General features: G+C 41.6%; 2 protein-coding genes and 1 pseudogene across 2 annotated transcripts; 1 reads left to right on the plus strand and 2 right to left on the minus strand.

Annotated features, from left to right (window-relative positions):
- Window positions 1–39,608: 39,608 nt before the first annotated feature.
- On the minus strand, window positions 39,609–41,406 carry LOC122040380 (expansin-B15-like). Its single transcript, XM_042599697.1, has 3 exons — window positions 41,271–41,406; window positions 40,870–41,176; window positions 39,609–39,933 (listed from the first exon to the last, which is right to left on the minus strand). Exons 1-3 carry the CDS (start codon window positions 41,404–41,406, stop codon window positions 39,609–39,611), a joined length of 768 nt encoding a protein of 255 aa, XP_042455631.1.
- Window positions 41,407–42,261: 855 nt separating this feature from the next.
- On the minus strand, window positions 42,262–42,744 carry LOC122040389 (vegetative cell wall protein gp1-like). The gene has a single exon (XM_042599707.1). The coding sequence runs from the start codon at window positions 42,742–42,744 to the stop codon at window positions 42,262–42,264; it is 483 nt and encodes a 160-aa protein (XP_042455641.1).
- Window positions 42,745–50,048: 7,304 nt separating this feature from the next.
- Window positions 50,049–56,057, plus strand: LOC122040399 (annotated as a pseudogene).
- The last annotated feature ends 16,032 nt before the right edge of the window (window positions 56,058–72,089 follow it).

The raw sequence follows: 72,089 nt of genomic DNA on the forward strand, positions 1-72,089 counted from the left end.
TAAATTTCCTAAGAACATACCAAAATCTCAACTTGGTAGTTCTTATGAATTTCCCAATATGTGCCATTTAAGATTAAAATCAATTCTTCCACCATTAGGCACATTTTACTCTTTCAAGGAGTAAATAATAATTCCATTTCATTTTCAAAGGTTAACAAAACCTTGAAAATACTCCTTGAGTGTCAATTTCCTCAAAGTTGGGTTAACTACCCTTCTAATCGGAGTTGACACTCTCTAACCCATTTATGGGGTAGAGAAAATGCTCCTAGGAACCCAACACCTATTGGTGCTCCTTGGATGCTCTAGGTACTCACTAGGGATAACTTCCCTAGATACCTTCCTAGTGACCTTGTTGGGCTTCTTAGAAGCCTTGGTCACATTTTCTAGGTCAACTCTAGGGATAGCCTCCCTTGTGACTTTGTTAGTGACTTTCTTAGACTTCTTAGAAGTCTTAGTCACTTTGGTTGCAAAGATACTTCTAGGGATATCTTCCCTTGTATCTTTGACTTGACTTCTAGACTTAGGGTTTGTTCCATAGCTATATGGAACCCTATGATAACTAGGCACAACCTTTTTAGCCTTTGATTTGTATCCCAAACCCCTATGGCCATTAGATGACCTTTGTGCTCCTAGACCTAGGCTCTGCTCATTTTGCCCTTTTAGGATATTTTCCATCCTTTTTAGGGTCTTCTCCATTTTATCAAGTCTTGACCTCAAGACTTGATTTTCTATCATTAAATCCTTAGTTTTTGGTTTTCCATTAAATTTATGAGCATTTTTATTTCTAGGCTTGTAGCTAAGGTCCTTAGTGTGATTGCCTAGATTTTTATCTACCTTTCTAATCCTAGGTGTAGTAGTCTTGGCATGTAGGGCCACATGCTTTTCCTTAAAGTCCTTATGCTTCCTATTCTTATGGTAAATTACATTAAAATGATAAAAATTAGAACTATCATGCTTTTTACCATAATGTAAAGGAGTAGGCTCAATAAATGTTACCTTCTTCTTTACCTTGGAGGCTCCCCCTTGACTAGTGCCTCCTTGAGCCTTGACCATCTTCTTCCCCTTGGGGCATTGACTTCGGTAATGCCCTTTTTGATTGTAAGAGAAACACACAATGTGCTCCTTGCTCTTCTTTGTCCCGGGGATGGTCTCCTTGGGCTTCTCCTTGCCCTTTTGTGTCACTTGACCCTTCTTCTTGGCCAAGTTTGGACACTTGCTCTTGTAGTGCCCATGTTCCCTACATTCAAAACATATAATATGATTTTTATTATTAATTGAACTATTTTTACCTTCTTGTGTAGGGATGGCACTTGCTCCTTCATTTGATATTTCTTGAATGTTGGAGGTGGCACCATCTTCTTCTTCTTCACTTGACCCGGATGTAGAAGCTTCTCCTTCTTCTTGATCCGGTGTCACCAAGGATTGCTCCCCCTCAATCCTAGAGGTGGAGGCTTCATCATCTTAAATATGAAACAAGGAGTATACTCTCTCTTTGTTCCCTTCGGTGCATTCCCTTGAGGATGAAGCTTCTTGGATTTCCTCTTCTTCAGAGGTTGAGCATCTCTCAACCTCGGAGTCCTCCTCTTGGTCTTGCTCCAAAGAGTCACCCTCTCTGGATTCTTCATGATCTTGTGCAATGGAGGGGATCTCTTCATGAAGCTTGGCCAATTTGCTCCATAATTCCTTTGCATCTTCAAATTCTCCAATTTTGCAAAGGATGGTGCTTGGCAATAAATTGACCAAAAGCTTGGTCACTTTGTCATTGGCCTCGCACCTTTGGATTTGCTCTTGGCTCCACTTGCTCCTCTTGAGAACTTTGCCCTTTGAATTTCTTGGAGCCTTGAAGCCTTCCATTAGAGCAAACCATTGCTCTATCTTAATCATAAGAAAATTTTCGATTCTTGATTTCCAAGAATCGAAGCTTGTGGATGTGTATGGTGGAGCCACCCTTGTATCAAATCCAAGTCCATCTTGGAATTGCATCTTGAAGTTAAGCTTCTTGAATTCTTTGACTTTGATGAATTTGCTCCAACTTCTTCACCCTCTAGCTTTGCTTGTTATGTTTGCCCCTTCCGGCGGTGATTCCGGTGAAGAGCAACCTTGCTCTGATACCACTTGTTAGGACCAAAAGTAGCTAGAGGGGGGGGGGGGGTGAATAGCTCGTCGCGTTTGCTCGGTGGTCGGCGTTGCTTTTTCCTTCAAAGATGTGCAGCGGAAATACAAAGAAACAATCACACAACGCTAACACGGTTGGTTTACTTGGTATCCACCTCACAAGAGGTGACTAATCCAAGGATCCGCACCAACACACACACCCTCCACTAATAAAACTCTCCTTTATGGTAACTACTAAGGGCGGAGAAGCCCTACAAGACTCAATACAAGAAGAAAGGGAAAGGTAATGAAATACAAGCTTACAATGAGTGCAAAAACCCTAACCCTAGTTTCTTCTTCTTGCTTTGATCCGCCTCTTGACTTGGAAGAGCCTCCAAGAACCTTCAAGAACTGGCGATCTCGAGCTTGAGAAAAGCTGTGGAGGAGCTGGTGAAGATCTGAGTTGAATCGGTGAAGAGATGCCGAAGACAACGTTCGCCTGCGGCTATAAACCCGACGCAACGGTCGGATCCCGATCGATTCGAATGTTCCCAATCGATCGGGGAGGCTTTGGATCGATCCACGGATCGATCTAGAGCGCCTCTGTGCTCTGGGAAAAACGCCTGGATCGATCCATGGATCGATCCAGCAGCGTCCCAATCGATCCACTGATCGATTGGGACCTCTGGATCGATCCACTGATCGATCCAGAGGTTCTCTGTTCGCTGGGAAAGGCCTGGATCGATCCACTGATCGATCCAGCTCTTGGTTTTTGCTCAAAACTAAGTCCCAAGCCTCTCAAACCAACATCCGGTCAACCTTGACCTGTTGGTACATCATGCCTAGCATCTGGTCACTCCTTTGACCTGCTAGGACTTCCCACAAAGTGTCTGGTCAATCCCTTTGACTCACTTGGACTTTTCTATTGATGCCAAGTATCTGGTCACTCCCTTGACCTACTTGGACTTCCATCAGATGTCTGGTCAATCCCTTTGACCTATCTGTATTTCCTCATGCCAAGTATCCAGTCAATCCTTTGACCTACTTGGACTTCCCAACACCAGATGTCCGATCATCCTTGATCCATCTGGATTTTCCCTTGCCTAGCTTCACTCACCAGGACTTTCACCTAGCTTCACTCACTAGGGTTTTCCATCTGCCTAGCTTTACTCACTAGGGCTTTCACCTGGCTTCACTCACCAGGACTTTCACCTAGCTTCACTCACTAGGGTTTTCAATCTGCCTAGCTTCACTCACTAGGACTTTTCTTCTGCCTGGCTTCACTCACCAGGACTTCCATTCTACCTAACATCCCAGTTAGGACTTCCCAGTCAAGTATCCGGTCAACCTTGACCTACTTGACTCTTCTTCAATCAATTTCTTATTGTCAAACATCTAAACTCAAACCAAGACTCAGCTTGGTCAACCAGGTCAACCTTGACCTGAGGGATGTTGCACCAACACATAGTAGTGAATTTAACAAATAACAACAATTATGTTTCTTAATTATTTCGGTTAGTCACTACCCGATACCTGTTACATGTTTGGTTGATTGCTTGTTTTGCTTCTCATGTTATTACTTACCTGATCATACATGCTTAGGGGTAGTGATATAACCATGCTTCACCTTGTTCAGGACCTAGGTGTGATACCCTATCTGATCTGTGTATCCTTGATATGATTTATTGATTATGGTGCACATCATATATGTATATAGATTTGGTTCAGTATATTACCATGCTTAGTGTCATGCACCATTCGCATGATTGCATGCTGTGTGATAGATTGCTCCATTATTGTCGAGCACATCGCCAGTTTCATCACTGTTCGGTGCTCCGTTGTGACGCTCATGGGTAGCGTGACGCAGCGTGGTAGCACGTCAGTTTGCTCTGTTCGGTGCTCCGTTGGTCCGCTCATGGGTAGTGTGACGCAGCGTGGTAGCACGTCAGGGATCCCTCCCCGTCATGGTGTACCGGGAGATGAGAGCATTGCGCTCCCCCATTTATGATTTGGGGTAGGAGTATGTGTGTACTCCGACAGCATCCCGTCCACTCGGTCACTCATCAGGAGTAGTGACGTCAGAGTGCATGGTTGTCACAGCCCTACCCACTCAGTCCCACCATTGGGTGTGAGATGGCTGACTGGCGTCAGGGGTGACCATGACTGCATTTGCATCATACACATTGATGCATTTATTTCTTGTGATTGTGTTTGTTGCATTTATTTGCTGCATATTGGTTGGATGTCATGCTTGACATGCATACAGGATTTCTATACCTCTCGGACTGTTTATCCTTGTACCAGGTACAGGTTAGTACAGTATTTTCCTGTTCATTTCAGATTGCATTTACCTTTATTACGTCAGGAGACTGTACGCATGATTAGTGCTAGATGTTACTTCATTACTATGTAAATCAGTTGTTATCCGCTGAGCGTTGGACTCACCCCCGCCTCCGTTATTATTTTCAGGTTGATGCTGTCAAGAGAGAGTTCCAGTTGCTAGTCCCCTGCAGACCACGAGGGCTTATTGATCTTTTGGTTTTCTTCTTTACTAGACTATGTTTTGAACTTGTTATGTTTTGGATACTTTGGATCTTGTATGGATTGTTTTACTTGTGGATGTCTTTTATTTGGATTTGCTTTTAGTACATGCCTGCCTAGATGGCAGAAGAGGTAAGTTGGTTTTATTATCGGTTTTGAGCTTTATGAGTGTAGTTGAGTAGGGTTGTTTTTGAGTCATCGTACTACTGTTCAGTTTGATATTATTAAACTGCGTGGTTGTGACAGCCAGAGACTGAAATTTATATAAACTGCGTGGTTGTCTGTGTTGTTGTATTTTTATTATTGCTATTATTCCAGCCGCATGTGGCTGAGGTATATGGTGATGTAGAAAGTTTCAGATTGTCCGCTGTACAGGGGAGATGTTGCCAAAATTTCTTCGGACAGGGACTCCTCCAGGGCGTGACACTTTATGTCTTTTTACTTAACTCTGAATTTTTGTTGCCATAATCAAAAAGGGAGAGATTGTTGGTGCGGGAAGCATCCGACGATCGAACCTGAATTTTGATAATTGCAAAGGATTCAGAGTTAAGATTATTTGTGATCTAATGTGCTGAATGAGCTTGCAGGAAAAGTCCTAAGGTAACTTAGGCAAAAGTCTTAGCTGTGGTTAGATAGGCAGGAAAATCTTAGGGGGTGGTAACCCTAGGCGGAAAGCCTTGGTGGATCGAGATCTTCCGGCAAAAGTCCTAATGTACGATACTCTAGGTGGAAAGTCCTGGTGTTGCGAACTTGGTGAAAGACTGGATGGGTCATGGAGCGAGCGTCCAACAGAAAGATCTGAAGACTCGGGCGTTGAGCAAAAGTCCAGTCGGTCTGGAGGATCGGACTAGCAACAGGTATACTCTCCTGAGTGGAGTAGATGAGGGCGCGTTTCCCAGTGAGGGAACATTAAGCTTCAGTTCGATCTAGAGTGTCTACGAAACTCAACGATCAACTCTTGCTTCTTCGAGCTGCTCAGAAAACGCCTCCACGACGCCCAAAAGCTCTGACGACGATCCTTTTAGAAGAATTTCTTTCAAGAGTCGTCGGTATTGTTTTCATTTCAAGTTCTTTTGTACTTCAATTATAATCCTTTGTAATCGTTCGATTGATTAGTATTTGCCCATCGAAAGTACTCTTATGTACGGGCCTTGGAGTAGGAGTCGTCATAGGCTCCGAACCAAGTAAAAAATCTTGGTGTCTTTGTTCTTTGTGTTTGTCTTTATTTTCATTCTGCTGCATATTTACTTTGAGATTTTTGAAACGAACGAAAAGTGAAAGCCACAAGCGCTATTCACCCTCCCTTCCCCCCCCCCCCCCCCCCCCATCTAGAGCATCTTGATCCAACATCCTGTGCAAAAGAATCACATTTAACCGATGTAAAAAGAATACATAGGTATATTAAGGGGACCCTAAATGTAGGACTTTGGTATCCTAAGACTAGAACATTCAACTTAGGGGTACTCTGACTCAGACTATGCTTGGTGTAAATTAGATTAAAAAAAAAAGTACAAGTGGAAGCTGCCAATTTCTGGTCCAATAAAAAGCAACACTGTTGCTTTATCTACTACTGAAGCAGAATACATAGCCACGGGAGAATGTGAATCTCAACTACTATGGATGATGCATACCTTAAAATATTACCAACTAGAATATAAAAATACAAAAATCTCAATTGATAACATAAGTTCAATAAACATAACCAAAAATCCAATACACCACTCAAGGACTAAACACATAGAAGTTAAGCATTACTTTGTAAGGGATCATGTAGCTAGGGGCGATATTGTACTTGACTATGTTGAGTCTTAATCAAACCTAGCAGACATTTTCATAAAACTCTTATCTGAACTTGAGTTCAGCACACTTAGAAGACAATTAGGTATGTGTAAAGTAGAATAGATTTTAAAGTTTTTCAAAATTACTCCTTTTTACTAAGTTTTTTTATGATTTAAAATTCTATGAAAATTATTTTCAAAACTCCCAGTTTTACTAGTATTTTCTAAGGTTAGAAACAGTTTAGGACTTTTCCCTTAGAAAATATGTACCCCCAGGCTTCAGCCAAAGCATTTCACAAGCACACTTGGAATACCATGCTTGTGTATGATAAACACTTAGAATGGTGTGAGATGCATAGGGTACTGCCTGGACTTTAGAATACTTACGTTTGTGTATCAATATAAGTTTGGACAATAAATACCAAAACTAAATTAATCAAGTTAAGTTATCCATTTTAGTCAAACTAATTGGAACACTTGCTTAACTTGACTAACCAAGTGAAAGCTACTATCTTATGATAAACAACTATTAGCTAAAGGTTAGACATTTGTTTAAAGAAAAGAAGATGTTTATGTTAAAGTTTTGTTACACTCATGCTTGGACTCTAGGACACTAAATTTTTTTGGTATTAATCCAAGGGGGAGTGAAAATTTAATTTTTTAAGTTAAAACTCTTTTCTTTGAAAAGATAAAAAAAATTAAGTTAAAGTTTTTTTTAGGTTAAAAGTTTTTTTTAATTTTCAAGGTTAAAAGTTTTTTAAGTTATCTTTGAAAAATTCAAATTAAAACTCCTTTTTTAAAAAAAGTTAAAGTCTTTTCTCTTTGCAAAGTTAAAAAAGTTAGACTCCTTTTTTGAAAAATTAAAGCTCTTTCATCTAAGCTTCTCCATCTTGTTAAAGCTAAGTACTTCACTAAGCTTTTATCAAAATCTTTTTTTAAGCTAAGTGTTATAAACTAAGTGTTTTATTCTTCAATACTCAATGCTTTTCAAAACTTTCAAAACCTTAGTCTGGTGGATAGTATTTTCAAACTCTCTCAAAAGTGTTTTTGATATATGTCAAAGGGGGAGAGAAGCTAAAGTTAAGAAAAAGAGAAAATTTAGGGGGAGAGCTAAGAGAAAATTAAGGAGAAACTTAAACGGAGCTAACAAATAAGCAAATTAAATAGCTCTTAACTTGTTCCATATGTTGCATCTCCTTATTATTTCATTTTCAATTATAAGTATTTTACTTAACTTTGAATTTTGTTGTCATAATCAAAGAGGTGGAGATTGTTGGTGCGGGAAACACCGGATGATCGAACCTATGTTTTGATAATGGCAAAGGGTTCAAAGTTAAGTTGTGTTGTTATCTAACAAGTTGAACTGAGCTTGTAAGAAAGTCCTAAGTCTTCTTAGGCAAAAGACCTAGTGAATTATAGGCAGGTGGAAAACCCTAGGGGGAGGCAACCCTAAGTCATAGGGGGTGGTAACTTTAGGCGGGAAGTCTTAGCGAGTCGAGCACTTTAGGCGAAACCCTAGAGTCGGGGACTCTAGGTGAAAATCCTTGTGGTCGCGGACAAGGTGAAAGATTTGACAGGTCGGGGATCGGACGTCCAGTGAAAAAGTCCTGAAGACTCAGACACTGAGCAAAAGTCCAGTCAGTCTAGAGGATCGGTCTGGCAACAGGTAACCTGAGAGGAGTAGGTGAGGACGCGTTCCCCGAAAGAGGGAATAGTAGGTGTTAGTTCGACCTAGAATTTCAGTGAAACTCAAAGTTAGAATCAGACAGTTCAGAGACTATCAAAATGATTTATTATTTCATATTTTATTATGCTAAAATTTATTTTGCAGGGTATATTTTGTATTTGGACTAATATGTCTTGCAGGAAGTGGAAAGCACAAAAGAGCCTCGGATGAACAGTGTCTGACGGTATCTTCCATGGAGCTTGAATGAGCCTCCGGTGAATAGTGTTCAAGGTGCCTTCCATGGAGCTTAAAGGCACCTCCGGTGAACAATGTTCAAAGTGCCTTCCATGGAGCTTGAAGGCGCCTTCGGAGAAATAGAGTTCGTAGAAAGTGGACCTTATCGGCGACCAAAGCTACAGGGATAAAGCCTTAGCTGGAGGTGCCTTCATGGAGGATGAAGGCACCTTAAGCAGGCCATTTAAGTCGATCTCGACCATAAGGTTAGAGACAACTGAAAATCATGATCCTTCTTCTGTGCGCTACTCCAAAGACAATTCGAAAAAGTCGTAGCACTGCTCTAACAACTGGAAGCCCGGAATTTCCTATTTTTATTTGTTGGTATATTTTTTTTTTCTTACACTTTAATCTATTGTAATTTGTAAAGATTTTATGATTGATTAGTAATTGTCCATCAAAAGCACTATCACGTGTGGGCCTTGGAGTAGGAGTCGCCACAAGCTCCGAACCAAGTAAACTCTTGGTATTTGCGACTGTTTTTGTTGTGTCATTTTTCCACTGCTTATCTCTGAGTTTAATTTTAAAACAAGCACTATTCACCCTCCCCCCTCTAGCGCAACGATCCTATAAAGAACTTCAGCAAAATCTTGTCGATTATAAGATTTCAACAAGATGAAAATTGAAAATGAAAAATAAAAAAAAATAAATAGAAACTTTGAAGAATTCTACATAATCAAATTTTACTACTTCAAATTTTAGAAATTATCAATAACTAAATTTATATTTTAGATATTATAAAGGTTAAATTAGAAAATTATCATTAAAATATGTTCCTAAAATTTTTTTAATTAATTCGGTAGTGGGTTCCAAAATCATGCTTACATTAAAATCTTCATCCATGTTTCAATTTTAATTTGCTTTAACATTTTTTTATATGTTTAAATTTGTCAAAATTTTCAAATAAACTGTTTTGTATGTGTATTGTTTGAAATTAATTAAATCTTAATTTTTTTTTCTTGGAAAATATTTTATTGTCTATCTGGAACAAAAATTTTAAAATTTTTTTAACGGATATATTATTTTTTGTTAATTTTTCAACAAAAATAATATCTTTCAATTTAAAATTATTTCACAGAGTTAGTTTTAAAAATTTTATTTTTCTATGATAAAATTGTTAGAAAGTATAAATGAAAAAATAATCAAAAAGGTTTAAATGTCTTTTGGATGATTAAAGGGTGCATCTAATGAAGAGATAGTATGCCTCTTAGGAAAGGATGCGATCTACATCACCCATTTTGAAATGGATGGATGAGATCTAATTGAACCAAGAGGTTCTTATACCCTTTCATATGTATAAATAAAGTCCCTCACATACTCATTCATTCACTCACTTCCTTCCAAGCAAAACAAGCATTGCATTCTTGCATTGGAGAGTTCAAGAAGCTTCCTCGGTTCGGAGGTCTTGCGATTTGCAGTGCTGCTATCGCAAGATAAAAGTCGTTGTATCATGGGAGACGATTGCCGTATTCTGTGAGCACCGTGTGCGGGGCAAATTCGTTTTAAAGAGATGGAGTCTAAGTCTAGTCTTGACTTAGCCGAAAATGGTGGTATACCATCATTCTGCCTGCACTTAGTTTGCATCAGCAATAAAGGACCCAACATTTTTAAGGCGAATTTTTCTTCGTGCAAACTGATGGCTGCAATCAACGACGTTCTGTTAGTTAGAACCCTAGAGCCAATCATTTGATGATTATATGGACTCATGTATATCATATTCTTGTATATTAATAAAGGCATTTGTTTGGTTATTATACTTATTTATATTAGTGCCAAATAGACTAAGTATAATAGCGTCCTTGAGTAGAAGGTTCATACCTATATCAATCGATTAGTTGAATCGATAGTGAGATGATATAGGGAACACTACTCTAAATCATTCCTAGTCGAGTATTAGCATTCAGGGACAATGTTAATACAATAAGACTAGCATGTAGGTCAGCTCGATGACTTGATCTCACAAGACATGGATATAGAGATATCAAGTTGACACATGGGTATGCATTAGAGAATGTATACTGAATGACCCGCCATGAGAAAGTATCATGGATCGTTATATGAGTGTCATATACTTTCTCATGTGGCTATTAGTATGACTATTAGTCCTTAGACCTGAAGTCACCATGGATCCCTACATAAGGAGTTATGTACTTTAATTTCGTCAAACGTCACCCGTAACTGGGTGGACTATAAAGGCGATTACTGGGTATATAATAAATTATGTAGAGGGATGTGAGTGATGTAGATGGAATCTATCCCTCCCATATGACGGGAGCGACATCTGTATTCTTGATAGAGTGAGACCACTAAGTGCATGGTTATGCCCAAATGAGTCAACATTAGATGTTGAGCTCATTTGATCGAGTGAGTCTACTTGGAGTTCAAGATTTAGATTGATTAGAGGATGACACGGTCTATGCCTCACATTGATCAATCTAGATGTCTAGGATAGAAGGACAATGTCACATATTGTGAGGAGTCACAATTAGTAGTCACAAGGTGATGTCGGATCTCGACATTCTTGTAACTTGGGTAGTAATGATGTGTTGCTAGATACCGCTCATTACTTATGCTCCTAAATGGGTTTAGGGCATTGCCAACGTTACAAGAACCTATAGGGTCACACACTTAGGACAATTAGATGGAGATTAGGTTCATATGATGAACCAAGAGGATTAGATTCATTTGATGAATCAAATTGGATTAAGAGTAATCCTAATTGGGCTAACTTGAGTTCGACTCAAGTTGATTCATGTATTTAATGAGTCAAATTTAGATTATGACTTATTAAATCAATTTAATTTAATGAATTAGATTCATTATATTAAGTTGGCTCGAATCAAATGGTTGGATTAGATCAACCATGGTAGAGATTGGGTCAAGTTGGACTTGATTAGAGAAGGAAGACCAAAGGTCAATTTTGACTTGACCTTTTGCCACCTCATTGGTGAGTTGGCATTAGGTGGACCAATGATGATGTTCCACATCATTATGGTGTGCCACCTCATGGAAGTTACAAAGCCATTTTCTTATTAACTTCACATTAATTGCATTTAATGGGGAGTTACACTTGATGAGAAGTGGCCGACCACTTTTGAATTTGGATTGATTTTCATTCATTTTCATTCAAGTGTGGTGAATCTTCCTCCTTCTTCCTCTCAAGCTCTCCCTCTCCCTCTCCTCCTTGCTTGGCCGAATCTCACCAAGGTGCTAGCACACCTTTGTGTGAGGTTTTTCTCCACCTACGTGTCCGTGTGGATACTTCTAGAGGACCGGCTCTTGACGATATAGAGATCCGGCAACTCCTTGGACGAGCGGGATAAGCGAAAGGCACGCTTCGAAGGTATAACCCTTATCTAGTGTAGATCTAAAGGTTTTACAAACTCGTACAAGAAAAGGTTTTTCGAAAAGTTTTGTTTACGAATCTTTGCACGGATCTACGGCTTTGGGTGACTCGGGGTTTCCGCGACGCGAAAAAGCGATTTTCGCGACCCGAAGAACCCAACAGTGGTATCAGAGCCACGTGCAAAGACTTGTACGAGTTCGTTTGTATTTTTAGGAAAAATAAACCTTCTGTAATTTTCTGTAAAAATTGGGTTTTTAGAGTTTTTATGAGTAATTTTTCCGTAGAAGCGAAGCACAAGTGTCTCGGCACTTGTAGGCTTCGGCTTCCGGAAAGTTTTCTTTTAAACGGCTTCATTTTGCCCCAAATCCGTTTGGGACAGCGGGGTCGGGTGCCATTAGATTGCAAAGGAGCAACTCACGATGGTTAGATCGTGGGTAGGGGCATAGCCCCTAACCCCGCAAGGAAATTTGCTTCGCGATTGCACCCGAAATCGCTAAAAACGAACCCACCGGGAAGATTTTTCTGAAACGGCAATGTCTCGACCCAAATCATTTTGGGAAAGCGGGTTTAGGCGCTGTTGGATCGCAAAGGAACCCTCGCGATGGTTAGATCACGGGTAGGGGCGCTGCCCCTGGGCCCCGCAAGGGGATCCGTTCTGCGATTGCGCCCGAAACCGCTAAACGGGACCGCCGGGAAATTTTATTCATAAAACTTGTAAAAATTATTTTTAAAATTATAGAAAATTATGAAAAATATATAATTTTGAATTATATATTATTTTGTGATAGTCATGGCCCAAAAACCCAATATGATTGGTTGTGTTGTAATTCATAATACGGCCTGCGTGCCGTTATGTGTTTGCGAGTGTTGTATTATATTCGCGACCTGCGCGTCGTGCCTTCTCTTATATTCTTGTTGTAAATTAGATTTAGACTCGAATGTAACTCGAGTTTCAAATTGTAATGTACAAATTGGAGCGGTGGAGGGTCCACACGAGACGGAGTTCCGAGGCGGGCACGAGCAACACAAGGTGGTCAAAGGGAGGAGCTTGGAGAAGCTGTTGACCCTAGGTTGACCATTCGATCTTCTCATTGGCTTGAGAAGATCGTAGTAGGGCCATGACTAAATCACAAATAGATTAATTAATTGCTTGTGTATGTGATGCATATTTAATAAGTAGTTAATTAATTAGTGCCTTACGATTAGATTAGATCTAAGTCGTGCACATGATGCACCCTTGCGATTAGATTAGATCTAAGTCGTGCACAAGATGCATCCTTTTCGATTAGATTAGATCTCAATCGACTCAACTCTAATGCCTAACCGTGCCGTGATACCTATCACTACCTCGATCACATGTATTGTTGAATCTGCCAAAGCAGAGCAATACATATTATCTTGGTAGGGTACGGAGGGGCAATCTTGGTCCCGCCTATCAACGCATGGGTGAATACAAACTCAATTAGATTGAGTATTCCTAGTTACTCGGTTGGATCGAGTCAACTATAGGCATTCTTCCAATAGTTGGAAAGGTAGGTCAAAATCACATCTATATTAACTCTCGGGCGTATTAGCCAAAGCTAACTCGAATTTTAATATAAATGCGGATATTGATTCTATAAACAAGAGTTGCATAGAGATGTAATTGGTAATCGTTACCTACGGATCATACTAAGCCTTGGGCGTATTAGCCAAAGCTAACTCAAGGGTTAGTATGATGTGGATCTTGTCCCACAAGAATTATAGAATTCAGTGGGAGCATCATTTAATTAAAGGCCTAATTAAATGATTTTTAAAGAATATGATATTTATTTCTGCAAATTTTCTGTTGTAGATAACCATGACGTCGAACACGAATTCTTTCTCCCTGCGATCTGTCCTTAAGAAGGACAAGCTCAACGGAGCGAATTTCCTGGACTGGTACAGGAACTTGAGAATAGTTCTCACCCAGGAGCGTAAGCTGTACGTTCTGGAGAAGCCCATTCCGGAGGCTCCTCCTGCCAATGCCCCGCGAGCTGACAAAGATTCTTACAAGAAGCATCAAGACGACGCATTAGATGTGTCATGTCTAATGCTCGCGACCATGAACTTAGAGCTTCAGAAGCAACATGAGTTGATGGGCGCTTTTGATATAGTTGAGCATCTTCGCCAACTATATCAGGGACAAGCGAGGCATGAGAGATTTGAGATCTCGAAGGCACTGTTTCAGTGCAAGATGTCAGACGGAGCTCCTGTAGGTCCTTATGTACTCAAGATGATTGGGTACATAGAGAACCTACAAAGACTGGGGTTCCCACTTGGCCAAGAGCTGGCCACTGACTTGATCTTGCAGTCCTTGCCAGATAGCTATAGTCAATTCATTCTCAACTATAACATGAACGAGATTGACAAGCCACTGCCCGAGTTACTTAGTATGTTACGAACTGCTGAGATTAACCTTAAGAAGGTTAAGCCCATTCTGATGGTCCAAAAGCACAAGGGCAAGGGAAAGCCCAAAGGTAAGGGAAAGTCCCAAACCAAGGGCAAAGGCAAGGCACTGAAGCCTAAAGGAGGGGTCGCAAACATGCTTCCACTGCGGTCAGACCGGGCACTGGAAGAGGAACTGCAAGGTATACTTGGAGGATCTTAAGAAGAAGCGAAGTGAGACTTCCACTAGGTATATATGTTATAGAAGTCAATCTATCTATTTCACATCATGGGTATTAGATAACGGATGTGCTTCTCACATTTGTACCGATGTGCAGGAGAAATAGCGAGCATTGGCGAAGGCGAGGTGGACCTCCGAGTAGGCAATGGAGCACGGTTGCTGCTATTGAACTAATTATCTATCTCTGCCCTCCGGGCTTGTACTAGATTTAGATGATTGTTGTTATGTGCCTGCTCTTACTAAGAACATAGTTTCAATTTCTTGTTTAGACAAGAAAGGATACTCTTTATAATAAAAGATAAATGTTGTTCTGTTTATTTAAAAGATATGTTCTATTAGTGCACCACTAATAAACGGACTCTATATTCTAGACCTTGAGAGCCCTATTTATAACATAAATACCAAAAGTTCAAGTCAAATGACCTGAACCAAACTTATCTCTGGCACTGTCGCTAGGTCATATAAATGACAAGCGCTTATCCCGACTCCATAAGGATGGTTTGTTGGACTCATTTGATTTTGAATCATATGAGATATGCGAGTCATGCCTACGAGGCAAGATGACCAAGACTCCTTTAGTGGGCACAGAGAGAGCAAGCGATTTGTTAGGACTCATACATAGTGATGTATGTGGCCCTTTCAATGTTGTTGCTAGAGGCGGTTATAGATACTTCATCACATTTATTGACTTCAGGAGATATGGTTATGTGTACTTGATGACACATAAGTCTGAGTCTTTGAAAAGTTCAAAGAATTCAAGAATGAAGTCCAAACCGACTTGGCAAGAGTATTAAAATACTTGATCAGATCGAGGTGGTGAATACTTAAGCCATGAGTTCCATGACTACTTAGGCGAGTGTGGGATTTTATCTCAACTCACTCCTCCCGGAACACCACATGGAATGGTGTATCCAAAGGAGGAATCGTACCTTATTAGATATGGTATGATCTATGATGAGTCACATGATCTTCCGACATATCTATGGGGATATGCTCTAGACACGGCACTTTCATTCTCAACCGAGTTCCATCCAAGGCGTGATAAAGACACCATATAAGATATGGATGGAGAGATGCCGGTGTCTTTCATGAGGATTTGGGGCTGTGAGGCTTACGTACGATGTCAAGTCTCAGATAAATTAGGACCCAAATCTGACAAGTGCTATTTCATTGGATATCCCAAGGAAACTAAGGGATATTACTTCTACATTCCCAGTCAGCACAAGGTAGTTGTGGCAAAGACTGGGGTCTTTCTAGAAAGGGACTTTGTTTTTAGAAAGACTAGTGGGAGCACGTTCGATCTTGAAGAAGTTCAAGATGCGAACAATAGAACTGATGCCTCGATGGAAGTTGAACTGGAACCACAAAGTGTTGTGGATGATGTTGTTCCACAAGGAGTTGAGGAACAACAACCAGTTCAAGTAGACATACCTCTTCGCAGATCTGATAGGGTACGTCGTCAGCCTGAGAGATACTCATTTCTCTTGTCTGACCATGATGACATTGTTCTCATAGAGGATGAACCTACCACCTATCAGGAAGCTGTGATGAGACCAGATTCCGAGAAATGGCTAGAAGCCATGAGATCCGAGATGGAATCCATGTACACCAACCAAGTATGGACTTTGGTTGATCCACCTGAAGGGGTAAAACCCATAGGGTGTAAGTGGGTCTTTAAGAGAAAGACTGACATGGATGGACTTATCTATAAGGGTCGCTTGGTAGCTAAAGGTTTCAAGCAGATTCATGGTATTGACTATGATGAGACCTTTTCTCCAGTAGCGATGTTTAAGTCCATTCGGATCATGCTTGCTATTGCAGCCTACCATGACTATGAGATATGGCAGATGGATGTCAAAACCGCGTTTCTGAATGGAAACCTACTCGAGGATGTGTACATGACACAACCTGAGGGTTTTGTAGATCCACAGCATACTAGCAGAGTATGCAAGCTGCATAGGTCCATTTATGGACTAAAGCAAGCTTCTCGGAGCTGGAATCTTCGATTCGATGATGCAATCAAATAGTTTGGTTTCATCAAGAACGAAGATGAACCTTGTGTCTACAAGAAGGTTGTAGGGGATATAGTTGTCTTCCTCATATTGTATGTGGATGACATACTACTCATTGGGAAGGACATCCCTATGCTTCAGTCTGTCAAGACCTGGCTAGGGAGTTGCTTCTCAATGAAGGACTTAGGTGAGGCATCCCGCATTCTAGGGATACAGATCTATAGAGATAGATCTAAGAGATTGCTTGGCCTAAGTCAGAGTACATACATTGACAAGGTATTACTTCGGTTTGCCATGCAGAACTCCAAGAAGGGATTTCTGCCGATGTCACATGGTGTGAGTCTTTCAAAGACTCAAGGTCCCTCTTCTAGAGAGGAGAGAGACTGCATAGATCAGATCCCTTATGCTTCAGCCATAGGATCGATACGTCATGCTATGTACTCGACCTGATGTCTCGTATGCTTTGAGTATGACGAGCATATACCAGTCAGATCTAGGTGAAAGTCACTGGATAGCGGTCAAGAATATTCTTAAGTACTTAAGAAGGACTAAAGAATATTTCTTGATATATGGAGGCGATGATGAGCTAGTAAAGGTTACGGTGATGCTAGCTTCGACCGACAGGGATGACTATAGATCGCGATGGGTTCGATTTTGCATAAATGGTGGTGCCGAAGAGTTCAAGCGGATACTGATGTCGATTCTACAACGTGAGTACATTGTCGCATCGAGGCAAGAAGGAGGCGATTTGGATCCGCAAGTTCATCACTGAACTTGGGGTGGTTCCTAGCATTGCTGACCCCATTGAGCTCTATTGTGACAACAATGGAGCTATAGCACAGGCAAAGGAACCTCGCTCACACCAGCGGACCAAGCACATACTACGGCGCTTCCATCTCATTTGAGAGATTATCGATAGAGGAGATGTGAAGATTTGCAGAGTACGTACAGAGGCTAACATCGCAGATTCCTTGACCAAGGCTTTGGCACAGAGGAAGTATGATGGTCACACTAGGTCTTTAGGCCTTAGAGCCTATACTTATTGGCACTAGTGCTAGTGGGAGATTGTTAGTTAGAGCCCTAGAGCCAATCATTTGATGATTGTATGGACTCATGTATATCATATTCTTGTATATTAATAAAGGCATTTGTTTGGTTATTATACTTATTTATATTAGTGCCAAATAGACTAAGTATAATAGCGTCCTTGAGTAGAAGGTTCATACCTATATCAATCGATTAGTTGAATCGATAGTGAGATGATATAGGGAACACTACTCTAAATCATTCCTAGTCGAGTATTAGCATTCAGGGACAATGTTAATACAATAAGACTAGCATGTAGGTCAGCTCGATGACTTGATCTCACAAGTCATGGATATAGAGATATCAAGCTGACACATGGGTAGGCATTAGAGAATGTATACTGAATGACCTGCCATGAGAATGTATCATGGATCGTTATATGAGTGTCATATACTTTCTCATGTGGCTATTAGTATGACTATTAGTCCTTAGACCTGAAGTCACCATGGATCCCTACATAAGGAGTTATGTACTTTAGTTTCGTCAAACGTCACCCGTAACTGGGTGGACTATAAAGGCGATTACTGGGTATGTAACGAATTATGCAAAGGGATGTGAGTGATGTAGATGGGATCTATCCCTCCCATATGACGGGAGCGACATCGCTATTCTTGATAGAGTGAGATCACTAAGTGCATGGCCATGCCCAAATGAGTCAACATTAGATGTTGAGCTCATTTGATCGAGTGAGTCTACTTGGAGTTCAAGATTTAGATTGATTAGAGGATGACACGGTCTATGCCTCACATTGATCAATCTAGATGTCTAGGATAGAAGGACAATGTCACATATTGTGAGGAGTCACAATTAGTAGTCACAAGGTGATATCGGATTTCGACATTCTTGTAACTTGGGTAGTAATGATGTGTTGCTAGATACCGCTCATTACTTATGCTCCTAAATGGGTTTAGGGCATTGCCAACGTTACAAGAACCTATAGGGTCACACACTTAGGACAATTAGATGGAGATTAGGTTCATATGATGAACCAAGAGGATTAGATTCATTTGATGAATCAAATTGGATTAAGAGTAATCCTAATTGGGCTAACTTGAGTTCGACTCAAGTTGATTCATGTATTTAATGAGTCAAATTTAGATTATAACTTATTAAATCAATTTAATTTAATGAATTAGATTCATTATATTAAGTTGGCTCGAATCAAATGGTTGGATTAGATCAACCATGGTAGAGATTGGGTCAAGTTGGACTTGACTAGAGAAGGAAGACCAAAGGTCAATTTTGACTTGACCTTTTGCCACCTCATTGGTGAGTTGGCATTAGGTGGACCAATGATGATGTTCCACATCATCATGGTGTGCCACCTCATGGAAGTTACAAAGTCATTTTCTTATTAACTTCACATTAATTGCATTTAATGGGGAGTTACACTTGATGAGAAGTGGCCGGCCACTTTTGAATTTGGATTGATTTTCATTCATTTTCATTCAAGTGTGGTGAATCTTCCTCCTTCTTCCTCTCAAGCTCTCCCTCTCCCTCTCCTCCTTGCTTGGCCGAATCTCACCAAGGTGCTAGTACACCTTTGTGTGAGGTTTTTCTCCACCTACGTGTCCGTGTGGATACTTCTAGAGGACCGGCGCTTGACGGTCTAGATATCCGGCAACTCCTTGGACGAGCGGGATAAGCGAAAGGCACGCTTCGAAGGTATAACCCTTATCTAGTGTAGATCTAAAGGTTTTATAAACTCGTACAAGAAAAGGTTTTTCGAAAAGTTTTGTTTACGAATCTTTGCACGAATCTACGGCTTTGGGTGACTCGGGGTTTCCGCGACGCGAAAAAGCGATTTTCGCGGCTCGAAGAACCCAACACGTTCCAACTGTCGTTCCAACCGGAGAGAAGCCGGAAAAGTTCAATGGAGCCGACTTCAAAAGATGGCAACAGAAGATGTTGTTCTACCTGACAACATTAAACCTCGTACGGTTTTTACATGAAGACCCGCCAGCCGCTATGGAAGGTAATTCCGATAGTAAGGTTGCATGCGATGGGTGCTCGTACGGAGATTTCCTGTGCCGTAACTACGTTCTCAACGCATTGGACAACGTGTTGTATAATGTGTATTGTTCAATAGAGACGACAAAATCTCTATGGGAGTCACTTGAAAGGAAATACAAAATCGAAAGCTCCAGGTTGAAGAAATTCATCGTCGGTCGGCTTCTGGATTTCAAAATGCTGGATTCCAATAGCGTAACATCTCAAGTCCAAGACATGCAACTAATAATGCATGATCTGGATGCCAAAGGCATGAATTGAACGAGTCATTCAAAGTAGCCGTGGTAATCGAGAAACTACTCCGTCGTGGAAGGATTTCAAAAATTACCTAAAGCACAAGCAAAAGGAGATGGGACTTGAAGACCTAATCCTGAGGCTACGAATAGAGGAAGATAATCGAAAGATGTCCGACTCCAGAGGAATGAAGCGGGCAATCGACGAGATATCCAACCTAGCTGAGCCAAAAGCTAAAAAGCCGAAGCAATCCAAAAAGAATGCACAAGGTAAGAAATTCAAGGGCACATGCTACAACTGTGAAAAGCCAGGACACATGTCCAAGGATTGCAGACGTCCAAAGAAACCAACCAAGAGTCAGAAGGATGCTGCGAACCAAGTCATAATTTCTGACGACATGGAATTGGATCTCACTGTAGTCGTGTTTGAAGCCAACATGGTGGTGGATAACCCGAAGCAGTGGTGGATCGATACTGGAGTAACCCGTCATATCTGTTCTGGGTGATGTTCTCCAAGTATACTCCGATAAGTGGAAGAAAGCTCTATATGGACAATTCCATGACATCCCTGATTGTTGGACTCGGGAAAGTTGTTCTGAAAATGACGTCTGGAAAAGAGCTAATGCTCGTTGATGTGTTCCATGTTCCCGACATCAGGAAAAACCTAGTTTCTGGATCAGCACTTGTTATGGCCGATTTCAGACTAGTGTTCAAGTCAAACAACTTTGTACTTACGAAAAATGGTGTATTCGTAGGTAAAGGGTATTTAGAACAGATTCTGCTCAAAATGATTGTAATGACTGTACACTGTGAATTTGATGGTAATAAAATAAAATCTTCCAGCTATGTTGTTGAGTATTTTAATTTGTGGCATGATCGACTTGGGCATGCCAATAATAATACTCTGAAACGTCTCGTTGAGTTAAATTTATTACCAAACGTCAATGTTGACGAAACACACAAATGTGAAGTGTGCATCGAAACAAAAATGACAAGACTACCTTTTCATTCGGTGGAAATGTCAACGACTCCTCTAGAGTTAATATATAGTGATCTATGTGACTTAAAATTCGTGCATACTAGAGGAGGTAAAAAGTATTTTATTACTTTTATCGATGACTACACGAGGTTCTATTATGTCTTTCTTTTAAGAAGTAAAGATGAAGCCTTAGAAGCTTTCAGAACCTATAAAATAGAAGTTGAAAATCAACTTGATAAACGAATTAAAATAATTCGTAGCGATAGAGGAGGAGAATATGGTGCACCGTTTGATGAGTTGTATTCAGAATCTGGCATTATCCATCAAACAACGGCGCCTTACTCGCCTCAATCAAATGGTGTTGCCGAATGTAAAAATAGGGCACTAAAAGAAATGATGAATGCCTTGTTGATAAATTTAGACTTACCCCAGAACTTGTGGGGGGAAGCTATACTATCAGCAAACCACATTCGCAACAAAATCCCTCACAAGGAAAATGATAAAATACCATATGAACTATGGAAAGGCCGCGAGCCATCGTACAAATACCTAAAGGTATGGGGAGTGCTTAGCAAAGGTCAAAGTACCTAAGCCAAAGCAAGTAAAGATCGGACCTAAAACGTTTGATGCGATATTTGTCAGATATGTCCATAACAGTAGTGCATATCGATTCATAGTTCACAAGTTAGACATTCCTGATATTCATGTGGGAACAACCATAGAATCTCGGAATGCAATATTCTTTGAAAACATATTGCCAAATAAGAAGGGAAACGTTCAAAGTGATAACAACGGAAGTTCTAACGAAAATGACATTTCTGAACTTAATTGTCGTAAAAGGACTATTGACAATCAAAGCGAAGAGCCACATCGGAGCAAACGAGCTAGAGTTGAACGTTCGGGCCAGACTTCATGACTTTTATGTCAGAAATGGACCTAAGAACATTAAGCGAAGCTCTCTCTAGTCCCGACACCCCAATGTGGAAAGAAGCCGTCAATAGTGAAATCGAGTCCATCATGAATAACCATACTTGGGAACTAGTAGACCTTCCTTCTGGTACCAAACCATTAGGTTGTAAGTTGATACTAAAACACAAGTATAAATCTGATGGATCAATTGACAAGTATAAGGTCAGACTTGTAGCCAAAGGGTACAAGCAAAAGGAATGCCTTGACTACTTTGATACCTACTCACCGGTGACAAGGATTGCATCCATACGAGTGCTGATAGCCATCGCAGCACTGTATGATCTTGAAATACACCAAATGGACGTTAAGACTGTGTTCTTAAATGGTGAGTTGGAAGAAGAAATCTATATGGAGCAACTCGAGGGGTTCATAGCTCCAGGAAAAGAGGAAAGTTAAGTCATTGTACGGACTTAAACAAGCGCCTAAACAATGACACAAAATTTTTGATAAAATAATGTTGTCAAACGAATTCAAAATAAATGAATGTGACAAATGCATTTATGTCAAAAACACACCTGAAGGTCATGTAATGATCTGTCTATACATAGACTACATGCTTATAATGGGCAGTAATCATGAGTACAAAAAAAATGTTGACCAAGAATTTCGATATGAAAGACATAGGTCTAGTAGATGTTATATTTGGAATTAAAATTCTCAGGACATCTGATGGGATAGTTTTGACACAATCCCATTATGTAGAGTCAATATTGAAAAGGTTCAATGTGAATGATCTCTTTATAGTGAAAACACCTATGGATCTAAGTCATCACTTAGTGAAAAACCATGATGAGCCCATATTGCAATTGGAATATTCTCGGATAATAGGCAGTTTAATGTATCTCACAAACTACACACGTCCAGATATTGCCTGTACGGTCAACAAGTTGAGTCATTTTACGAGTAATCCAAACGACACCCATTGGAAAGCAATGATGCGAGTTCTTAGATATTTGAAATATACTATGAACTATCGATTATATTACGAAAAGTATCTCGCTGTCTTAAAGAGATATTGTGATGTTAATTGGATATCAGATACAAAAGATTTCAAATCCACTAGTGGGTATGTATTCACAATCGGTGGAGGAGCAGTATCTTGGAAATCCACAAAGCAGACATGCATAGCTCGGTCAACTATGGAATCTGAGTTTATAGCATTAGAAAAAGTAGCTGAAGAAGCTGAATGTCTTCGAAATTTCTTGGAAGATATTCCGAGCTGGACGAAACATGTGCCTGCCGTACTTATACACTGTGATAGTCAATCAATGATTGGAAGGGCATAGAGTAGTATGTATAATGGTAAGTCTCGACATATACGTCATAGACACAATACCATTAGCCAGTTGATCTCAAACGGAGTGATTGCAATCAACTATGTCAAGTCCAAAGATAATTTGGCAGATCCTCTTACGAAGGGGCTAAGTCGAGATCAAGTATACTGCTCATCGAGAGGAATGAGATTAAAAATCTATAACTAAAAATGACTGTAGCGGTAACCCAACCTTGTTGACTGGAGATCCCAAGATCTTGGTTCAATGGGATAATGAAGTTACAGAAGTTGTGTTACAACACACGAGATATATTATCATTATCTCTATCTCAATCCTAGGATGAACTTGTGCTGTCCTACCACATGCAGTGAGGTTAAGTTTATGATTTTAATGACTTCTATACCTTTATAAGGTGGAGTATGGTAGGATACTCTTGATAGAAGTGTCGCCTATGTGAGTGTGAAAACTGGTCATTTCAATGAAACACTCATTAATCCAAGATGGTATCCATGGCCAAAACGGAACCAACCATGAGAACCCAAAGTAAGTGAGATAAATCTTTGTGTGGGTGTTATTGTCTTAGTATACACAAACAGCTGAGCAGTTCAAGACATCACGTTCACTGCGCAGCCTCATAGGCTCGATAGCATTCCACTACGGAAGGTTCAAAGCCACAAGCTACCTCTCCCGATGCATTGACTTTTCGATTGAACTCTCCTTAGGTGATAACATGCATGCATTATTTTTCATTTATGTGGGGGATTGTTAAAAATTATAAATGGAAAACTAATCAAAAAGGTTTAAATACCTTTTGGATGATTAAAGGGTGTATCTAATGAAGAGGTAGTATGCCTCTTAGGAAAGGATGTGATCTACATCACCTATTTTGAAATGGATGGATGAGATCTAATTGAACCAAGAGGTTCTTATACCCTTTCATATGTATAAATAAAGTCCCTCACATACTCATTCATTCACTCACTTTCTTCCAAGCAAAACAAGCATTGCATTCTTGCATTGGAGAGTTCAAGAAGCTTCCTCAGTTCGGAGGTTTTGCGATTTGCAGTGCTGCTATTGCAAGATAAAAGTCGGTGTATCATGGGAGACGATTGTCGTATTCCATGAGCACCGTGTGCGCGGCAAATTCATCTTAAAGAGATAGAGTCTAACTCTAGCCTCGACTTAGTCGAAAACAGTGGTTAACCATCATTCTGCCTGCACTCAGTTTGCATCAGCAATAAAGGACCCAACAAAAATATCATGTTCTATGTCAAAAATAATATTTTCAAAATTATTAATGTTAATAAATTTTCTATGAATTTTTATAAAAATATTATTTTTTAATACTAAAAATTCTCGATATTGAACTCTTAAAAATTTAATTTTTTGCTGGATATACTTCTTATTTAACATACATAGAAAATTTTACAAAATTTTTTGAACTTAAAATCTATTTTTAAAATATTTTGTTAAAAGATTTATCTCTCTATTAGAATAATCAATGGTGGATCTAGGGGGCGCAGGGGTGCGCTTGAGCACCCCCTTACTCCAGAGATCATCCGTGGCTAGGGGCATGGCATCGCGGTGGACTGGTGGACCTTCGGCATCTTCCTGTATGAGTTGTTGCATAGGGCGACGTCGTTCAAGAGATTTGATAACAGGGCCACTCTTCACAACGTGGTCGGACAACCGCTAAGTTTCCTGGAGACGTTACTGGCGAGCTTGGTTGCTCAGGAGAGGAGGATCACGTACCTCAAAGGGGCAATGAAGATCAAGCAACATCCGTTTTTTGAGGGGATCAATTGGGCTTTGGTGCGGAGAACTACGCCTCCACACATTCCTGACTCGATCAACTTTAGTCAGTTTTGGAGCAAAGAGAAGAAAAGTGCTAAGAGTGGACTTCCAGGTGGGAACACTAGGAATAAAGGCAATCCCAACGACTTGGTGTATCATGATTTTGAGTATTTCTAGGATGACATATTGTGAAATTTATTTTATTTTATTCTTTTGTGAGATAATGACTGAAAAATTTATGTAAACAAAAGAGAGAATATTAATTTTATGAGTCAGATAACACACATTCCATTGTTAAGGGGGAAAAGTATTTTCTCTTATAAAATGGAACTTTTGGCACTATTAATGTAAGTAAACTTCAATGCATTGTTCTCATGTTATTGTCGAGAAAAAAGGGGATACTTTTACACCCCCTAGTCAAAGTGATCATCACACTTAGCATATTTATGATAACTGAACTTGGATAGTGTTATTGGTTACTTTGCTGGTGTTGTGAGCTTCACTGCTAATGCCAGATTAAGCATTAGTCAGTTCAATGTGTCACCTACGGATATCCTTCCATTGTACATTATTTTGGTGTTTTCCTTTTAGCTACAGTTAGAGGGATGACAAGGAGGAAGATGAGCTCGGGCTTCGCTCTTTGAGCACCCCTTTGTTTTTTTTATCTGGATCCACCACTGGCTGTTGCACCAACTTTTGAGCTCGATAGATTATTAGCAACTCCAAGTCTACTTGTGACAAAGTAACTATAGTGAATTGTCTAGTCTCTTCTATCTTCGTGTTTTAGATCCAAGCAAAATTTTCACAGACGACGCCAAATTTGATCATGTCTGAAATTGAGGAAGGTGGTGTGTTGGGTTGGGTAGGTGGATTCGATGTTGATCGTGAGAATACTTTGAGTTGTAAGCAGAGGGCGGCGAACGATCCTGCATGTCAAAAAGAACATAGAGGGAAGGAAACATCAGTAACCAGGCTAGGGAAGGGTCTGCGACGCAGATAATCCGATGCTCAAGTCAATCATGTTATCGAGGGGAAATGGAATGCAGTGAATAGTAGAAAGGAACAATGGGCTCTGAGTGCGTAATCTTGCATACCTGCACCTTTAAGAGGAGACCCCTTATATAGTGTCAATGTTTATTTATGCACAAATATCGATGCATTTCTAAAAAAGAGCGAACATTATGACATTTTGACACCTTTCCAAAATTAGACCCGCCGCTTCTGCCCTTTGCAGGGTAGAAGTTTCCATTGTAAAGATTGCCTAGGGAATATTCTCTTGATTCTCTGACAACAGTTACACAAAATGGTAAAAAAGAATATTAGGTCATTATGTTAACGGGCCTTTAATATGCTTTGCTGGTGGGTCGACTGAGTCCCCTTTGTCGTTGGATCGAACCTTGCACGTGGATAGGGTTGGGTCGGCTAAAGAATGATGACCCTCTCGAGGACTCGACCTCTCCACTCGCCCAAAGAGCTTGATCAGACCGTGTGCCTAGCATGTCCGATTAGACTGTAGGTCCGATCGGCCAAACCACTCGGCCGAGACATGTGACTGTGCTAAGTTCTGAGTGACCAAGAGAACTCGGCTCTGAATGACACTAAAATTACTCGAAGTTTCATCAATCCTATGAGATTTGGGATCCGATCAGACTAGAGATTCGATTGGTTAGACCACTCGGTTGAGACATGTAACCTCGCTAGCCCAAAGTGTTAGCCCCTCCTTGACTTTGAAGGTCGCATCAACCAAACTATAGGATCGGGGCCTACATTATTCATCGTATCAGACTCCATGTGAAATAAAAGATGTTTACTTCCAAAAGGATATTACGACCAGAGTGTAAATCCATGATTACTAGATATTAAAAATATTGTATACAGAGAGCACTAACACAGTAATAAATTGCACCAAAAGAGCAAGCATGCAGTAAACAAGTAAATAAAAGAGAGGTCGAGAAAATGTATCTCCGGTTAAAGCGTCGGCGTGCCGACTGTCTTTAGATAATTTATTGCCGCCCACGGTGCAAGGCTCTCCAGGAAAATCCTCCCATGATCCGACAACCACTCACGTCGTCCGTAGGTGCACTCCAAGACGAACGGCGCACTCGGACTCAACCTCAGATCGCTAAAAACCAAGCCTCAGGACAAACTCTCGGTAAGGAAGAAGACAGAGAGAGGGAAGGAGAGAAAGCAGACTGCTTCGGTGTGTTGAACCAGGAACAGAGGCAGTGTATTTATACACTCTGAAGCAGTGCACGCACCCCAGGAAGCAAAGCGTGCGTCGGTTTGAAGTGCGTCGCTTCTGCTTCCTCACGCGCGGCATACTGCTTCGCCAGTGAAGAAGTGCGTCGCTTCCTCACGCGCCTCGCCAGGGCTCGAGACAGAACCAAGGACCAGACCAAACCAGAGACTGGCAAAAACAAACCAGGCCGCCTGCAAGCGCGAGGCCCAAGAGCTAGGGATTTGCACCCCCCCCCCCCCCCATTAAGACCTTGAACTCATTAAGAGCTCCTAAGCTCATCCTTACTAGCAGTCAAGCATCTATCCAAGGAAGAGACTATGAGATTATATCTAAATCAATTTGATGCTTACGGTTCACCCTTATAACTTGTTTGTACTACATTGAACCTACTTCTTGGGATCTCCAATCAGATAGGTTGGGCTACCGTTATAGGTGAAACCAGGATAGGCCTCAGTCCCATTACCTTACTGGATCTCTTGATTTTCTCAGAATCAAGTCCTTTAGTGAGTGGATCAGCAATATTGTCTTTTGAACTTACAAAGTCCAATGACACAACTCCAAGAGACACTAACTCACTAATAGATTTTAATCTTATTTGTACATGTCTCTTCTGTTTCTAGTTATACTTGGAGCTTCTAATCTGAGCTATTGTTGTTTGATTTTCACAATGTACTGAAATAGAAGGTATTGGCTTCATCATTAAGGGAATTTCAGAAAGAAGACCCTTAAGCCAATCAGCTTCAGTTACTGTGGTATCCAAAGCACACAATTCTGCCTCAGATATAGAACGGGTTATAATCGTCTGTTTAACAGACCTCTAAGCAACTGCACCGCCTCCAAGTGTAAAGACATAACCAGTAACGCCTTTACACTCAGCAGTGTCAGCTATCCAACTAGCATCACTATATCCCTCCAGGACTGCAGGGAATCTCCCATACCACAAGCCCAAGGATATAGTGCCTTTTAGGTATCTAAGTACTCTGTCTAATGCATCCTAATGCGTTCTGTCCGGACAACTGGTAAACCTGCTCAATTTCGTTATAGCAAAAGAAATATAAGGTCTAGAACAATTTGCTAAATACATTAGACTACCTATTATTTGTGAGTATCTTAATTGAGATACTGCCACACCACTCTTATTCTTGTGGAGAGTTTTTGAAGGATCATAGAGTGTGACGACAGATTTAACTTAGCTATAGCCATATTTCTCTAATACTCTCTCAACATAGAGTGACTAAGAAATTACTATTCCTTCAGTTGAACGAGTCAACTTCAGCCCTAAAATCATGTCAGCACTGTTGGTGCAACCTTAGGTCAAGGTTGACCTGGTTGACCAGACTCGAGTTGACTTGACTCGAGTTGTGTTTTGATGTTTGACGAGTTATGTTTGACAATGTTTGACGTGAACAGAAAAGTTGTATCTTGATGTTTTACAAGGATACAAGCTTGGGAGATTGTGGGTGCAACCCGTGGTCAAGGTTGACCTGGTTGACCCGAGGTGAGTTGACCTGACTCGGAAAAGTCCAAGCAGGGAGCTTGGCACGGGAAAAGTCCAAGCAGGGAGCTTGGCATGGGAAAAGTCCAAGCAAGGAGCTTGGCATGGGAAAAGTCCAAGCAGGGAGCTTGGCACGGGAAAATTCCAAGTATAGAGACTTGGCACGGAGAAGTCCAAGTATGGAAGCTTGGCACATGGGAAGTCGTAGAGGGCTCGGTAGCTCGTTCTCCGAACTGTGGTCAGAGAGGGCTCGGTAGCTCGTTCTCTGGACCGTATGGAAGTCGGAGAGGGCTCGGTAGCTCGTTCTCCGAACTGTGGTCAGAGAGGGCTCGGTAGCTCATTCTTTGGACCGGATGTGGAAAGTCCTAGTGAGTGAAGCTAGGCAGACGGAAAGTCCTGGTGAGTGAAGCCAGGCAGTTGTGAAAACCCTAGTGAGTGAAGCTAGGTGAAAGTCCTGGTGAGTGAAGCCAGGTAGTTGGAAAGTCCTGGTGAGTGAAGCCGGACATATTGGAAATCCTGGTGAGTGAAGCCAGGTGAAAACCCTAGTGAGTGAAGCTAGGTGAAAGTCCTGGTGAGTGAAGCCGGGTAAGGGAAAATCCAGATGGATCAAGGGTGATCGGACATCTGGTGTTGAGAAGGTCAAGTAGGTCAAGGGAGTGACCGGATACTTGACACGAAGAGAAAAGTCCAAGTGGGTCAAAGGGATTGACCGGACACTTGGTGGGGAGTCTTAGCAGGTCAAGGGAGTGACCGGATGCTAAGCATGATGTACCAACAGGTCAAGGTTGACCGGATGTTGGTTTGGAAGGTTTAGGACTTGGTTTGGGCAAAAACCAAGCTCTGGATCGATCGATGGATCGATCCAAGGATACATCGGTATCCGGATTGGTCCGTGACCGATCAAGAACCAAACAAGAGCTCATCGAGTGTTATCTAATCGGTCCTGACCGATCGGAAACAACGATCGAAGGTAAGAAGTTCGGGAGAAAAGGAAGGACTATGTTGAGTCGTCCCTGGACCGATCAGAGGAAGATCTGATCGGTCCCGTGACCGATCGAGCTCGACCGATCGCCACCGATCGGTCTGTAACTATCCGTTGGCTGGCTCACATCTTCTGCCTCTCGGCTTCTTCTTCGCAGTGGATGCGGTATAAAAGAGGCCGAGGTGCTACAAAGATCTCTTCTCCGGTCCAAGCTTCCTTCTTCTTCCTCCTCGAGCTGCTGTTCTTCTGAAAGCTGTGCTCTTGAGCTTTGCTGAGCTCCGAAGCTTCGTGTGAGCTTCTTTGACTGAGTTGCTTGTTGGCATTCGTCCGTGAAGTTGGTGCTTCATCCGGGACTTCAGTCGACGAGAAGCAAGCGAGTATTTGTACATTCATTATGTATTTTGTTCTTGCTCTTCTTTGTATTTCCATATTGCTGTTGCAAGCTATTGTGGCGAGGTTTCTCCACCCACAAGGAGTATTTATTAGCCGGTTCTCCGGGGACTCATCCACCGACGGATTGATAGGGCTCGTCCACCTTACGGACACGCCGAGGAGTAGGAGTTTCATCTCCGAACCTCGTTACATCGACGAGTTTGAGGTTTGCTATTCTCCGTTGTCGTTTCTATTGTTTATTTCCGCTGCCCTAACCTTGATTTGTAGAAAGAAACGAATGATTTGGGTCAGCTATTCACACCCCCCCTCTCTAGCCGCGTCCATCGATCCTAACAAGTGGTATCAGAGCGAGGTCGCTCTTCGACGGATTAACACCCGGGGGAGCACAAGTTAGAGAACGGATGGACTTGGAGAAGACGTCACGATTCCACCCTTCTACGATCGCGACGACTTCGCGTTTTGGAAGGTAAGAATGAAGTACTTTCTTATGACTAACCTAGTTCATTGGAGTTGTGTGCAGGTAGGGTTTACTCATCCGGTGGATAAAGACGGAGAAACCCTAGAGAAGAAAAAGTGGACGAAGGAGCAAATCCACAATCAACGATGAGGTAACGAAAATTCTTGAATTTTCATTACCTAATGACATTTTGTGCAAGGTAGGTGGATATAACAATGCCAAGGAGTTGTGGAACAACTTGGCCAAGTTCCATGAGGGAAGCTCCACTTCAAGTCATGAAGAGGAGTCAAGTGAGCTAAGTAGCTCACTTCATGGAGGCATGGAATTAGAAGTTGAGGGCCACTCAACATCTAAGGAAGAAAAGGAGGAGAGTTCTTCTTCAAGATCGGAGCAAGAAGAAGAAGCTTCTACCTCTGGAAGGGATGAAGGAGATAGCTCATCCTCAACCCTAGGTAACTCAAGCAATTTAAGTTCAAATAAATTGCATATAATGTGCTTTGAGTGTAGGGAATTTGGGCATTACAAGAGTAAGTGTCCAAAGAGGATTAGGAAGACTCCACCGGCGCCAAAGGTCAAGGAAGCCGGAGTCCCTATACGCAAGGGGCAAGGAGCACGTGGTGTGCTTCCAATGCAAGCGAAAGGGACACTATAGGAGCCAATGTCCGAGGGGGAGGCAACCTCACAAGGACAAGAAACCAAGCACATCGATAGGGGGAGCTAAGGCAAACCCTAAGGTAACCTTTAAGGCTCATTATTGCAATTCTAATAAGACACATGCTAGTAGTTTTATTGCAATTGCTAATAATGATAAGCATATTAATTATAGGAATCAATATATGTGCTTAGGTGCTAAACATGTTAGCTTGAATAAGGACAACTCTAGAAATGTCAACCCTAGGATTAACTCATCTAAGGTTAAGGGAAACCTAGATAGGAATCCCAAAACTACTAGACATATGCCTAGGAATACCTCAAAGAAAAATGATAAATTAAAGCTTGAGGTATTAGAGAAAGAAAATCTAGTCTTGAGGTCAAGACTTGACTTTCTAGAAAAGGCTCTTAAGGATTTAACTCTAGGGTCTAGGGGTCAAAAACCCAAGTCCAAGGACAAGAAAGGTTTGGGTCACAAACCTAAGTCCCAAGTAGTCAAGCCCAATTATCATAATGTTCCATTCGATTATGGAACAAAATCTAGGGTAAGGAAGACTATCACCAAGGTCACAAGGGGAGTCACCCCTAGAGTTGATCTTGATGAGTCTCAAATGACCAAGGCTTCAAAGCCTAGGAGGGTCATTAGAAGGGTTGCTAGGGAAGTCATCCCTAGTGAATACTTAGTGAACCCAATGAGCTCCAATAGGTATTGGGTTCCTAGGAGCGTGATTCCATCACGCTAGATTAGTTAGGGTGTGCCAACCTTACTTGAATAGGTAGTTAACCTAATCATGGCAAAAGGTGGCACTTTAGGATTTTTCAAGGTATAATCAAGCCTTGAAAATGAAATTAAGAATTATTCCTAAGATAATTAGGATGTGCCAACCACATTTGAGGAATTTTCTAGAGTCAATCTAGTTGGCACATAGTGATCTAAAAGTCTTGAGGATATGATTTTAGGTCTATTACACTTAGGAATATAGAATTTATGGTAAAATGATCAAAATTATAAAAAATGGCAACTAAGGCTAGAATTAGGTATTTTCTATACCTTTATGTGCTATTTGCCATATATTGTTTGCCATATGCCATGTCATGACATCATATTTAATCTATGATCATTTGAAATGTCATGATAATGCTTAGGTTATTTATATGTCATGCTTTATTTAAGTTTCATACTTTATGCCATGACATCATGACATTGGCACATGTTTTCATTTATGATATCATTTTATGCCATGTCATCATTTCTTGCATTTATAATCAATGAAATTGATCTAAGGATAAGAAACACAATTTGATATGGAGATCAAATTGATGTTTAGAAAATGCATGAGACCTTAGCCTAAGATAACCTAAACCCATATCTCACATCAAAATTGACTTAGATGTGTTTGATACACCTTAGATGTGTGTGAGATATTAGGATGATGAGTTAGGATCAAGGTGCATAGTTCTTGTGCCTAGATGAGCCTAATTCGAAATTGAGGATCATAGGGAAAGCTTGTGTACAAGTCATGTACATTTAACCCTAAGATTGTGGTCCTAAATTGAATTGGTTTAAAATCATTTCAAAATTAATTTGAAAAACCTTGATGAAGCTTTTCTAGTGATAGCATTCATCATTGAACAAGTTGATACAAAGATAAGTTAACTTTGAACTATTTCAAAGACTTTTGAACTTTGTATCAAGATTTGAAAATGGAACTTATTTTCATAGAAAACTATTTTTCCATGATAGTATATGTTATGAGGAATGTATCCTCAAAGTTTTATAATTTCTGGAATTTTCTGGAATTTTGTAGGGGTTTCTGAATTTCGGAAGGAAATTCAGAACTGATATCAGAGGTTGTGGACCGATCAGAAGAGAGTCTGATCGGTCCAGGCAGTTGTGGATCAGTCACTGTGACCGATCCAGGGAAGACCTGATCGGTCTGGTGACCAATCAGGGCGTGCCAGTTTTGACTGTGCTGTCTGAAATTTCTGAAATTTCAGCAATGAAGTTGGTGTTTTGGATTTCTAAAGGGTTGAAACTCTCCAAGACATTGTTGGTGCAATGGTCAAGGGGGAGTTGACCTTTAGGGGGAATTTTACCTATTAGTCAAGGGGAGTTGACTTTTAGGGAGAGTTTTTACTCCTAAAGACTTGAGTGATATGGGATTATCACTAAGTTAATTATTGACCTTAGTATCAAGGGGGAAATTAAGGGTTTCAATGAAAGGTATGAGACCTTCATTAGAAAGAAACTCTTGACCTTGATTCACTCTTTTTGATGTGTGTCAAAAAGGGGGAGAGTGTAGGTTTGAGGAGAATAGAGAATATTCAGGGAAGAACATTGAAAAACCTAAGTTAGGTTATCGGGTTAACCTAACTTGATTATGGGTTTGATTATGAGTTTTGTCAAACATCAAAAAGGGGGAAATTGTTGGTGCAACCTTAGGTCAAGGTTGACCTGGTTGACCAGACTCGAGTTGACTTGACTCGAGTTGTGTTTTGATGTTTGACGAGTTATGTTTGACAATGTTTGACGTGAACAGAAAAGTTGTATCTTGATGTTTTACAAGGATACAAGCTTGGGAGATTGTGGGTGCAACCCGTGGTCAAGGTTGACCTGGTTGACCCGAGGTGAGTTGACCTGACTCGGAAAAGTCCAAGCAGGGAGCTTGGCACGGGAAAAGTCCAAGAAGGGAGCTTGGCATGGGAAAAGTCCAAGCATGGAGCTTGGCATGGGAAAAGTCCAAGCAGGGAGCTTGGCACGGGAAAAGTCTAAGTATGGAGACTTGGCACGGAGAAGTCCAAGTATGGAAGCTTGGAACATGGGAAGTCGGAGAGGGCTCAGTAGCTCGTTCTCCGAACTATGGTCAGAGAGGGCTCGGTAGCTCGTTCTCTGGACCGGATGGAAGTCGGAGAGGGCTCGGTAGCTCGTTCTCCGAACTGTGGTCAGATAGGGCTCAGTAGCTCGTTCTCTGGACCGGATGTGGAAAGTCCTGGTGAGTGAAGCCAGACAGACGGAAAGTCCTGGTGAGTGAAGCCAGGCAGTTGTGAAAACCCTAGTGAGTGAAGCTAGGTGAAAGTCCTGGTGAGTGAAGCCAGGCAGTTGGAAAGTCCTGGTGAGTGAAGCCGGGCAGATTGGAAATCCTGGTGAGTGAAGCCAGGTGAAAACCCAAGTGAGTGAAGCTAGGTGAAAGTCCTGGTGAGTGAAGCCGGGCAAGGGAAAATCCAGATGGATCAAGGGTGATCGGACATCTGGTGTTGAGAAGGTCAAGTAGGTCAAGGGAGTGACCGGACACTTGACACGAAGAGAAAAGTCCAAGTGGGTCAAAGGGATTAACCGGACACTTGGTGGGGAGTCTTAGCAGGTCAAGGGAGTGACCGAATGCTAAGCATGATGTACCAACAGGTCAAGGTTGACCGGATGTTGGTTTGGAAGGTTTGGGACTTGGTTTGGGGAAAAACCAAGCTCTGGATCGATCAGTGGATCGATCCAGTGATACACTGGGTATCTGGATCGGTCTGGTGACCGATCAGTAACCAAACAGTAGCCTACTGAGTGTTATCTGATTGGTCTGCAGATCGATCAGGAAACAACGATCAGAAGGAAAGAAGTTCGGGAGAAAAGGAAGGGACATGCATGCTGATCGGTCCCTGGACCGATCAGAGGAAGATCTTATCGGTCCCCAGGACCGATCAGAGGAAGATTTGATCGGTCCCCAGGACCGATCAGAGGTGCCCTGGACCGATCAGGCTTCAGCCTGATCAGTCCAGAACTATCCGTTGGCTCACAACGGTCTTCTGTCTTCTGCTATCTTCTGGCTTCTTCTTTGCAGGTGGATGCAGGTATAAAAGAGGTTGAGGGCTGTTACAGAAAATCTCTTCTCCTGGTCCGAAGCTTCCTTCTTCTTCCTCCTCTGAACTGAGCTGCTGTTCTTCTGAAAGCTGTGCTCTTGAGCTTTGCTGAGCTCCGAAGCTTCGTGTGAGCTTCTTTGACTTAGTTGCTTGTTGGCATTCGTCCGTGAAGTTGGTGCTTCATCCGGGACTTCAGTCGACGAGAAGGCAAGCGAGTATTTGTACATTCATTGTGTATTTTGTTCTTGCTCTTCTTTGTATTTCCATATTGTTGTTGCAAGCTATTGTGGCGAGGTTTCTCCACCCACAAGGAGTATTTATTAGCCGGTTCTCCGGGGACCCATCCACCGAGGGATTGATAGGGCTCGTCCACCTTACGGACACGCCGAGGAGTAGGAGTTTCATCTCCGAACCTCGTTACATCGACGAGTTTGAGGTTTGCTATTCTCCATTGTCGTTTCTATTGTTTATTTTCGCTGCGCTAACCTTGATTTGTAGAAAGAAACGAACGATTTGGGTCGACTATTCACACCCCCCCTCTCTAGCCGCGTCCATCGATCCTAACAAGCACAACCCATATCCTTCATATCAAACTTACCACTTAAGAGGGCCTTAGTTTCATTAATAATAGAAAGGTTAGAACTAAAAAATAGAATATCATTTACATATAAACATAAGATAATACAATTATCACCTTTCATTTTAGCATACACATATTTGTCAAAGTCATTCATTTCAAAGCCAAACGATAGCATAGCACTATCAAATTTTTCGTGTCACTGCTTTGGGGCTTGCTTTAAACCATAAAGAGATTTGACTAACCTACAGACTTTATTCTCATTTCCAGAAACTACATGTCCCTCAGGCTGATCCATATATATCTCTTCTTCAAGATCTCCATTTAGGAATGTCGTTTTGACATCCATTTGATGGACCTCAAGATGATATATGGATGTCAATGCTATTAACACTCGGATTGTAGTAATTCTAGTAACAGGAGAATAAGTGTCAAAATTGTCAATCCCTTCTTTCTGTTTGAATCCCTTAGCAACTAGGTGGGCTTTGAATTTATCTACTGACCCATCAGGTTTTAGTTTTTTCTTAAACACCCATTTACATCCTATAGTGGTACACCCAGGAGGTAAATCTACCAACTTCCAAGTAGCATTAGAGATAATAGAGTCCATTTCACTTTTAATGGTCTCTTTCCAGTGCTTAGCTTCAGGAGAAGTCATAGCATCTCTATGTCACAGGATCACCTTCTATATTATAGGTGATAAAGTCCTGGCCTAAATCCGTAGACACACCTTGCCTCTTGCTCCTTCTCAGTTCTGTATGCTCACTAGATTCATCTAGTCTAGAGTGACTTGAGGAAGGTGTACCTTCTACGGATAATGGGGCCTCTACGGAAGCAGGCATACCTCTAGTAGGAATACTAGATATAGACTGAGGTGTTCTCGTCTTCATAGGAAATATATCCTCAAAAAATGTAGCATCACGAAGTTCTACAATAGTATTTGCATCTATTCCAGAAATTTCAGATTTAATAATCAGAAACCTATATGCAATACTATTTTGAGCATAACCCATAAAGATACCATCTACGATTTTTGGACCAAGCTTTTTTCCTTCTGTGTTCAGGTACTAGTACCTTTGCAAGGCACCCCCACACTTTAAGGTATTTCAAACTTGTCCTTCGGCCTTTCCAAAGCTCATATGGGCTTTTATCCCTAGACCTCATGGGGACTTTATTTAACACATGGCATGCAGTGTATAGAGCTTCCCCCCACATGAAGTTGGGTAACCCAGAACTGCCTAACATGGAATTAATCATATCTTCAAGGGTTTGATTTTTTCGTTCTGCTATACCGTTGGATTGAGGACTATATGGAGCAGTTACCTCGTGAATTATACCTGCATCTTGACAAAAATTTTGAAACAAGTTCGAGGTAAACTCTCCACCCCCAGCAGACCTTAACCTCTTAATAGATTTATTTGTTTGATTCTCAGCTTCAGATTTAAAAATCATAAATTTATCTAAAGCTTAATCCTTAGTTTTCAGCAAATAAACATAACAATAACGAGAGTGATCATCAATGAAGGTAATGAAATACCGCTTATGGTCTCTCGTTATTACACTGTTAAACTCACAACAGTCAGTATGAATCAATTCTAAAATATCATAATTTCTATCAACTGATTTGAAGGGTTTACGGGGTTGTTTATATTGCACACAAACTTCACATTTTTTCTTATCATTTATAGCATGCTTAGGAATCATGTCTAGATTCATCATTCTTTTTACGGTATTAAAATTGACATGTCCTAATCTGTCATGTCATATATCATAAGACTCAATGTAATATGAACAACCAATATCAGTAGATTTATTTAAGGTAGCATTTTCTACATTGAGTTTAAATAAACCTTCATTAAGGTAACCTTTTCCAATAAAGGTTCCTAAATGTAATATTACAACTTTATTACATTTAAAGTTCAACTCATAACCAGTGTGGACTAACTTTGACCCGCTAATCAAATTTCGATGGACCGTTGGAACATGATGCACCTCATGCAGTGACAGGACTTTTCCAGAGGTGAACCTCAGGTCAACTTGTCCTATCCCAAACACCCTGGCTGCAGAATGGTTTCCCATGGCCACGGAAGTACCTTCAATTACCTGATAAGTAGGAAAGGCAGAGCGATTAGCACAACAGTGCACATTAGCACCTGTATCAACTAACCATTCATTGGGTTGATAGATCAAATTTAGTTCGGGTTTGAAGATAACAAACCTATTGCTGGTGTCGTCACTAACAGTCACGACATTTGCTTGTGCCTTGGTGTTGGACATATTGCTCTGGTTTTTCTTCTTAGGGCAGAATTTGGCATAATGTCCAACTTATCCACATGCCCACCACGGCGTGGTTCCATTTTTCTTTTGAATCTTTGGTTTGGGTTTCATCTTGTTCTTCATTTTCTGATTTTTGAATTTTTTCTTGTCAGATGAGACTACTACGTTTGCCTTTGGAATAAAATCCATAGGCATTCTTTTATCATCATCTTTATGTTGCTTCCAATGTTCTTCTTCGATATTTAAGGCAATCATCAAATCTTCTAGAGAGATTTTACCTCTCCTATGTTTAAGAGTCATGCCAAAATCTTCTCAACTCGGAGGCAATTTTTCGATGATAGACAAGACCTGAAATTTTTCAGGTAATGGCATATCTCTTCAGCAAGACCATGAATTTGAACTTGGAATTCATGTGTCTGCTCAACCACAGATTTGCCTTCAACCATTTTGAAGTTTAGGAATTTTGCCACAGTATACTTTTCTAAACCAGAATCTTCGGAGTTGTATTTTTTATCCAAAGATTTCCACAGCTCTTTAGCCGAAGATGTTGAGCAGTATACATCAAATAGTACGTCTGAGAGGGCAGACAGGATCCTCCCATGGCAGAGGTAATCCCTTTGCTTAAACCTCTGTAAGGCAGCACTATAGGCAAGTTCCGCTTCATCAGGTGAAGGAGGATTTGTTTCTATAACGGAGAATAGCCCTAGTGTAGTAAGCCAAAATTTCATCCGTTGTTCCCAACATCTGAAGTTTTGCCCGAAAAATCTTTCGGGTCTAGCACTAGCCTCATCAGACCCTGTTACCCTATCATTTATCATGTCTACTGATGCTTGCAATAAATTCTCTAAAATTGTTGTATACAGAGAGCACTAACACAGTAATAAATTGCACCAAAAGAGCAAGCATGCAGTAAACAGGTAAATAAAAGAGAGGTCGAGAAATGTATCTCCGGTTGAAGCGTCGGTGTGCCGACTGTCTTTGGAGAATTTATTGCCACCCACGGTGCAAGGCTCTCCGGAAAAATCCTCCCAAGATCCGACAACCACTCGCGTCGTCCGTAGGTGCACTCCAAGACGAACGACGCACTCGGACTCAACCTCAGATTGCTAAAAACCAAGCCTCAGGACAAACTCTCGGTAAGGAAGAAGACAGAGAGAGGGAAGGAGAGAAAGCAGACTGGTTCGGTGTGTTGAACCAGGAACAGAGGCAGTGTATTTATACACTCTGAAGCAGTGCACGCACCCCAGGAAGCAAAGCGTGCGTCGGTTCGAAGTGCGTCACTTCCGCTTCCTCACGTGCGGGATACTGCTTCGCCAGCGAAGAAGTGCGTCGCTTCCTCACGCGCAGACCAAACCCATGTGCGCTTCCTCACGCTCGGGACAGAACCAAGAACCAGACCATACCAGAGACTGGCAAAAACAAACCAGGCCGCCTGCAAGCGCGAGGTCCAAGAGTTGCGTGCAGTGATCGAGTGCGTCGCGCCCGATTTATGAATTTCTGGCTCGAACCCACCGAAACCACTTGATTTGGGCTCGGCCCGCGCATGCGTGTAGGCCCCCCTTAACATTGCTAAGCAAGCATGGAAGGGCTCCATATATAAGCTCTTTCAATCTTCTTGGCTTAGCAATGTGGGATTAAATGCATACACATATGCATTACCAAAACATGAAAATTAGTTTGAATTAAATACATAAAAATCAACAAAAAATGTATTCTATCTAATGATTTTTTGGACATGGAACACTATCGATATTGTAATTTTAAAGATCAATAGACAGATAAAGGAAGTAATTTTATAGATTTGATATTTTTTGTAAATATGTTATAGCAAAGCAAAGATCGACTGGACTTACAGAGAAGGAACCCCGAATCACAAATGTTCAATTTATAATTAATTTTCAATTTCCTTGCGCACTCTTATTTTATTCAATAATAAAAAACCTTGCAACTGAATCAAATCCCAATCTAGTAGTTGACCATGGAATTATAAGTGCTCCCCGGCGTCCAACCGACGGGAATGACATTTTGGGCGACAAGAATCTTCTTCGACTCCCCCGATGTCAGCTGGAAAGAGAATGGCGGCTGTAACGCCCGCCCGGCATTCAACTTCCACTGTGCTCCCCAAGACGGTTGCATCGCCGTCCACGTCCCCGACGATCCCTCCATCAACTCCACCGCCGCGAGTTCTCCATCCCCGTTCACGTTCTCGATGACGACGGCGAGGTAGTCGACGTTCGACCCGGCATCCACCCTGAAAGCCACGTTGAAGCCCTGGTAATTGCACGGTACTCTGCATACATAACAGCCAACACAAATTAATAGATGAAAGGTTTAGATGATATTAGATTTATTATATATAGCTTTATGCTAAACCACAAGAGATTATATTTTTGTAATTAGGCACTACTAAAAAATCTCTGATTTGCGATCAACTTAGTGGTTGAAATAATAATTTATGTCGTCAATTAACAGTAAAAATAAATATCAGTTGTCAAGTAGAGTCAGAATAATAATTCAATACTATTAGTTAGCGACGGAATACAAATTTAGTCGTTAGTTAATGATCGAGGCATTATTCCCTCGCAACTTTATATAATATAGTTAACACGGTTCTCCTTAAACCATTGGGCTGCAATTTTATCATTGCATCAAAGTTCCCCTTAAATTAGGGATGACAATGGGTCTATTTGGATCATATTTTAAATCCTTCCTCCTCATATCTCTCAGAGATCCGATATCAATCCATACTTGTTAAAGGATTAGATATCTTTTATACCAATAAAATTTTCTCTTTTCATCCCAGAATCATCATTAAAAAAAACATATTAAAATTAACATAATAAAAAAACATATATAAATCATTAATTATCAAAATTAATAAAAATATTTTTTAAAATAAAATCAAAAGTATTATTAAAAAGTATTATATATATATATATATATAAAAATTATAATAAAATTCTTTTTACTATCAAAATTATTTAAATTTTAATGTTATTATATATACTAAAATGATTTTCATTAAATTAATATAATCTATCCTATATATAATATTTTTTTATAAATTGAAATTAAAAATAACTTATTTTAATGTTATATTAACTATTTTATAATATAATATTTTTGACAAAAGAAATATGATGTTTAAAAAATTGGCCAATTAATAAATCCACTCAAATAATTAATTTTCTATTGATTAAGAAAATATTTTAATTAATTAATTAACCTTGTGTATTCGACTGCCAGTCTTCCGGCATTCCGCAGCAGGTCAGCTTGGCCGGGTTTTGCCATGGCCCCGAAGGCGGCGCCGCTGAGGTCAAAATGGACGGGGTCGGTCACACAAATCCCGCCGGGGCACTGGTCCGTGACCACGACAGTCACCGGTGTGCCGGAGCAGGCGGCGTTGGAGTTGCACAGGACTTGGTAGCACGCGCCGCACCCTCTGCCGCCCTTGAACAGCGAAGGGCCGCCGGCCGTTATCATGGACGACAGCGGAGCTTTAACGACGCCGTCAGCGTATCCACACGCGCCGCCTGATCAGAACGATATACCATCTCCATAAACCGTATTTCTACAATAACATAAAGTACGTACGTACAGATCCATCGATATTAAATATATAATTACCAGTGCTTCCCGGGCCGTCGGGGGCGCCGTACCAGGTGGCTCCGGCCGGAGACAACGCCGCCGCCGGGGAAGACGCGTTCAAGAGGAGAAAAGCGAGCAGTGGCAGCACCACAATCTGCTTCTTCAAAATGGCCATCGCTCTAGCCTTATCGTGTTGAAAGAGAGGAATTAACATAATTAATCGATGATTAGGCTATAATTATATTGAAAGATGCAATTAACCTTATATATTTATAGAGTAATATAAAATTGATTTATTAGGATTTTGTGGTATTTACTTGACAAGTCATTAATGTAATCTTATGCATGAAATAATTAAGATTTCGATACAAGTTGAGTATTAATTTTAACTTGGTAGAGAAACGGCAATATACAGCACATAACACAGAGAATTTCAATGGTATGCAAAGTTTTAAATTTGGGGTGTAATTTATCCTTATTAATATTGACTACTCTTCGAATTATAAAAATATTATTTCTTTAAATTTATCGTATCACTTGGATTGGTGTATTTGTTATTTTGGGCCATTTTAATTCATAATTACCAAAATTACAAATCATTAGATTAAGGCTAATTGGAATGATAAATAAAAAGAAATAAATATTGTTTTGGTACAAACAGAAATATGTTCCTGATTAAAACAATATAATAGAAATTATATATCTAGATTACGTTATAGTTTTAGTAAAGATATATCACAACCCAAATTAAAACTTTGCATACAATTAAAATTTAAAAGGCCAATAATATTTTTATAAAAAGGTCCTTTTTTATTAAAATTATCAAGGGATGCATTTTTTGATTATTTATCAAAAAGTCGTTTTATCGATGCCACCTGGTTTCCTTGTGAAATTATGACGCAACCGTCTTCAAGTATCAAACGGGATCCTCTAGACCGTGACCCTTGGTCTGCTCCTGAATCAGATGTCGTTCATAGGTGGAATTCCATAAATCCTATCTGTATAGCACGTAGGGTGAGTCCATAAATTCCTACTTATGAGTGAACTGGTCCATTCTCTGAATCACATTTTGCGATCCAGAAGATCCGTGCTCCTTCTCTGAATCACCTGGAGCTGATACTACAGGTGGTACCGCTGGATAGGTCGGGGGAGGTATCCCCGGTATTGTTGCATAAACAGGGGCAGGTGCCGCTGGTGGCACTGCAGGGTCAACATAAGTGGGTGCGGCTGGAGGTGCGGTAGGTGGTGGTACCGGATGTGGAGCAACTACTACTGCTGGTGCAGGTGTAGGGTGAGCAGTAGGCACTGGTGGTGATGGTGCGTGGTACACTGTAGGCACTGGTGGTGGTGGTGCAGGATATGCCGTAGGCACTAGTGGCGGGGGTGCCGGGTACGCAGTGGGCACGATCGAAGGAGATGCCGAATATGCCGCAGGTGGCACCGCTGGTGGTACTGTGAATACCGTAGGAGTGGGTACGACGGGTACGGACGGGGTAGGTACCTCTGAAACCATCGGAGTCTGAGAACTCGACGCGGTCACAGTACCATGCAAAGTCTGTTCCTGACCGGCAGGCTTGACCCCCGTAGGCGTCTCTGGTGACTCTGCTGCCAGGGATTCCAACGTCCTCTTACATGGTCGTCCTGCACCACGTCTCGGCACGGGAGCACGTGCACCTTACCTCATATATGTTGAATTATGATGCAAATATTACTACCAATATCAAGATTATAAAAATTAACATTTTACCTATTGTCGTCTAGAGATGTTCCGTCACTGTCCAACCCCCATTTATGACCTCGGAATTCAAAAATGAGAAAATCGACGAAAATCCATACAAATCCGAAAATACCTAGGTTGACTCACAAAACTGGGCTCTGATACCAAAAATACTGGTATCAAATTAACTCGAAAATCTAGAACACAAATATCCGAAACACGAAAAATAGGTATCGCAAACCTGTTTTGATACCAAAAATATTGTCACGCCCCAAGTAATCCCTGCCAGAAGAAATTTCGACAGCATCTCCCCTGTACGGGTGACAATATGAACCATTTCTACATTGCCCTCAGGGCCACATATACCTCGGCCAACACGGCCGGAACAATAACAATAAAATAACTAAACAACCACGCAGTTTATATAATCTCAGCCTCTGGCTGACACAACCACATAGTTTATATTTGAAAACAACCTACTCCACTACACAACGGAAAACACAAAACACTAAAGAGAAAACAACGCAGTGAAAAAACAAATGCAGTAGACTAGAAGCCGATAAAATCCTCGAGCACAATCCAACATCACAAGTATATATGTAAATACATAACAAGAAACCATAATTCCAAAAAGTAGAAAACTGTCGCAACGCGAAGTGGTGGGGGACTAGCGACTGGAACCTCCTGACAGTATCAACCTGAAATATATCAACGGGGGTGAGTCCAACACTCAGCGGATACCAAGTTGACATGCATAGTAAACAATAACCAACAGTAATAGATATGTGTACAGTCTCCTGAGATAATATACAATGAAAAACTGAAAGAAAATGGAGAAGCTATACTCACCAGGACCTCCTATCAGGATAACAAGGTCGTCAGATCGAAAATAACATGTCCCTGTACGCATGTCAATTATATGCATCCATCCAATATGCAGCAAACAAAGTACAGCAAACACAAGCAATAAATGCAAATATGCATATGATGCCAATGACATATCCTGGTCACCCCTGACGTCAGTCAACCATCTCACACATGATTGTGAGACTGAGTGGGTAGGGCTATGACAACCGTGCACTCTGCCATCACTGCTCCTGAGCGACCGAGTGGACGGGATGCTGTCGGAGTAGACCTATCCTCCTACCCCAAATCATAAGTGGGGGAGCGCAATGCTCTCATCTCCTTGAGACAATCTAGAGGAGGGATCCCTGCCGGCTACCACGCTGCGTCACACTACCCATGAGCGGACCAATGGAGACAAACAGAGTAAATCTATTTGTCGGCTACCACGCTGCGTCCCACTACCCAACAGTGGACCAGTGAAGCCTAACAGAGCATAAATGCCACACACCCTGCCTGATATACCACTAACCCATGAGTGGTTGTGTGTGTAGATCCATGTAACTGGCGATGTGCTCAACAATAATGGAGCTGCCAATCGCTCAGCATGCACTTATGCAAGATGGTGCATGCCACTAAGCAAGGAAATATCTTGATCCTATCCATCTCTATATAATGTGTGCCAAAAGGTATATGGATCAAATAGAATATCCTAGGTACACAAGTCAGGTACGGTATAATAAATCTAGGTCCTGAACATAATAAGACATGGTATGTCATTACCTTAAGGACATAAATATAATCAAAGGAACATGAATGCAAAAAATAGGAAATAAATACAACATGCTCAGGTACCACCTGTAGTACCAGCTCCATTGGTTCCGCCAGTTTTTACAGCAGTTCCTACTCACCTGATTGATATAGTTGCGGCACGAGCTCGGATCCCAGCTTTGGCAGAGTCGATGAAAAGTTGATTCACCCTCTTCCATGGAGAGACCGATCTGAGTGTGGCCTAGTCCTGGATAGAGACCATGGAGCGGACCTTCTTCTACATGGCTTGCTCCGAGTGGGAGAAAGCAGAGCTGGCTACTTTCCATTTACGGGACGAGGTCGATGTCTGGTGGGATATGCAGCGCTCCATCCTAGGCGAGCAAAACATCACCTGGGCGAGATTCAGAGAGGCTTTTGAGAGCCGGTACTTGTCATGGGCATATCAGACGACTCGTCGATAGGATTTTCTGAGTCTGCGGCAGAACAATCGCACCATGATGGAGTATAATGTTGAGTTTAATCGGTTGGCTAGATTTTGTCTAGAATTAGTTGTTAAGGACATGTCTCGTATGCTTTAGTTTATCTAGGGACTAGATGGACATCTGCAAGTAAATCTTGCCGGCTTTGGAAATTCATCCTATTTAGAGGCATTGGATAGAGCCCTCATGATTGAGTCAGCTCAACAAAGAGCGTATCCGTACTAGAAAAGAAAACTGATGTGTCAGACATCAGGACAGATCCATCAGTCACAGGCAACCGGACAGCAGCAGAGTGGTCGCAGTCGGCCAAGTTAGGGTACTTTTAGGGCTTCTGATCAGCCTCAAAAGTCAGGGCGATCTTCATCAGAACGTTCCTGGTCTTCTCAGCAGAACTGAAAACAACCCGCCAGCGACACTCACTGCACCAGATGTGGGTCCAGAGACCACGTCACCATAGCCTGCTCCCTGGGACAGTCAGTTTGCTATTACTGCAAACAGCCTGAGCACCTGAGCCGAGATTGTTCGCTGAAGGTTCAACATATGGCTTTCGGAGTGTCTGGTCATGGAGGACAGCCTAGCCAGATAGGGACTTATCGAGGAGGGCGGACAACCCAATCTTCGCATAGCTAGCAGAGGACAGCTCCCCCGACAGTAGCTGCATATAGCATGCATGGATAGGAGCACACCAGTTCCCTTATGGTACCATAGAGTTCTGTTGTGGGACCTCAGTATTAGCTGCCACCTCAGCCCCTAGTCCAGTATTAGCCACAGCAGCCACTGGTCTAGTACCAGTCACAACCCCAGCCATCAGTCCAGTATCAGTCACAGCCCACATATCCGTCTCTGGCTCAGTACCCGGCATCGTCGACAGGCTTAGACTCAGGCGCAGCAGTATTTGGCAGCACTACCACCTCCACCATCGCCAGAGACTGGACGTATACACACGGTTACCAGAGAGGATGCACAGCGGGCCAACGGATCCATTTTCCACGGTACAATTTTCATTTATGCCTTATCTACTGATATTCTGATAGATACTGGTAGCTCGCATTCTTTTATATCCTGTACTTTTATGAGGGAGATTGGTAGATTACCCACTTTCAAACCACAGCGACTGACCATCTTTCTATCGTCCGGTGATACTTTGGATGTCACCCAGGAGGTCAGAAGTTGCCCGTTAGATTTTTGGCAACATGATACTTACGGTAGATCTTTTAGTACTAGAAATGATCGAGTTTGATATTATTCTTGGCATGGATTGGCTGTCAGCATATCATGTCACTATTGATTGTTAGACGAGGGTGGTCACATTCCAGCCTCCGAACCAACCCTCATGGGAATTCACTTGCATCAGAGACAACGACATATCGACTATTTCAGCGATTTAGGCTCAGAAGCTATTGTCACATGGCTGTCAGGGTTTTCTGTTATCTTTGATTAATACTGAAGACGACAGTAGTTCTCAACTCTCCAACGTTCCGGTAGTCCGAAAGTTTCCAGATGTATTTTCATAGGAGCTACTAGGTTTGCTTCCCAGAAAGCAAGTGGAGTTTGCTATTGAGTTGATTCCGACAACCCTGCCGAAATCGAAAGCTCCTTATCGTATGGCACCAAAAGAGTTGAACGAACTAAAGATTCAACTCTAGGAGGTTTTAGACAAGGGATTTATACGCCCTAGTGCTTCTCCATGGGATTCTCCGGTATTATTTGTCAAGAAAAATGATGGTACTCTGAGGTTGTGCATAGATTATAGACAGCTGAATGCAGTGACCGTCAAAAATAAGTACCCCTTACCTCGAATTGAGGATTTATTTGATCAGCTCAGAGGTACATCAGTGTATTATAAGATTGATCTACGGTCCAGATATCATCAGCTGAGAGTCAAAAAATCTGATATTCAGAAGACAACATTCCGTACCAGATACGACGATTATGAGTTTTTGGTAATGCCATTTGGGCTTACCAATGTTCCAGCGATATTTATGGATTTGATAAACCGCGTCTTCCTGGAGTATCTTGATCAGTTTGTTATCATTTTTATTGATGACATATTGGTCTATTCGTGTTCCGAGGAGGAGCATGCGTAGCATCTTCTCACAGTCTTGGAGACTTTTCAACGACATCAGCTATATGCGAAGTTCAGCAAGTGTGCCTTCTGGCTATCTTCAGTCAGTTTTCTGGGTCACATGGTCTCTAGCCGAGATATTTCAGTAGACCCTCAGAAGATCGAGATTCTCACCGGCTGGTAGCAGCCGAAATCGGTAGAGGAGACCCGGAGTTTCTTGGGGCTGGCAGGATATTACAGACGTTTTGTCAAGGGTTTCTCCCGCATAGCTATGCCACTGACACACTTGACCAGGAAAGGCGTGAAGTTCACATGGTCCAAGGCTTGCGAGACCAACTTCCAGGAGTTGAAGCGAAGATTAGTGTCGGCTCCAATTTTGGTTTTGCCTGCTGGAGAGGACGGATTCGTACTTTACACTGATGCATCTCTACAAGGTTTGGACGCTGTTCTGATGCAACACGGTAGGGTAGTCTCCTATGCTTCTCGGTAGTTGAAGGAGCATGAGAAGAACTACCCAGTGCATGATCTGGAGTTGGCCGCCATTATATTTGCTTTGAAGATTTGGCGGCGGCACCTGTACCGTATTACATTTGAGATTCTCACTGACCATAAGAGTCTCAAATATCTATTCACTCAGAAGGAACTCAATCTCCGACAGAGGAGATGGATGGAGTTCCTAAAGGATTACGATTGCACCATTAGCTACCACCCGGGGAAAGCTAATGTGGTTGTTAATGCACTCAGCAGGAAGTCCAGAGGAACTTTGACTTGCCACTGAGCTTCAGTCATGGACTTGATTCAAGGTTTCTCTGAATTGGGCCTTCAGGAGCAGGGACGGACAGAGCAGGGTATGTTGGTTACCATGGTTGCTCAATCGTCGATCAGGACGAGGATCCGAGAGACCCAGGCCGGTGATCAGCACTTACAGTCCATTGGCAGCCAAATAGCTTCCGGGCAGCAGACCGAGTTCACACGAGATGAGGGTATTATATATTTCTGAGGCAGATTATGCGTACGTCAGTCTCACCCAGTCATGTAGGAGCTACTTCAGGAGGCTCATCGCTCTCAATTTGTGATCCACCCAAGAGGAACCCGCATGTACCGAGACTTGAGGCGTTCCTATTGGTGGAACAGAATAAAGAAAGACATCACAGAATTTGTAGCTAGATGTCTAGTATGTCAGCAGGTGAAGGCTGAGCACCAGAGACCTGCCGGATTACTACAGAGGATTCTAATTCCAGAGTGGAAATGATATCACATTACTATGGATTTTATGGTGGGATTGCTTAGGACACGACGAGGCCATGACGCGATTTGGATAGTCGTTGATCAAGTAACCAAATCTGTGCACTTCTTAGCGATCCGGAAGACCGATTCTTTGGATCGATTGGCAGAGCTGCATTGTCGAGAGATCATCAGATTTCATGGTGTGACGTTGAGTATTATATTGGATAGAGACCCACGGTTCACATCCCGATTCTGGCAGAGTCTGCAGCAGGCCTTGGGCACACATCTCCGATTCAGTATAGCCTTCCATCCGCAGACAGATGGACAGTTAGAGCGAACCATCCAGACTTTAGAGGACTTCTTGAGGTCTTGTGTTTTGGATTTTGGAGGCAGCTGGGAGGATCATTTACCATTAGTTGAGTTCACCTACAACAACAACTATCATTCGACTATCCAAATGGCACCATTTGAAGCATTGTATGGTAGGCCTTATCGGACACCCACCATCTGGGAGGAGTTTGGGGAGGCCCAGCTACTAGGACCTCAGAGAGCTCAATAGGAGGCAGAGTTGGTCCGTACTATTAGACGGAGGATGTCCGAGGTGCAAGACCACCATAAGAGTTATGTTGATCGGAGACATAGACCCCTAGAATTCTCTACTGGCGACCATGTATTTCTGAGAGTTTCACCACGAAAGGGGTGAAGAGATTTGGCCTTCGAGGTAAGCTGGCTCCACGATACATTTGGCCTTTCCAAATTTTGGAGAGGATTGGAGCAGTAGCTTATCGTCTGGCGCTACCACTGGCTCTGGCAGGCGTCCACGATGTGTTCCATGTGTCTATGCTGAGGAGATACGTAGCTGACCCAGCACATGTACTGTCAGATATAACAGTTCTCATTCAACCTGACGTTACCTACAAGGAGGTTTCGGTATGGATTCTGGACCAGAAAGAGTGTCAGCAGCAAAATAAGACTATCCGGCTGGTAAAGTCGGATGGCGGCATCATTCCGACGAGGAGGCTACTTGGGAGCTCGAGGATATAATCCGAGCTCGATACCCCCATCTTTTTACTTGAGGTATGTGAGTTAATTTTCGTTCAGCATTTATATTATCTATCTATTGTTAGTACTTGCTGATGGTAGATAACGAAATTTGGGGACCAAATTTTTATTAGTGGGGGAAAATATAAAATATGACAACAAATATTAATTAAATAATAAGGTTAAATAGAGGAATAATCTTAACGGAATTTTCCATAATTTTTAGAATTTTTTTGGAAATTTTTCGGATCTCGTATGACGAGTTTAATGGGGGCAATTATTGGGTCATGGGAAATGCTGTTTAAGCTACCCCATTGAACGAGGAAAAGTTTTATTTTTCTTTTTCTTTTCCACCGTTTCTCACCTGACGCCACCCCCATTTCTTCCTCTTCTTCCCTTATCCCACGCGCGATCCCTCTTCTCCTCTTCATCTCCCCCAAAGTCCCGATCGATTCCTCTCATCCGACGTTTTTCTTCCCTTCACCAAATTCCCTTCTTCCTCATGCGCCTCAGTTGACGCCATTGTCGTGCCGAGTCTCCATCTCGACCGACAGCCATGGCCGAGCGAGAGCGCCCTAGGTGTCGCCTCTTCCCGCACGGAGCAACGCCGACACCACAAATCGAAGCCAGCCGAGCATCAGCTACACAAGATCTTCTCCCTATCTCCAAGCGCGATGCTCGGTGCCCTAGCTTCTGGCTACGACGTAGCCGATGGGTTGCTGCCGACCATGGAGATAGAAGTCGGCCTAGATCTTCATCCTTGGTCCCTAACTGAGGCGTGCCCTAGTTTAGATCTCTGCCCTACTGGTGGCAGCCGTCGTAACTGTGCCCTAGCACTGTCGCAGGCCATCATATCCGACCCAGTGCCGCCGTCCTTGTGCCCTAGTACAGTCGTCGATTCCTTCTTTCTATCTGGCTGTTGGCGATTTGGAGATAGGTGCTCTGCCCTAGTGAAACGGGTGTTCGATTGGGAAGTAAAGGATGTTGTTAGCAGAGGTAAGTGGGGTTGTTAATAGATTTTTCTGGTGGAATGCTTGGTTGAACTCTTGATCTCCACTTCTTGATCTCTTCTTGATCCGAATGGTAGGGTGGACTCCAGGGAGGTGTTGTTCTGTGGGTTTTCTTGGTTCCGGTTGCAATTCCATCCAGCGGCAACTTGTTCTAGTAGCAACAACGGCTGTGAATTGAGGTAAGGAGTAGGGTAATTGATCTTAGTTGTAGATCATGTTGTAATTTGATCATTTTAGTGGTTGATTGTGCGTAGATTTATTAGTTTCGATTAATCTAATGGAATGATTAGGGTTAAGGCAATTAACCCTAGTTAACCATTGGATTTAAATTTAGGTAGGCAAATGGTTATGTTGATTAGGGTTTTCCCTACATTAGTCTTAGGGATTTTATTAGCTATTTAATTATTCTGAATTTTAACTAAATAAAACTATACATGTATGATTTCTTATAGGATTCGGATTCGAGACGAGCACTTCGACATAGAGGTTGATTAGCTCGATCTACATTTGAGGTGGGTACCTTGACTTATCTATTTTGATATGTCATGTTGATATGCTTAGTAATATTTAACGAGTAGTAATATTTATGTTTATTTTTGCATCGGTATGTCATTATCTATTACCTGAGCATGTTGTATTTATTTCCTATTTTTTGCATTCATGTTCCTTTGATTATATTTATGTCCTTAAGGTAATGACATACCATGTCTTATTATGTTTAGGACTTAGATTTATTATACCGTACCTGACTTGTGTACCTAGGATATTCTATTTGATCCATATACCTTTTGGCACACATTATATAGAGATGGATAGGATCAAGATATTTCCTTGCTTAGTGGCATGCACCATCTTGCATAAGTGCATGCTGAGCGATTGGCAGCTCCATTATTGTTGAGCACATCGTCAGTTACATGGATCTACACACACAACCACTCATGGGTTAGTGGTATATCAGGCAGGGTGTGTGGCATTTATGCTCTGTTAGGCTTCACTGGTCCACTGTTGGGTAGTGGGACGCAGCGTGGTAGCCGACAAATAGATTTGCTCTGTTTGTCTCCATTGGTCCGCTCATGGGTAGTGTGACGCAGCGTGGTAGCCGGCAGGGATCCCTCCTCTAGATTGTCTCAAGGAGATGAGAGCATTGCGCTCCCCCACTTATGATTTGGGGTAGGAGGATAGGTCTACTCCGACAGCATCCCGTCCACTCGGTCGCTCAGGAGCAGTGATGGCAGAGTGCACGGTTGTCATAGCCCTACCCACTCAGTCTCACAATCATGTGTGAGATGGTTGACTGACGTCAGGGGTGACCAGGATATGTCATTGGCATCATATGCATATTTGCATTTATTGCTTGTGTTTGCTGTACTTTGTTTGCTGCATATTGGATGGATGCATATAATTGACATGCGTACAGGGACATGTTATTTTCGATCTGACGACCTTGTTATCCTGATAGGAGGTCCTGGTGAGTATAGCTTCTCCATTTTCTTTCAGTTTTGCATTGTATATTATCTCAGGAGACTGTACACATATCTATTACTGTTGGTTATTGTTTACTATGCATGTCAACTTGGTATCCGCTGAGTGTTGGACTCACCCCCGTTGATATATTTCAGGTTGATACTGTCAGGAGGTTCCAGTCGCTAGTCCCCCACCACTTCGCGTTGCGACAGTTTTCTACTTTTTGGAATTATGGTTTCTTGTTATGTATTTACATATATACTTGTGATGTTGGATTGTGCTCGAGGATTTTATCGGCTTCTAGTCTACTGCATTTGTTTTTTCGCTGCGTTGTTTTCTCTTTAGTGTTTTGTGTTTTCCGTTGTGTAGTGGAGTAGGTTGTTTTCAAATATAAACTATGTGGTTGTGTCAGCCAGAGGCTGAGATTATATAAACTGCGTGGTTGTTTAGTTATTTTATTGTTATTGTTCCGGCCGTGTTGGCCGAGGTATATGTGGCCCTGAGGGCAATGTAGAAATGGTTCATATTGTCACCCGTACAGGGGAGATGCTGTCGAAATTTCTTCTGGCAGGGATTACTTGGGGCGTGACAATATTTTTGGTATCAAAACAGGTTTGCGATACCTATTTTTCGTGTTTCGGATATTTGTGTTCTAGATTTTTGAGTTAATTTGATACCAGTATTTTTGGTATTAGAGCCCAGTTTTGTGAGTCAACCTAGGTATTTTCGGATTTGTATGGATTTTCGTCGATTTTCTCATTTTCGAATTCCGAGGTCATAAATGGGGGTTGGACAGTGACGGAACATCTCTAGACGACAATAGGTAAAATGTTAATTTTTATAATCTTGATATTGGTAGTAATATTTGCATCATAATTCAACATATATGAGGTAAGGTGCACGTGCTCCCGTGCCGAGACGTGGTGCAGGACGACCATGTAAGAGGACGTTGGAATCCCTGGCAGCAGAGTCACCAGAGACGCCTACGGGGGTCAAACCTGCCGGTCAGGAACAGACTTTGCATGGTACTGTGACCGCGTCGAGTTCTCAGACTCTGATGGTTTCAGAGGTACCTACCCCATCCGTACCCGTCGTACCCACTCCTACGGTATTCACAGTACCACCAGCGGTGCCACCTGCGGCATATTCGGCATCTCCTTCGATCATGCCCACTGCGTACCCGGCACCCCCGCCACTAGTGCCTACGGCATATCCTGCACCACCACCACCAGTGCCTACAGTGTACCACGCACCATCACCACCAGTGCCTACTGCTCACCCTACACCTGCACCAGCAGTAGTAGTTGCTCCACATCCGGTACCACCACCTACCGCACCTCCAACCGCACCCACTTATGTTGACCCTGCAGTGCCACCAGCGGCACCTGCCCCTGTTTATGCAACAATACCGGGGATACCTCCCCCGACCTATCCAGCGGTACCACCTGTAGTACCAGCTCCAGGTGATTCAGAGAAGGAGCACGGATCTTCTGGATCGCAAAATGTGATTCAGAGAATGGACCAGTTCACTCATAAGTAGGAATTTATGGACTCACCCTACGTGCTATACAGATAGGATTTATGGAATTCCACCTATGAACGACATCTGATTCAGGAGCAGACCAAGGGTCACGGTCTAGAGGATCCCGTTTGATACTTGAAGACGGTTGCGTCATAATTTCACAAGGAAACCAGGTGGCATCGATAAAACGACTTTTTGATAAATAATCAAAAAATGCATCCCTTGATAATTTTAATAAAAAAGGACCTTTTTATAAAAATATTATTGGCCTTTTAAATTTTAATTGTATGCAAAGTTTTAATTTGGGTTGTGATATATCTTTACTAAAACTATAACGTAATCTAGATATATAATTTCTATTATATTGTTTTAATCAGGAACATATTTCTGTTTGTACCAAAACAATATTTATTTCTTTTTATTTATCATTCCAATTAGCCTTAATCTAATGATTTGTAATTTTGGTAATTATGAATTAAAATGGCCCAAAATAACAAATACACCAATCCAAGTGATACGATAAATTTAAAGAAATAATATTTTTATAATTCGAAGAGTAGTCAATATTAATAAGGATAAATTACACCCCAAATTTAAAACTTTGCATACCATTGAAATTCTCTGTGTTATGTGCTGTATATTGCCGTTTCTCTACCAAGTTAAAATTAATACTCAACTTGTATCGAAATCTTAATTATTTCATGCATAAGATTACATTAATGACTTGTCAAGTAAATACCACAAAATCCTAATAAATCAATTTTATATTACTCTATAAATATATAAGGTTAATTGCATCTTTCAATATAATTATAGCCTAATCATCGATTAATTATGTTAATTCCTCTCTTTCAACACGATAAGGCTAGAGCGATGGCCATTTTGAAGAAGCAGATTGTGGTGCTGCCACTGCTCGCTTTTCTCCTCTTGAACGCGTCTTCCCCGGCGGCGGCGTTGTCTCCGGCCGGAGCCACCTGGTACGGCGCCCCCGACGGCCCGGGAAGCACTGGTAATTATATATTTAATATCGATGGATCTGTACGTACGTACTTTATGTTATTGTAGAAATACGGTTTATGGAGATGGTATATCGTTCTGATCAGGCGGCGCGTGTGGATACGCTGACGGCGTCGTTAAAGCTCCGCTGTCGTCCATGATAACGGCCGGCGGCCCTTCGCTGTTCAAGGGCGGCAGAGGGTGCGGCGCGTGCTACCAAGTCCTGTGCAACTCCAACGCCGCCTGCTCCGGCACACCGGTGACTGTCGTGGTCACGGACCAGTGCCCCGGCGGGATTTGTGTGACCGACCCCGTCCATTTTGACCTCAGCGGCGCCGCCTTCGGGGCCATGGCAAAACCCGGCCAAGCTGACCTGCTGCGGAATGCCGGAAGACTGGCAGTCGAATACACAAGGTTAATTAATTAATTAAAATATTTTCTTAATCAATAGAAAATTAATTATTTGAGTGGATTTATTAATTGGCCAATTTTTTAAACATCATATTTCTTTTGTCAAAAATATTATATTATAAAATAGTTAATATAACATTAAAATAAGTTATTTTTAATTTCAATTTATAAAAAAATATTATATATAGGATAGATTATATTAATTTAATGAAAATCATTTTAGTATATATAATAACATTAAAATTTAAATAATTTTGATAGTAAAAAGAATTTTATTATAATTTTTATATATATATATATATATATATATATATATATAATACTTTTTAATAATACTTTTGATTTTATTTTAAAAAATATTTTTATTAATTTTGATAATTAATGATTTATATATGTTTTTTTATTATGTTAATTTTAATATGTTTTTTTTAATGATGATTCTGGGATGAAAAGAGAAAATTTTATTGGTATAAAAGATATCTAATCCTTTAACAAGTATGGATTGATATCGGATCTCTGAGAGATATGGGGAGGAAGGATTTAAAATATGATCCAAATAGACCCATTGTCATCCCTAATTTAAGGGGAACTTTGATGCAATGATAAAATTGCAGCCCAATGGTTTAAGGAGAACCGTGTTAACTATATTATATAAAGTTGCGAGGGAATAATGCCTCGATCATTAACTAACGACTAAATTTGTATTCCGTCGCTAACTAATAGTATTGAATTATTATTCTGACTCTACTTGACAACTGATATTTATTTTTACTGTTAATTGACGACATAAATTATTATTTCAACCACTAAGTTGATCGCAAATCAGAGATTTTTTTTAGTAGTGCCTAATTACAAAAATATAATCTCTTGTGGTTTAGCATAAAGCTATATATAATAAATCTAATATCATCTAAACCTTTCATCTATTAATTTGTGTTGGCTGTTATGTATGCAGAGTACTGTGCAATTACCAGGGCTTCAACGTGGCCTTCAGGGTGGATGCCGGGTCGAACGTCGACTACCTCGCCGTCGTCATCGAGAACGTGAACGGGGATGGAGAACTCGCGGCGGTGGAGTTGATGGAGGGATCGTCGGGGACGTGGACGGCGATGCAACCGTCTTGGGGAGCACAGTGGAAGTTGAATGCCGGGCGGGCGTTACAGCCGCCATTCTCTTTCCAGCTGACATCGGGGGAGTCGAAGAAGATTCTTGTCGCCCAAAATGTCATTCCCGTCGGTTGGACGCCGGGGAGCACTTATAATTCCATGGTCAACTACTAGATTGGGATTTGATTCAGTTGCAAGGTTTTTTATTATTGAAAAAAATAAGAGTGCGCAAGGAAATTGAAAATTAATTATAAATTGAACATTTGTGATTCGGGGTTCCTTCTCTGTAAGTCCAGTCGATCTTTGCTTTGCTATAACATATTTACAAAAAATATCAAATCTATAAAATTACTTCCTTTATCTGTCTATTGATCTTTAAAATTACAATATCGATAGTGTTCCATGTCCAAAAAATCATTAGATAGAATACATTTTTAATATCTAGTAATCATGGATTTACACTCTGGTCATAATATCTTTTTGGAGGTAAACATCTTTTATTTCACATGTAGTCTGATACGATGAATAATGGGGGCCCCGATCCTGTAGTTTGGTTGATGCGACCTTCAAAGTCAAGGAGGGGCTAACACTTTGGGCTAGCGAGGTTACATGTCTCAACCGAGTGGTCTAACCAATTGAATCTCTAGTCCGATCGGATCCCAAATCTCATAGGATTGATGAAACTTCGAGTAATTTTAGTGTCATTCAGAGCCGAGTCCTCTTGGTTACTCAGAACTTAGCACAGTCACATGTCTCGCCCGAGTGGTTTGGCCGATCGGACCTACAGTCTAATCGGATATGCTAGGCACACGGTCTGATCAAGCTCTTTGGGCGAGTGGAGAGGTCGAGTCCTCGAGAGGGTCATCATTCTTTAGCTGACCCAACCCTATCCACGTGCGAGGTTCGATCCAACGACAAAGGGGACTCAGTCGACCCACCAGCAAAGCATATTAAAGGCCCATTAACATAATGACCTAATATTCTTTTTTACCATTTTGTGTAACTATTGTCAGAGAATCAAGAGAATATTCCCTGGGCAATCTTTACAATGGAAACTTCTACCCTACAAAGGGCAGAAGCTGTGGGTCTAATTTTGGGAAGGTGTCAAAATGTCATAATGTTCGCTCTTTTTTAGAAATACATCGATATTTGTGCATAAATAAACATTGACACTATATAAGGGGTCTCCTCTTAAAGGTGCAGGTATGCAAGATTATGCACTCAGAGCCCATTGTTCCTTTCTACTATTCACTACATTCGATTTCCCCTCGATAACATGATTGACTTGAGCGTTGGATTATCTGCGCCGCAGACCCTTCCCTAACCCAGTTACTGATGTTTTCTTCCCTCTATGTTCTTTTTGACATGCAGGATCGTTCGGCGCCCTCTGCTTACAACTCAAAGTCTTCTCACGGTCAGTGGCGGATCCAGGGGGTGCGAGGGTGTGCTTGAGCACCCCCTTGCTCCAGAGATCATCCGCGGCTAGAGGCATGGCAGCGCGATGGACTGGTGGACCTTCAGCATCTTCCTGTATGAGTTGTTGCATGGGGCGACGCCGTTCAAGAGCTCTGATAACAGGGTCACTCTTCACAACGTGGTTGGACAACCGCTAAGTTTCCTGGAGATGCTACTGGCGAGCTTGGTTGCTCAGGATCTGATACAGGGACTGCTGGTGAAGGATCCGAAGAGAAGGATAACGTACCTCAAAGGGGTGACAAAGATCAAGCAACATCCATTTTTTGAGGGGATCAATTGGGCTTTGGTGCGGAGAATTACGCCTCCACACGTTCCTGACTCGATCAACTTTAGTCAGTTTTGGAGCAAAGAGAAGAAAAGTGCTAAGAGTGGACTTCCAGGTGGGAACACTAGGAACAAAGGCAATCCCAACGACTTGGTGTATCATGATTTTGAGTATTTCTAGGATGACATATTGTGAAATTTGTTTTATTTTATTCTTTTGTGAGATAATGACTGAAAATTTTATGTAAACAAAAGGGAGAATATTAATTTTATGAGTCAGATAACACACATTCCATTGTTAAGGGGAAAAAAGTATTCTCTCTTATAAAATGGAACTTTTGGCACTATTAATGTATGTAAAACCTCAATGCATTGTTCTAATGTTATTGTTGAGAAAAAAGGGGATACTTTTACACCCTCCTAGTCAAAGTGATCATCACACTTAGCATATTTATGATAACTGAACTTGGATAGTATTATTGGTTACTTTGCTGGTGTTGTGAGCTTCACTACTGATGCCAGATTAAACATTAGTCAGTTCAATGTGTCACCTATGAATATCCCTCCATTGTACATTATTTTGGTGTTTTTCTTTTAGCTACAGTTAGAGGGATGACGAGGAGGAAGATGAGTTCGGGCTTCCTTCTTTGAGCATCCTTTTGTTTGTTTATCTAGATCCACCACTGAGAATAATTAATTACTGCTTATTCTAATTTTATTTTTTTTGAAAATTTTATCACTATTTTGAATAATCATGTTTAATTGTTATAAATATTTTCAGAAATTTTCAACCACTAAAAATAATTTTAAAATTAATTTTGTAAAATTGATTTTTAACTCACAAAACTTCATTTTTTTAAAAAAATAATTTCCACAATTTTTCAAAGTGTTAGTCACTATTTGTGTCACCCTTAGAATTTTTAACCCTATTTGTAATGTGATCAAAGGGGGAGAATATGAGATTAAGTCTAGGGAGAGTATCATATCTAGATTTATGCTTTTCATTTCTAAAAATAATATGATACTCATTATCGTTACCTTCGTCGCATGTAATCCTCTTGCCTTTGCCCTTTGATAAACCTTTTCCTTTGCCTTTGTCCCCTCCCAGTTCTTTTCCTCTGCTAGATCCGCTACTTCCTCGTTGGATTCTTTTCAAAAGATGAGACATGATGACAAGATAAGTGATGTGCATAGATTATATACACTTAGCATGTTTTGACGCACATTCATATATTTTACACATGCTTTGTCTATGCACTTTCATACTCTTAGTCTTACTTTCAGCATAATTATTCTTCTTTGTTTAGAAATCTTCTCTTGTGTATTTTCTGCTTATAGGAGTCGAATGTGGAGAGGAAATGATGTTCGTGGTCAATCTTGTCAACAAATGAAGGAAGACAACATTGGCCATGTGAGCCACACGACCATGCCAAAGAAGCAAGGAGGAAAATGGCCTTGGTCGTATGGTGCAGACAAGCCATGTAGCTTTACCAGAGGAGGAGCATGACATGGTCGTGTGGATCCTCACGACCGTGTCATCCCAGTAGCTTTTCCGGCACACAACCATGTAGATCTACACGGTCGTGCAATGAGGCCAGAGTGAAAGCAAGCTCAGGCCGTGTTTGCCACACGGCCATGCAAGGTTTCTAGAAGCCAAGAATGGCTTGGCTGTGTGATCCACACGGCGGTGTAAGCCATCCAGAGTTGCAACAGAACACGACCGTGTAGATCTACATGGTCGTGTCACCTTGGCCGAGAGCAAGATTTATGAGGCCGTGTGAGAGCCATATAAGGGGTTTTCTTCCTCTTTCAAGGGGGAGGAGGCTCTCCCTTTTGGGGAGATTCAATTTGGGGCTATTATTCATCCTCTCCGGCTTTGTTCCAACAATCCTAAGCCATCTCCACCTCCATATCGACTCCATAAGCTAAGGATTGGTTCCGAAGATTACTCATCGTCTCTAGATAAGCATTTCTATTCTCTCTTCTCGATAGGGATTGGAATATTTGTAATCTCTTTGTCTTCGGATCTCTCTCTTTGTACTATGAAGTAGATTTATTGTTCTAGGATTAAGGGAGTAATTGTGGTGTGATTTGATGTATGAATCTCATGGATATGCCAATTTTCTATTTAGATGATCTTGATGTGTTTTGTATCTATTTGATCTTGTGTGGATGCTTGTGTTTGGATCTCATTACCATGTTTGATTGAATGTTTGTGAGGCTTTTGGATCCCGTAGAGAGATACCCTAGATCGTATGACTGAGGGGCATTTGTGACAAGCTGCCCCGCTAACGGACGTCTAGGGGATCACCTTGAAAGGTGAAGCTAGCCTCTACAAGGAGGTGGGATAGTTGAATGCATTTAGTTCCTGCACTTTTATGTGAATTGAGTGGTATTGTATTTCCGTATTGTATGACTAAGGGGAGTTGGTGGCAGGCTGCCCCGCTAATGAACTTCATAGGGATCATAATCATTTAATCACTAGAGGTGTAGATAGAAGTCCCTTGCCAGTTGTCTTCAGTAGGAGAAAATCGACAACTTTCTACAAATGCATGTCAATTGAGGATATAAATTAGAGAACCATGCTACATCAATGAATATAACAATGAAACTGAATTCCTAGAATACTCACCAAACCATATACTTCATTTACTTTCCTAGTTCCATTTCTAGTTGCTTCTTAGTTCATTCCTTACCTTATTGATTGTTTAGCTAATTTTACGTGAGACATCTCTTGTGCTTATAACCGGTCCTTGTGGATCGATATCTTTTTATTACTGATGACAAAACTATAGGACCGTTGGGCCGGCTAGGAGGGGGTTGTTGGATATCCTGCTAACACAAAAAGGAAAACAAACCCTCGAACTCTTTAGGCTAACACTTGCATAATTAAGTTAAGCAGATAAATTAAAAGCATAACGAAAAGCGAGGCACAAAAGATTTACTTGGTTACAACCGATGTGGTTGTTAATCCAAGGAAGATTAAGCTCAATAAAACTCCTTCGGGCGGAGAAGCCTCGTACAGCGTTGAAGTGCAGAAAATAGAAGCTTAGACTAAAAGAGAGTGTGCAAGCACTGGATTTACAATCAGTGAGTTCTTGATTGATTATTGCTTCTGGACCAAGGCTATATTTATAATCTTGGTCCGGGCGCCTAGAAGGGTTCCGGGCGCCCTGGGGGGATAAATTTTATCCCCCAACAGTCGGATCGAGTCAAAACTCGATCCTGTTGAAAAGTCGATTCCGGGCGCCCGGAAGGGTTCCGGGCGCCCCGGTCGGTTGACTTTGGTCCAGGCTCTTCGCTCCAGTTCAGCTCGTCTCGGTTCGGCTCATCTCGGTCCGGGTCTGTTCGCTCCGGCTCCGCTTGCTTTGGGTGATCTCGGCCTTCCGGAATAGGGCTCACCCAACCCATGTTCCGCCTTCTCCTCGAGCAGCCTTCCTTCCGGTTTCTCGTCCCTCACACGCTCTTCTCGTCCGTCGGTGTACTCTTCCGCGTCACCTCGCCCCTGACGCACCGAGCCCGCTCTCTCCTGCCGTCCTTCTCAGCCGCCTTCCGCTCGACTTCGTGTTCCTAAGCTCCTGCACACTTAGACACAAGGGTTAAACACTAGGACCTAGCTTAACTTGTTTGATCACATCAAAACACCTCGGGGTTCCAACAATCTCCCCCTTTTTGATGTGAGCAACCCAAGTTAAGCTAGGGAAAAACAGATGCAATAAAAACAATTTATTTGCAATTAAGTCCAAAGATATTTCATAAAAAAATTTATATATACCTCCCCCTAGACTTAACATTCTTCTCCCCCTTTGATCACATTAAAAATAGAGGTTCTTTAAACAAGTCTAAGGTAAACAAAATTTTAAGTGAATTTTCAAAAAAAATTTCTAAGGTAATTAATTTGTAAGACAATGTTTCAAAAGAGAATATCTAGTTAAAAAAAAATTCTAAGTCAATATTCAGAAAAAATTTTAAGTTATTTTTTATAAAAGATTTCTAAGGCGATTTTTTAAAAAAATATAAGACAATATTCATAAAAAAATTTTCTAAGTTAAAAAAAAATATCTAAGTCAATAATTTTCAGAAATTTTCTAAAAAAAAATTATTTTCCAAAAAAAATTATTATTATATAAATTAATTTTAAGTATTTTCTAACACAAATTGAATAACTCTTTTAAAGCATTAGGTAAATTAAATTAATACTTTTTCAGTTAGTCAATTAAACTTTTCATTTCGATACTTGGCTTCCAGGTCGTGGCGAGGCACTAGGCCTTCTTGGTTATTGGAGCAACAACCACTTCCTTAGACAAAGCCTCATAATGAAATTAGTCGTTTAATTTCCTTGCTGAAAATGCTAAGTCTAATTTTAAACTAAACAGGTTTTTGGAACCTAGTAGAGGTTCCTACCTAAAGGGTTAACCAAGTATTTCCTAGGTACATAGATTTTTGATATATTTCTAATTTGACTTTGATGAAATCTATAATACCAATTTAAACCTCTATAATTTCTAAAAGTATAAATATTTGAACCATTGGATTTTTTCAATCTTTTTATTTCTTCTTTTAGTTTTTCATTTTCAATTTTCAATTTTTCAAAATCTTCTATAAGACATGGTTTTGCCAAAGTTCTCTTTGTTTCTAAGATTTCATTTTCTAATTTAGCATTTTTATTTTCTAATTTATACATGGATTTAGTCATAGCTTTGATACCAAAGTAAAGTTCATCAGGGGGTAAGAGGCATACCTCACTTACCATATCAGACTTGAAGCCTGAATCTCCCCCTGCTTCGCTTCTTCCATCTGAGGTCGCTCCCCCTTCATCGATGCTGGGTTCTGATGTACTTTGTCCTTCGTGGCTTGCCATCAGTGCAATCCCCGCATATTCTTGAGCTTTTGATTCAGATGAAGAAGTGTCATCCCAAGTTGCTTTTAGGTTGTGTTTCTTGGGTGTCTTCATTTTAACCTTCTTGAGTTCTGGGTAGTCTTCCCTTAGGTGTCCCTCCTTCTGACACTGGTAGCACCGTACCTTTCTTCTACCTTGATTCTTTTTATTCTGCATTTTAAATTTATTAGATCTAAAAAACTTTTTAAAGTTTCTTACCATGTACACTTCTTGATCGTCTTCGGAGTCTGACTCGGGTTCATCCTTATTGGTTGCGTTCAGCGCCATAGTCTGGGTTGTATCCTTTGTCGTTCCTGCACACCTGGTTTCATGCAATTCAAGAGAAGAAAACAACTCTTCTAAAGTACTTACCTCCAGGTCTTTTGAGATGTAGTAGGCGTCGACGATTGATGTCCACTCCGGAGTTCTTGGAAACGCGTTGAACGCGTAGCGTATAGTGTCCCGGTTTGTTACCGTTTCACCAAGGTTTTCGAGACAAGTAACTAGTTCTTTTACCTTCGCATGTAGACCAGCTACTTTCTCACCTTTCTCCAGACGGATGTTCATCAGTTTGTTGCGGAGGATGTCCCTTCTAGCGAGCTTCGCTTCGGACGTGCCTTCATGGAGTTCCAAGAACTTCTCCCAAAGTTCTTTAGCAGATAAATAGTTTCCGATGCGGTTGACCTCTTGAGGCGGTAACACGCTCAGCAGGTGATGTTCCGCATGGCTGTTTGCTACCGACTCATTCTGCACCTTCTTTGTCCAATCGCTCTCTTCTTTTTCTTTTCCATCCTTATCTATTGGAGCTACAAAACCATATTTCATGATAAACCGAATTTCACAATCTGTTTTTAGGAATACCTCCATACGACGCTTCCAGTCTGCGAAGTTCCCCTCGAATTTTCATGGAACAATGCTTGGTCCGGCCATCTTTGTTGCTTCGATCGGCGGTTAGTCCTCCTGAAGCGTGCCTTGCTCTGATACCACTTGTAGGACCGTTGGGCCGGCTAGGAGGGGGTTGTTGGATATCCTGCTAACACAAAAAGGAAAACAAACCCTCCTCGAACTCTTTAGGCTAACACTTGCATAATTAAGTTAAGCAGATAAATTAAAAGCATAACGAAAAGCGAGGCACAAAAGATTTACTTGGTTACAACCGATGTGGTTGTTAATCCAAGGAAGATTAAGCTCAATAAAACTCCTTCGGGCGGAGAAGCCTCGTACAGCGTTGAAGTGCAGAAAACAGAAGCTTAGACTAAAAGAGAGTGTGCAAGCACTGGATTTACAATCAGTGAGTTCTTGATTGATTATAGCTTCTGGACCAAGGCTATATTTATAGTCTTGGTCCGGGCGCCTGGAAGGGTTCCGGGCGCCCTGGGGGGATAAATTTTATCCCCCAACGGTCGGATCGAGTCAAAACTCGATCCTGTTGAAAAGTCGATTCCGGGCGCCCGGAAGGGTTCCGGGCGCCCAGAATGGTTCCGGGCGCCCGGAGCCCTAAGGTCAACTTAAATTGACTTTTCAACTCCGGTTCTGCTCGTCTCGATCCAGCTCATCTCGGTCCGGGTCTGTTCGCTCCGGTTCCATTTGCTTGGGTGATCTCGGCCTTCCGGAATAGGGCTCACCCGAACCCATGTTCCGGCCTTCTCCTCGAGTAGCCTTCCTTCCCGGTTTCTCGTCTCTCGAACGCCGCGCACGTTCTTCTCATCCGCCGGTGTACTCTTCCGCGGTCACCTCGTCCCTCGGACGCACCGAGCCCGTCGGCTCTCTCCCCGTGCCGTTCTTCTCGTTAGCCGCGTCTTCCGCTCGACTTCCTGTGTTCCTAAGCTCCTGCACACTTAGACACAAGGGTTAAACAACGCAGGACCTAGCTTAACTTGTTTGATCACATCAAAACACCTCGGGGTTCCAACAAAAACCATACACTTGTGGTTGTGTAACAATAAGTTAGGAAAAGTGATTGATTGAAGAAAAAGTTGAAGAGATCTTATGAGAAGAGGTAGATCTTGAAGAAGGAGGAGAAGAAGATGAGTGATTCTTGGATTTGAAATTAGGTTTTGGATCTAGATCTTGGAGAAAAGAAATCTAAGATTTAGATTTGTGAGGTGGATGAAGTAGGATTGAGGAGAAAAAGGATTGAAGAGAAGAAAGAGTGGAAATAGTGAAGTTTGGGGTGGTGTGGCGGCGGACAAGGCCTTGGGATGGTTGTGTCTTAAAGACACGGCCTAGTTGAGGGCTTCTTCACATGGCCATGTCGATTGACACTATCGAGTTCTTCCTCCTTTCGGCTAGATCCACACACTCGTGTCGATTGACAAGGGCCGTGTCACCTTCCTCTCTGCCAACTTCACACGACCGTGTGAAATCAGACGACCATGTTCTTCTTCCTCTCGACTAAGTTCACATGGCCATGTGAAGTCACACGACCGCCTTCTCCATTATCTCTGGAAAAACCACATGGTCGTGTGATGTCACACGGTCTAGTTCTTTCCCTTCTTTGTTAGCTTCACAAGGTCGTGTGAGATGACACGGCTACCTCCCTAAAGTGTGTAGGGGCTGTTTTTCTCCTCTTTCAACTTTGTGGAAGTTGTACACAACCTGAAACAAAATTAAGAAATGGCTAAGACAAAATAACTAATAAAGACAAAGATACAAACTAAACTAACTAAAAAAAATCCTTTGGGTTGCTTCTCAAGAAACGCTTGTTTAATGACATAAGCTCAACCCGTTATTAGGTTCATCAAAATTTTGATCTTGCCGGAGAGAGGTATCTTCAAACCTTCTAGCTAATGGCCCAAAATGCAAAGGGACTTTTCAACGTGGAAATTACATCTTGAGGAATTGCTCTGTCCATCTTCTTCTCCTTAAAGATTCTTCTTGATGGTTGGAGAATGTTCACTTGAACTACCCAAGCCAAGAGCATGGTGATCACAGTTGATGTTTAGGCCTTGTTCTGATGAAAATGAAGTATAGGCAAAAGTGGGAGTGTCCAGCCTTGGGGTCTCCACCTATCCACCACTTCCCACTCGGAGAGATGCACACAAATATTAACATCTACTTCCTCTATAATCCCATCATCACTCAAGTATGTACTATTAGAAGTTGCAGCAAGAACAATAGCAAGATTGGTTGAAGATGTATCAATGGCCCTATCAGTGTCTGAAGCATCATCAAATACATCATCACCATGCAAAGAAGTAGAGGAGTCTTGTAGAGCTACAACTTTATGATCACAGTCGCCTTTAGCTTTACATTCCATCCCCTCCAAATCATCCTTCAACTGAGGCTCTGAATTTGGACTTGACACATCATCTTCCTGTAGGGATTGGAGAAACAAGATTCCCTCTTGCATCAAGAGATCTTTTAATTCTTGTATTTTTGTCTTCATCTAACTAAGAGTAAGAATATCTAAGTCTTGGGATTCCTCCCAGTCAGTTAGCTCATAATGTTGCAACTGTTGTGCCTCATCTAATAGTGAATCATCTTGAAATTCTGATAGACTCTGATTTTCTTGAGAATACTACTCAACACTTTAAATATTATTATACTCAAAATTCTAATAATCCATCCCATATTGATTATAGTGTTAAGGTGAGTCAGGGATATGCTGCTATAATAATAACTGCTCATCCTCCTTAGAAGTGTACTGGGGTGAAAAGTTTTGAATTTGTTGATCTCCCCAGTCATAGCTAGAAGTACTAGGAACTGAATCATGCAGGTCTTAATACACGGGTTGCAATAGATTCTGAAGTTCCATGGAGGAGGTAACAACATTTTGGAAGAAATGACATATAATAGCTGGATGGGATGAATTGCCACAAACTGTGCAGATATCATTAGTTGATTCTGTGGAAGGGCAAGCTTTATTTAGGAAGAGGTGGCATATGACAGATAGATGGATTAGACTACCACATGATGTGTATATGTTCACATTTTGCTTGTTATTTGAATTATATATTGCATTGAACCCTCCAGGTTGCCAAGAATACCAATCCATGGCTAAAGAAAATTTCTAGTCTCACCTAAAACAATAGCACAGAACTCACAAGACACGGTAAGTAATCATCACATAACACATAGATATAGGAGATATAAAATAACCAAGGCACTCAACTAATTTTTTTTACTTTTTTTTAAAAATAAATATAGAATTTAAAGATAAGAAATAAGATGCATAATGAAAATAAGAAAGAGAATGTAAAAAGGAAAAGAAAAATGTCTAGAGTAACTCATATGCTAATCAACTAATGTTATTTGAAAATAGTTCCCGACAACGGCATCAAAAACTTATTACACTACTACAAGTGCACGATTATGTCATCAGTAATATAAAAGATTATCAAACCCATAGGGACTGGTTCTAAACACAAGTAATTTCTCACGTAGAATTAGCTAAACAATTGACAGTTGCAAGTTATGTGCTAAATAAGAGAAATAAGATTAAGAAGAGGAAAGAGAGAGAGAAACTTGGTTTGGGAGATATTCTAGGGGTTTGGTTTCATTGTGATGCTTATCAATGTATCATGGTTCACCAATTACCTATCCTCAATTCACATACACTTGCAGGAAGTTAGATTCATTGCCGGCTCTTCCCTGCAGTGGCCAAGTTGGAATGCTATCTTGATTCATATCCTATTCTACTAAATGGTAATAATTCCTATGAAGTTTAATAATGGGATACACCTTTCAGTAGTGCTCCTCGATCATAAATTACAACACACTAACACTCAATAACATAGAGATAGAAATAACAATTATGTCCAATTCCCTACTTCCTTATGGGAATTGCTTCTCCTTTCAAGGTGATGCCCTAGATGTCTGGAAACGGGTTACCCCTGTTACTAGGATCCCTTAGTCATACAATCTATGGCATTTCTCCTACAGGATCAATAATTCAGCACAACCATTCAATCAAACATGAGAATTAAGCTTAATCTCAATGCATACACATAAGATCAAATAGATACAAGGCATGATAATGTCATCTAAAAATAGGAAATTGACATATCCATGAGTTCTTATATCAAACCACACCATAATTACTTCCTTCATCCTAGAATAAAAGATCTACTCCATGGCAAGAATAAAAAGATCCAAAGACATAAGAATCACAAGTATTCAAAACCTAACTAGAAGAAGAAGGGGAAAGAAGCTTATCCAATCTCGTAGAGTGATCTTCAGATCCAATCCTTTGCTTTTGAAGTCGTTGAGGTGATGGAAATGACTTTGGATCATTGAACAGAGATTTGGAAGGATGTAGATCGGCACCAAGATGGATCTCCCAAAGAGAGAACCTTTCTCTCCTTGGAAAGGGGAAGAGATCCCCTTATATAGTGCAGGGCACGGGCCTGACATTGCCAGCTTCTTCCTGGCCACGGATCAAGTGACACGCCCGTGTGATTCCACATGACCATATTCTTCTTTGTTGTTGGACGGATGATATGGCCATGTGGACTCACAAGGTCGTGCTCTGCTTGTAAAATACCGAAAATAGGCGAATATTAATAAGGGAATTTTCCGAAATTTTTGGAAATATTTTGGGAATTTTTCGGAGCTCGTACGGACGAATTAATGGGGACAAAAAAAACGGGGCCCGGAAAAGCCTGTTTAGGTTACCCCGTTTAAGCGAGGAAATGTTTATATTTACATTTCCTTTTCTTTATTTTCTCTTTTCTTTTCTTTCCTCCATTCTCTTTTCTTCTCCACACGGCCGACGCCGATCCCGAGCCCTAACCGCCGGCCACGGCAGTTCCTCCTCCTTCTATTTCTTTTCCTCTGCGCGGCGCCAAAACCTCATTTTTCCCCTCCGCTGCCGAGTATTTCCCTTCGTTTCCCTTCCCCATCTCCACACCAGCGACGCCGGTTCACAGCCCAAGCATCGACATTCGAGCCCTAGCCGCCGTCGTTGCCCGGAGCAGTGCCACCGACCTCCCTCTCGAGTGCCCTAGCCGAACCCTACCGACGCCGCTGCCCTCTCTGGACCGGAGCAGCGCCAGCCGTGCCCTAGATTGGGTTGTGTCGCCACCGAGTTTGCTTCGCCGCCACCGACCCAGCGCTGCCGCCGGCCTTCCTCAGCCCTAGAGCCTTCCCTCCGATCGTCGAGCAGAGCCTCTGCCCTAGCGACGACAGCCGACCACCAGGTTCTGCCGAGCACTAGATTTCCACTGATGGGTTCTTTCTTCACCCATCGCAGCAACCATTTCAACTTTGGTTTCGGCTCCGAGAGCAAGAGTCTCTCCAGCATTCAACAATGGGTTTTCCGGATCATGAGCCAACAGTAGAGTGTTATTGGTTAGATGCACAATTTGCCAAAGAGGAAGCCATTGGCACCGCCTTAGGTAAGACATGGTTGATATTAGATTTTTGTAAGTGATGTTGTGCAAATTGGCGTAGTTTGTTTTGGCAGTAACATCTCTTAGGGTTAATCACTTTGCTCTACAGCAGATCCTATTCGATAGTGACCTAATAGTTGGGCATTCAGTTTTGGGGCTTGTTGATTTATTATAGCGATCTTGCTTCAGTTGAGGATTTAAAGAAGGAGGTTACTAAGGTTAATTTCCATGTTGAGCACTAATCCGATCAATGAATATTGTGGAGTTGGTTATGAAGTGATTTTGGTACGTTTTGATACATGGTAAATTATAGTTCATGTTTTGAACTTGATATTAGTTAGGTATTATTATTTTGTTGTAGGGGGGTTATATTTGATGGTTAGGTTGGTTAGGGTTTTATCCTAATTTAACCTTAAGGATTTTACTTAACCATTCATTTGAATATTAGCTAAATAAAATATATATATTTTGGTGACACAGGACTTTGACGCGAGACGAGTATCTCGGAGTCAGATTTGGACCATTTTATCGGAGGCGGGTACTTTTGACTTTTGTCATTTGATATACATAGTAGTGAATATAACAAGTTGCATTAATTATGTTTCTTATTTGTTCCGGTTAATCACTACCCGATACTTGTTACATGATTGATTGATTGATTGATTGTTTTGCATCTCATGTATTCCTTACCTGTTGATACGTGCTTATAGGGGTAGTGATATATCATGCTTCACCATGTTCAGGACCTAGGTTTTATACCTTCTGTGTACCTTTGATTTGATTCGTTGACCTATGATGCACTTTTATATATATATATGGATTAGGTCAGGATATTTTGTGGTTAGTGTCATGCATCATTTGTATGATTGCATGCTGTGCGATAGTCCGCTCCATTATTGTTGAGCACATCGCCAGTTACATGTATCTGCACACACCACCACTCATGGGTTAGTGGTCGATTCAGGCAGAGTGTGTTGCAGCAGGGACTCTGTTAGGCACCGTTGGTCCGCTCATGGGTAGTGTGACACAACATGTTATCCGGCAGGGATTCCGATCCTCTCCGTCATCGTGTACCGGGAGTTGAGAGCATTGCGCTCCCCCATTTATGATTTGGGGTAGGAGGATAGGTGTACTCTGATAGCATCCCGTCCACTCGGTCACTCATCAGGAGTAGTGACGACAGAGTGCACGGTTGTCACAGCCCTATCCACTCGGCCTCACTATTGTGTGAGATGATCGACTGGAGTCAGGGGTAACCAGGACGCATCATTGACATCATATGCATGATGCATTTATTGCTTGTGTTTGTGTTTGCTGCATTTATATGCTACATATTGTTTGGATACCTATGTTTGACATGCATATAGGATTTCCATATCACTCGGACTGTTTGTCCTTATACCCAGGTCCTGGTTAGTACAGTTTCTCTCCTGTTTACTTCAGATGCATTTTTATCTTTCTTATATCAGGAGACTGTACGCATGATTAGTGATAGGTGTTATTTCTCTACTTTGTATATCAGTTGTACCTGCTGAGTGTTGGACTCACCCCGCCTCCATTGTTGATATTTTCCAGGTTGATGCTGTCAGGAGTGAGTTCCAGTTGCTAGTCCCCTGCAGACCACGAGGACTTATTGATCTTTTGGTTTTCTTCTTTATTAGACTATGTTTTGAACTTGTTATGTTTTGGATTGTTTTACTTATGGATCTTGTATGGATTCTTATCGTTGATGGACTTTGTTGTGGTTTGGATATGTTTTACTCCATGCCTGCCTAGACGGCAGAAGAGGTGAGTTTGCCAGATTTGAGCTTTACGAGTGTAGTGGAGTAGGGTTGATTTCGAGTCAGAGTATTATTCTTCCGTTTACTTGTTATATAAACTGCGTGGAATGTCTGTGTATTGTATTTTATTTCTGCTATTATTCCAGTCGCCTGTGGCTGAGGTATGTGGATATGTAGAAAGTGTCAGATTGTCTGCCGTACATGGGAGTTGCTGCCGAAATTTCTTCGGACAGGGACTCCTCCGAGGCGTGACAATTTATTTGGTATCAGAGCGAGGTTGGCGATACTTGTTTGATTTTCGTGTGTTGGATTTTCGAGAGTTATCTGATACCAATTTATTGGTATCAGAGCGGGTTATGATACATGCTTTTGGTGTTCTGGATTTTTGGATGTCTATTTCGGTTTGTACGGATTTCCGTTATGGTTATGTTTCGGACTTCTGTTTAGGATTTATATGGATTTCCGGCGATTTTCTCGTTCGGAATTTTGAGGTCAAATTGGGGACTGGACAGCGACGGAACATCTCCATACAGCAAATAGGTATGATGTTTATTTTAGGATTGTTATATTGGTAGTAATATCTGTAATATAACTTAACATATATGAGGAGATCTACACGTATTGCGGCGAGACGTGGTGCTGGACGACCACGTACGAGGACCACGGGATCTCTGGATATGCCAGAGATGCCTACTGTTGATGAGCCTGTCAGTCAGGGACAGACTCAGCATACTGTGGGCGCGTCGAGCTCTCAGACTCCGATGGCTCCTATAGAGGTACCTACCTCGGTTATGCCGAGTGTACCTATCCCTACTGTAGTTCCGGTACCATTACCTACTGTACCTCCAGCTGCGACCACTTTTGTTCACCCGGCAGTACCACCGACGGCTTATGCTCCAGTTTATTCAGCAGCACTGGAAGTACCTCATCCGGTTTATTCCGCGGTACCACCTGTAGCACCAGTTCCAGTGGTTCCGCTAGTTCCTGCAGCCGTCCCAACACAGCTCACTGATATTGTCGCAGCAAGAGCTAGGATTCCAGTATTAGCAGAGTCGATGAAGACTTGATTCACACTCTTCCGAGGAGACCTTGATCCGAGTATGACTCTATCATGGATAGAGACTATGGAACAGACCTTCTTCTATATGGCTTGCTCCGAGTGGGAGAAAGCAGAGCTGGCTGCTTTTCATTTACGGGATGAGGCTAACGCCTGGTGGATTACTCAGCGTTCCATTATCGGCGAGCGGAACGTCACTTGGACCAGGTTCAGAGAGGCTTTTCAGAGCCATTTCTTTCCACTATCATATCAGATGGCTCGCCGGCAGGATTTCATGAGTTTGAGGCAGAACAATCGCACGGTGACAGAGTATAATACTGAATTCAACCGGTTGGCTAAGTTTTGTCCATAGTTAGTTGCGGAGGACAGATCACATATGATGCAGTTTATACAGGGACTGGATGGTTATCTGCAAGT

This window comes from Zingiber officinale, chromosome 1B (genome assembly GCF_018446385.1).
Source record: "Zingiber officinale cultivar Zhangliang chromosome 1B, Zo_v1.1, whole genome shotgun sequence".
Classification (NCBI taxonomy): domain Eukaryota; kingdom Viridiplantae; phylum Streptophyta; class Magnoliopsida; order Zingiberales; family Zingiberaceae; genus Zingiber; species Zingiber officinale.

Coding starts and splice junctions, on each gene's coding strand:
- LOC122040380 (XM_042599697.1), bottom strand. CDS start 41,406: ATGGCCATTTTGAAGAAGCAGATTGTGGTGCTGCCACTGCTCGCTTTT. Junction 41,177..41,270: donor CGACGGCCCGGGAAGCACTG/GTAATTATATAT, acceptor CGTTCTGATCAG/GCGGCGCGTGTGGATACGCT. Junction 39,934..40,869: donor CTGGCAGTCGAATACACAAG/GTTAATTAATTA, acceptor TTATGTATGCAG/AGTACCGTGCAATTACCAGG.
- LOC122040389 (XM_042599707.1), bottom strand. CDS start 42,744: ATGGTTTCAGAGGTACCTACCCCGTCCGTACCCGTCGTACCCACTCCT.